Source organism: Pleurodeles waltl, chromosome 2_2 (genome assembly GCF_031143425.1).
Source record: "Pleurodeles waltl isolate 20211129_DDA chromosome 2_2, aPleWal1.hap1.20221129, whole genome shotgun sequence".
Taxonomy (NCBI): domain Eukaryota; kingdom Metazoa; phylum Chordata; class Amphibia; order Caudata; family Salamandridae; genus Pleurodeles; species Pleurodeles waltl.
The window spans coordinates 546336933-546409021 of NC_090439.1; positions in this window are offsets into that span (position 1 = coordinate 546336933).

The following is a 72089-nucleotide window of genomic DNA, read 5'->3' on the forward strand; positions in this document are numbered from 1 at the left end:
TGTATAGTGCAGGAAATTACCTGACTCCAACTCCCAGCAGGCCCTGTTTCTGTATTACAGACATCAGCACAGTGGTCACTTGCCCATATAGCCTAGTTTGTCAACTCACAAATGAAGTATACACTTCTGTGGGGAAAACACATATATAGTGTGTGTAGTAGAGAGAGTGACCTGATGGCAACTCACAGGAGGCACTGTTACAGTAACTCCAAACACCAGAACAGTGTTTACTTGTCTAAAGACCTCTCTTTGAATTAAAGGAAGTGACGTGACTCGTAAGGTCAGAAAGGTCCTGTGTCTGTAAAACCAACCACTAGCCCAGTGTTCTGTTGTCCAAATACCATTGTTTGGTAACTCTCAATTGAAGTGTACTCACCTGGGAGGATAACATTTGTATAGTGTGTGTAGTACAGGGAGTTAAATGACAGTAACTCCCAGGAGGTTCTGTTACTATCACTCCAACCACCAGTCCAGTGTCCTCTTTCAAAAGACTCCTTCTTGATAACTCACACATTAAGTGTACTCACCTGGGGGGATAATATTTGTAGTGTGTGTACTAGAGAGAGTGACCTGACTGCAAATCCCAGCAGGCCCTGTATCTGTAACTCCAAATACCAACACAGTGTGCCCTTGTCCAAAGACCCCTGTGTCTTAACTCTGAATTAAAGTGTAGTCACCTGGGAGGATAATATTTGTACAGTGTGTGTAGTACAGAGAGTCACATGACTGCAACCCCCAGGAGGCACTGTTTCACTAACTCAAAACACCAGTCCAGTATTCAGTTCTCTAAATGCCCTTCTATGGAAACTCACAAATGAAGTGTGCTTACCTGTGGTGCTGACATTTATCAAGTGTATGAAGTAGAGGGAGTGACATGACTGTTAATGCCAGCAGGCTCTGTCTCTCTGTCTCTCTAACTCCAAACACAAGCCCAGTGTTCTCATGCCCAAATACCCATGCGTCTAAACTCTCAAATGTTGTTGACTCATCTGGGAGGATAACATTTGCATGGATGTGTAAGGTAGAGGGCGTGACCGGAATGTGTCTCTAGCTCCAACCACAAAAACAATGTCCACTTGCCCAAATCCAATCCATATATTTATGAACTATACATTGACATTTACTCACCTGGGAGGGTAACATTTGTCATGTGTGTGTAGTATGGAGTGTGACATGTCTGTAACACCCAGGGGACGGTGTTTCATTAACTCCAAACACCAGACCAATGGTCACTTGTCCAAATACCATTGCCTGCTAACTCCTTATTGAAATTTACTAATCTGGGTTTTACCAAGATACAGATCATGCTCAACTGTGATGTGTCTGGCCACCTAGCTCCATCTTGACCTGCTAAACCAAGATAAAACTATTGGGGACAGGAAGGACACCTTACCCAGAGTGGAGGGCAATGATCCTAAAGGCCTCAAGATGCATAACCAGAATGGTATTGGCAGCAGACACATTCACAATGCACTGACCACATGATGACTCCAGTCACATATACAATAATCTCCTGGATCTGCCTGCATCACAATCATCTAGGCCTCAAAATGGCCAAAGACATATCTTGCCTAGCCACTGTTGTGCCTGCACTCGTGGCAAGATGGCATTCTCAGGCCATCCTCCCAAGTGCTAATGATCTGCACATTTCAGAAGCTGCTTGACTTAGATGGAATTGGCATGCTTCACAAATGTCAGGGCAATACAACCAATACCATGAGTACTTGCCACAATAGGATTAACTGCAAACTAACTCTGTACAAGGTCTATGTTTAATGTAACAATAAATACTTGGAGATTGATGTCACAATACAACCACTAACATTGTATCTTTCAAATCTACAAGTTGAGCTGCCAGTGGGCACAAAGGCAACAGAAGAGACTGCCACTACCCCATGGATGAAGCCCTAAGTGAAGAAGACACTCCTGGACGTCTGGACGTGGAGGACAGTTCTGGCCCATGTGGGCAACCCGGTCAGACACCAACAGTGAGTCTCACTGTGGCCACATCAGCCCCTCCCAGCTGTGTTTCCTTAACATTACAGACAACCATTAGCCCCCCCAACTTGTGCACCAAGCACAGTGTCTACCATCTTCTGCCCCCGGTCCTGGATCCTGAGGTGTAGTGCAATGCTTAGGGTAATAAGGGTCCAGGAACCAGTGGGAGAGGGCACTCTGTGGCAAGGGCATAGACTCATTGGGGTAGGATGCATGGGAGGGAGGCTGTGGACCACTGGGGTGAGGCCACTGGGGCTGCTCCGGGCCAGGACACTTTCAGCTACATCTTGGGGGTCTCTCAGTAGCCCTAAGGCGTGATGGGCCAGGTAGTAACCAAACTCTAGGAAATCAAGCAGCTACAGAGGTACATGCATAGGGACATGCAAGAACAGATGAAGGCCCACAATACCAACATGGCTTCACTAACAGGGGTGGTAATGGACATTCACACAGTCCTAAGCAGGGCGTATCTAAACCAATCTTCCCCTTCCTTTAGCTCATCAACACCAGGCACATCTGCATCGATGCCAGCCACTGGAAGGAAGGCCATGTCACCAGCAGTGGCTGGCTTATATTTTCAATGGGGGGGCAGGAGGGGGTATAATAAGAATATTTTTTTTTTTAGAAGGCACTTACCTGATGACAATCTGCTCTCCTCTCGCCATTTCTCCCAGCTCTGACCTAAGACGGTCATAGGACACAGGAAACTGCACATGCCAATCCTGACGCTGGTTTCATGCTGGTAACCAGCATGAAATGAGCATCAGGATTGGATGGGAGCGGCCTCTCTCAGTGCTCACCAGAGAGTTGGAGGCTGTGCTTTCTCTAACCCAGCTGTCTTATGACAGTTGGGTTAGAGAAGTTTAAAGTGTGCATGTCAGGATGGCTGTTGCAAGACGGCTGGCCAAAGGGACATGCACACTTTAGGCAAGTGCACAGCTCCCTACTGCCACTCAGCAGCAATTGCCCCACCCTGTCATGACATTCGGTTCAGGACAGGATGCTGAAAAATAAAATGGCAATAAAAGTTTATTACAATTTTATTTTTCCATCCTAGGGCATTTTTGTGACGGGTGATGCTCCTCTGCCCACATGGAGAGACCGCTCCCTGACTGCCAGTGGAAAAACACGCCCCAGAGACCACTGCCTCTGTAGCAGCAAATCCCCCACCAGGAAAGTAGGGGCGTCCAGCGAAGAATCCAGGCGGTGCGGATGGCAAGACACCCACCACTGCCAGCAAGTGACCTATTCCTAAAGGAACTCTTTTGTGTGCCACACATTCATTCTGTTGACGAATCCTGTTCCACTGGGAATAGTAGTCTTGGACTTTGAATTCCCAATGCTGCGGCATCTACTCTAATGATTTAATTCACCATGACTGACACCTTCACTTTATTTTTTTCTTCTTTTCTATCCAAATTGTATTAACTGAATATCACAAACTCATTGTCTGCTAGCTTAATTTCAACATTTTGCTATGTGGAGATTGAAAGCCATCTGAACCATATGATGAAGGCATAATCCAATGACCATGCATCTACACAAACATATCTCAGTTTTGACACAGGCACTGTCGCATGCAATGATGAAACACATCTACAGCTACATATAGATCATACAAGAATAGTGTTTAAACAATGTGAATGGTGAATGACTTGGTCACAATCTATGATTACATATTTCATGGCCACATAATGACACTCATCATGCAATCGGCTCAACACAGCACACAAAACAAGTCCAGTGTGTACTTCTGACCTTTGACCAGAACACTGTGCAGGCTGCCTTGGCACAGGTCTAATACACCCCAAATGTGTGACCTACAATACCTGGTACAATCCACTTCCACTTTGTCTGTCAGAACAGCATCAGATACCTGTCAATGTCACAATTGTGAAATGCCCATATAAGGATGTCATGGGGAAGGTACCTGTACCAAGACAAAACTAGGATATAGGCTTGAAAACATACCTTTTACACAAATTACATAGCAAGCAACCAGGAATGCAATTACATTGCAAGGAAATGGACACAAACAAAGCAACATCATCAAGGTGGGGATATGCCAAAGGATAACTCTTCAAGCAGCTTTTGGCTGAACATTGCAGAGTATCAGCTCCCAAGTTGTTGCTAAAACGCTCGACTCCACACATTCTCACAACTACAGTTCATTGTATGGTCACAGTCACGAATGAAAAGTAGCTGTTGATTAGATCTTCCAGCAAGTAATTTCCTTCCTCTTCACCACTGTCATCCTCACCTGGCATTTCAGGATTCTCACCTGTTGCAGGCTCCCCCTCGTCTGGGATGTAGGGGATATTTCTCCGAAGAGTGATGTTGTGAAGCATGTAGGATATCACACTTTCCAGGTGAGTAGAGAATGGCTCAACCAGTCCTTTCCAGATACCTAAATCTGGCCTTCAGGAGCCAAAAGCCCACTCCACTACCCACTGTGTTCTTCTATAGCACACAGTGAAGTGGACTTCCCCTGGCGTAGTTGGATTCCTTAATGGCGTCAACAACCAAGGACAGTTTCGATTTGCAGAGTCTTCTGTTAAGGAATGAGACATATGTGCAACAATGAGTCACTCACTTCATGATTGTAGCACCTGACAATTTACACATACAAACAGGATACATGTAACTTACCAACTAGCTAGGCCAACTCTGGGTAGTTGTGACATCAGTTGCGGTATGGTGCTGTTCTGCATTATGAAGGAATCATGAGCTGACCCCAGATAACGGACACACACATGTGAAATGTAGAGATCAGCCGAATAGACAACTTGCATGTTGGTGGAATGGAAGTTCTTTCTGTTGCGACAGACTTGTTCATTGACCTGCGGTAGGAACAAGTCCCACCACAATGGCCCCCACCACAAATGGGATGCGTGCAAAACCATAAAATTGAGCCTTCACATGGGCTAAATCCTCACGTCTGGGAAACCGGATATAGCTGTCAAGGTGTTTCAACATTGCTGAGAGGTAATCCTTCACCACCAGACTGAACATATATTGGGACATACCAGTTGATAGGGCCACTGTATGTTGGAAGGACCCGGTGACTAGGAAATGCAATACTGACATGACGTAAAATGGGTGGTATGCTGGTTGAATGGGTAACTAATTGCCTGCATCAGATCTGGCTCTAACTGAAGACAAAAATCCACTATAGTTTGTCCATCCAGGTGGTAATACCTTATTATGGTGGTCATTACAACCCTGGCGGACGGTGTTAAAGTGGCGGTTAGACCGCCAACACGCCGGCAGTAAAAATTTAGCAATTACGACCATGGCGGAAACCACCAACAAAGACAGCCACTTTAACACTCCGACCGCCACGGCGGTACAAACAAACAGCGCAGCGGTCACCGCCAACAGACAGGCGGAGGACAAAGTACCGCCCACAGTATCACAACAGGCCAATCCGCCACCTTTTCCGGGGCAGATTCACCGCAGATAAAAACACGGCGGAAAAAGGATTTCGAAGGGAAAATGCTCACCTCTACACACCCCACGAGGAATGAGGACACCATGGACCCGGAACTCCAAAATTCTCCCTGCGATTGTCTTCCTGCTCCTCTACCAGGAGCACAAACACCGGCAGCGAAGACCACAGTGAGTACTGCACCTACGACACAGGGGAGGGCGGAGGGAAAAAACAGGGACACACACACGCAACACCCCCACCCCCACCCACTACAACACACACACTAATACAGCATGATACATCACAGTTACTACCCCCAATCCCCCTCCGGAAGAATGCAAAGACATTAGAAAATGAGTGTAACCATTGTAATCTATTAAAATCAAGTAGGCAAAAATATATATATACACCATTAACAAAATATACACCAAGCATAGTAGTCCAGGTAGTGCTCCAATTAAGTCAGTGGACCACTGGGCCCACACGGTATGGGTGAGGCCCACACAAGATCCCCGACCATGACGGAGAGAACACTGCAGGGGCATCAGAGAGCAACAAAACAGGCACCTCAGGGAGGGACAGGGGGGCCACCTCAGCCGGTTGAGTGTACAACGGCAAATCCACAAGAGGGCCACATGCCCACTGTTTCATCCTGGGGAGTGCAAAGCTACAGTCTCTCAAGTCTGTACAGTGGGTGGTTTGCCCACTGTTCAATCCTGGGGAGTGCAAAGCCACAGTCTCTCAAGTCTCTACAGTGGGTGGTTTGCCCACTGTTCAATCCTGGGGAGTGCAAAGCCACAGTCTCTCAAGTCTCTACAGTGGGTGGGTTGCCCACTGTGCAATCCTGGGGAGTGCAAAGCCACAGTCTCTCAAGTGGATAACAGTCTCCACTGGTTCTGGAGGGGGCATGGTGCCCAGAGTGCTTCATCCTGCTAAGGACAGAGGTAGTGGATGGATCTCTCCACTGGTTCTGGAGGGGGCTTGGTGCCCAGAGTGCTTCATCCTGCTAAGGACAGAGGTAGTGGATGGATCTCTCCACTGGTTCTGGAGGGGGCTTGGTGCCCAGAGTGCTTCATCCTGCTAAGGACAGAGGTAGTGGATGGATCTCTCCACTGGTTCTGGAGGGGGCATGGTGCCCAGAGTGCTTCATTCTGCCCGTGACTGACTCAGTAGCGTCAGTGCCCTTGGCGCTCATGGGCCAGCGTTGCTTGAGACGGCGGTGCCCTGTTCAGCGGTGCTTGAGATGACGGTGCCCTGTTCAGCGCTGCTTGAGACAGCAGTGCCCTGTTCAGTGGTGCTTGAGACGGCGGTGCCCTGTTCAGCAGTGCATGAGACGGCGGTGCCATGTTCAGCGGTGCTTGAGACGGCGGTGCCCTATTCAGTGGTGCATGAGACGGCGGTGCCCTTTTCAGCGGTGCTTGAGACGGCAGTGCCCTGTTCAGCGGTGCATGAGACGGCGGTGCCCTGTTCAGCGGTGCTTGAGACGGCAGTGCCCTGTTCAGCGGTGCATGAGACGGCGGTGCCCTGCTCAGCGGTGCTTGAGACGGCGGTGCCCTGTTCAGCGGTGCTTGAGACGGCGGTGCCCTGTTCAGTGGTGCTTGAGGCGGAGGTGCCCTGTTCAGCGGTGCTTGGAGCGGGCGTCTCCTTCGCAGTGACTCAGCTGCTGGCGGTCCTTCATGGCCCAGCGGGGCTTTTGCTGGCGGTCTTTCATGGCCCAGCGGGGCTTGTGCTGGCGGTCCTCTCTGTCCCGGTAGGGCTTGTGCTCGCGCCCCTTCATGGGCCAGCGGGGCTTTTGCTGGCGGTCCTTCATGGCCCAGCGGAGCTTGTGCTGGCGGTGGCCTCCTGGGCAGCTGGGCTGGTGCTGGCGATGGCCTCCTGGGCAGCTGGGCTGGTGCTGGCGGTGGCCTCCTGGGCAGCTGGGCTGGTGCTGGCCTCCTGGGCAGCTGGGCTGGTGGCGGTGGCCTCCTGGGCAGCGGGGATGATGGCGGTCTTCTTCGCCGTGCTGCTCTTCCCAGACTTGCTGACTTTCGTGTGCCCCTTCCCCCCCTTTTTGAAGGTGTCTCCACACTCCCACCTGTACCCCTGGGAGCGGCTTTGGTGGCTGTTGTCTTCCCCCTCTCCCGCCGGGCACTGGCCAACTTCTGATCCTTCACAGGTGGGGGATTGTCTGTGCTGTGGCTCCGTGCCACACTGGCTGCCCTGGTGGCCGGTGCACTCCAGATTCCGGTGACTACAGGCACCACTGGTCCCGGAGATGTTGTGGCTGAGGTGCTAGTTCGGGACCTAGGAGACGGACGGGGTGGGGGAGGTGTTGGAAGGAGGTCAAGGTTGGACAGGAAAAGTTTTTGGGAGACACTGGGACGGGTAGCTGGAGGGGGTTTGGGAGTGGAGGAAGAGGTTGTGGTTGTAGGAGGTGTTCGTTTGCTGACTTTGGGTGAAGGTGCATGCGCTGGAGGCTTGCGGTTCAGCGGACTGGCGGAGGACCCCCACCTCCTCCCACACAACTAACAACATGGGAGGAGCAGGTCTTGGCGATTCTGCATCCTGAGGGCCTCGCAGGAGTAGGTGGAGGAATGGACTCTGGTAAGTCAAATCTTAACTATTACATCCCCCACCCTACCTGCATGCCAGGACATACCCCACCCTCACCCTCGCCCCCATCACTCTAACTCCTCACAAATGTCCCAATATCACAAACCACACATCCTAACCTCATGCAACAACAAAGCATGGACACCCATCACTAAAGCATGCCCACTGCACATACCCATACACCCCCCTAAACCATCATCACACAAGGTCCCACACAGGAATGCAAGCACTGGGGTACACGGTCACCCACCCATTACACACCATGGCACAAACAGATGTAATAAACATCCTTTTATACCCCTGCAGGACCCCTACCCCCCAACGTCACCAGACAGGAGGGTTCACACATGTCCACACCACCAACAGAAGAGGCCCACAGTGATGACAGCACCTCTGTCCAACTGGATCTAGATGACCAGCCCGGCCCATCGGGGACCTCGGGACAGTCGGTTCCCCTCACCCAGTCACAGGCCACCACAGAGCTTCCCCCCTCTGGAAACACCAGCACAGCACCCACCCAGCGGGCCCATACCTCCATCCCCAGGACACATCAATCAGCTATGTGTCCACCACTACAGGGAACCCAGACTAACCCACCACCCCAACAACAACAGGGACCTGGGGGCAGTGGTAGTGGGCACGCGGTCCAGGGGACGGAGGCCCAGGAACACAGGGGAACTGGGAGGGCTGCTGTGCGACAGGGGGCTGACAGGCCCAGGGAACCCACTCTCCACGAGGCCCTCTCCAACATCATGGGAGCATACCACCACTCCCAGGAGATGATGGCAACGGTACTGGCCAAGTTTCAGGAGACCCAGCGTCTGCAGGAGGAACAGTATTTGGGCTTCAGGGAGGAACTCAGATCCATCAATTCCACCCTGGGCACCATCGTAGGGGTGCTGAAGGAAGTACTCAACACCAGGAGGGACACTGTGGCACTACAAGGGGCCCCTGACACTAGCCTGGACGATGAACTGCCCACTACCTCTGCCGGCGCTAGTGGACAGGAGGCACTGCCACAGGACCACCACACCAGCACTCCACCCCCTGCAGAGGGAGAACCACCCCGCAAGTGGTCCCTGAGATCCAGGACAAAGACAGAGAACGATGGCAAGACCCCCGCCAAGAAATGAGACCACCCTGATTGTCATCCTACTGTCCTACTTTGTCACCCTGTCCATCCTTAAACTGCCCCAGCTCCACTTCCAATGCCCATTTGGGCAATGCACCTGTGAGACTAATAGACTGGACTCTGCCATGGACATTCCTCCACCATCACCCCTCACCATTTTGCTACCCCCTCCAATTTTGAGCACTAAAATAAACACCCTTAAAGCACAAAACAATCTGGAGTCAGTCTGTGATTTCGGAATACTGTATTAGCAATTACTGTGGCAAAAAGCTCTTTCATTTGTAATGTCAACATACCTATGTCACACAGCTCTAGTCCATGAGGAATCAAAGCAGATTTCACACAGTGGGACCCACATCTGTGAAATCGTAAGGGAAAGTGACAACTCAGTGACCATACACTGGGTGAAAATGACAGACAGTAGAGAGGTAGTAGTGTTTAAGTACATGTAGTAGGCCGGTTAGTATTCTTACCTGTGTTTCACTGGAAATATTGCTGGATCACTGAGTCCCTGTTGTCCATGTCTTCTTATTCTGCTTCCTCGTCTTCACTGTCCACAGGCTCCACAACTGCAACAACACCGCCATCTGGACCATCCTCCTGCAGAAAAGGCACCTGTCGTCGCAAAGCCAAGTTGTGCACCAAACAGCAGGCCACGATGATCTGGCACACCTTCTTTGGTGAGTAGAATAGGGATCCACCTGTGATATGGAGGCACCTGAACCTGGCCTTCAGGAGGCCGAAGGTCCGCTCGATCACCCTCCTAGTTCGCCCATGGGCCTCATTGTAGCGTTCCTCTGCCCTTGTCCTGGGATTCCTCACTGGGGTCAGTAGCCATGACAGGTTGGGGTAACCAGAGTCACCTGCAAATGGCGGTGCCATCAATGGCACCTATGATGTTGGGGATATGTCCCAGGGCATAGAAATCACCATTCACTGTAGGCAAATCCTCCACCTGAGGGAAAACGATGTAGCTCCGCATGTGTTTCAGCAGGGCAGACAACACTCTGGACAACATGTTGGAAAACATAGGCTGGGACATCCCTGATGCTATGGCCACTGTTGTTTGAAATGACCCACTTGCAAAGAAATGGAGCACTGACAGCACCTGCACTTGAGGGGGGATTCCTGTGGGATGGCGGATAGCTGACATCAGGTCTGGCTCCAACTGGGTACACAGTTCCTGGATTGTGGCACGGTCAAGCCTGTATGTGATGATCACGTCTTTCCTCCATTGTCGACAGGTCCACCAACGGTCGGTACACCGGAGGATGCCGCCATCTCCTCACATGTCCCAGCGGACGGTGCCTATGAAGGACAACAGCGAGCACAGAATCAAACTACTCAGACCTACGTACCATCAGTTTACACAGAAAACCAATCATAATCTAAAAAGTGGCCTGTATGTGTGTTGAGTCTAGGCCTAGGTATGTGTGACGCAGTTGAAAATGAAGCCATGTGGGCCCCTGAAATGGCGGTTGCCTGACCTGTAAAGTGGGACAGTGGGATGTGAGGTAACTGCACTGGCATTGTACACCGTCGCGGTAGGCGGTCGAAGACTGCGGTGCAATGCTGCATTGGTTAACATTGGACCCTATGGGTCCCAGGAGCCAATGACGATATACGCCAGCAGTGACGGTACGCACCACCGCGTACGTGACTGCCATTTTCTATCTGTTCAATCACTCGATACCTGTTCTTCGACAGGAGAGGACCTACACTGCAAGTGCTGCTGTGACCTCGGTCTGGAAGAGACAATGGCTCGAGTGTCTGGGGAAAGGGCCCCTCCCTTCACATCAGAGGAGTTGGAGAAACTCGTGGATGGGGTCCTCCCCCAGTACACACTTCTCTACGGTCCTCCAAACAAACAGGTAAGTACACTGGGAACATGCTGTATGGGCTATGCCTGTGTGGAGAGGGGTGGATGTAAGAAGGAAGGGGGGAGAGTGCGGCGTGCATGAAACGACGTGAGTGCATGTGCCACATGCCAAGGGTAGGGATGGGGGCCAATGACTGTGATGGTGCAGTTGGTAATAAGTTTCTCTTCCCCCGGTACAAATCATGTAGGTCAGCGCCCACCAGAAAAAACATATTTGGCGTGCCATCGCCAAGGACGTCTGGACCCTGGGGGTCTACCACAGTCGGGGCACCCACTGCCGGAAAAGATGGGAGGACATTCGATGCTGGAGCAAGAAGACGGCGGAGGCTCAGCTGGGGATGGCTTCCCAACGTGGGAGGGGTGCCCGTCGCACCATGACCCCCCTGATGTTCAGGATTCTGGCGGTGGCGTACCCGGAGTTGGATAGGCGCTTGAGGGCATCACAGCAGCCACAAGGGGGTGAGTACACTCTCATTCTGCTGATTTTGCGCGCAGTGGAGGGGTCTGGGTGGGGGAGGTGGGCTATGGGTTTCCCTAGGCCAGGGCGAATTCCGTAGGCAAGGTCCCTCCGTAAGGTAGGTCATGTGGCACCCCACCGCACCTCTGTAGAGTGCCAAGTACACCTAGTCATGCCTCTGTGTCATCCATGTGTGCAGATGTCATCCATAGCCTAGTAGGCCATTTTCCAGGAATTGAACAGTGGAGCCCAAGAGCGCGGCATAGTGCAGGGGGCTTGTGTGTCTGTCGTGTCTGCCAACGGTAGCGGTAATGCATGCACTCAACATGTGTTTCTTCTGTCGCCCCCCCCTTTTTGTGGTCTCCCTGTTCTTGTGTGCATTAGCATCATCAGGCGGAGGAGCAGTGGCACCGGAGCACGAGGGGGCTGCATCCCACATGGCCATGGAGGGCCACACTACGGAATCGGAGTTCACCAGTGGGACAGAGGGCGAGGGGAGCTCCACGGCAGGGACAGGAGCTGAGACCAGTGTCACGGACTCGTCCTCTGATGGGAGCTCCCTTGTGGTGACGGCAACATCTGTGCCCCCCCATCTACAGGTACAGCCGCCACCCCCCCTTCCAGCACCGCCCTCCCAGCAGCCCCTCAGCCTTTGCCCCGTGCCCGCTCACCCTGGAGGGTGGGCATCACCTTCACCCCAGGCACCTCAGGCCCTGCCCCAGTCACCCCTTCTGCCCTCAGTGAGGAGGCCATTGACCCCCTCAGGTCCCTCACTGTTGGGCAGTCTACCATTTTGAATGCCATCCAGGGTGTAGAAAGGCAGTTGCAACAAAGCAATGCATTCCTGGAGGGCATTCATTCTGGTCAGGCGGCCCTTCAGCGAGCTTTTCAGACTCTGGCCTCGGCACTGATGGCAGCCATTGTCCCAGCCTCTAGCCTCCCCCCTCCAACTTCCTCCACCCAGACCCAATCCCCTGTACCCCAGCCTATCCCAAGCACACCTCTAGACCAGCATGCACACACGTCAACACACAAGGGAAGCTCAGGCAAACATAAGCACCACACATCTCACAGGCACTCACGCAAGCATCACACACATGCAGACACGCCAACATCCACTGCCTCCACTGTGTCCCCCTCCTCCTCGTCTCCCTCCTCCCTCCCAGTGAAGTCTACACTCACACCTGCATGCACTACATCTACAGACACTACGTCTCTCTCCAGCCCACCCACCACCACACCCCGCTCACGTGCATTCACCACCCCCATTACCATTCACACGTCCCCTGTGTCCTCTCCCAGTGTGTCTGTGACGCCCCCTCCCAAGATACACAAACACAGGCACACACCCACCCAACAGCCATCCACCTCACGACAGCCTCCAGCGCATGCACCTTCACCCAAAGTCAGCAAACGAACACCTCCTACAACCACAACCTCTTCCTCCACTCCCAAACACCCTCCAGCTACCCGTCCCAGTGTCTCCAATAAACGTTTCCTGTCCAACCTTGACCTCTTTCCCTCACCTCCCCCACCCCGTCCGTCTCCTAGGTTCCGAACTAGCACCTCAGCCACAACATCTCCTGGACCAGTGGTGTCTGTAGTCACTGGAATCTGGAATGCACTGGCCACCAGGGCAGCCAGTGTGGCACGGAGCCACAGTACAGACAGTCTCCCACCTGTGAAGCATCAGAAGTTGGCCAGTGTCCGGCGGGAGAGGGGGAAGACTCCAGCCACCAAAGCCGCTCCCAGGAGTACAGGTGGGAGTGTGGAGTCAGCTGCAACACCTTTCAAGGTGGGGAAGGGGCACAAGAAACTCAGCAAGTCTGGGAAGAGCAGCACGGCGGAGAAGACCGCCATCATCCCCGCTGCCCAGGAGGCCACTGCCAGCACCAGCCCAGCTGCCCGGGAGGCCACCGCCAGCACCAGCCCAGCTGCCCAGGAGGCCAGCACCAGCCCAGCTGCCCAGAAGGCCACCGCCAGCACCAGCCCTGCTGCCCAGGAGGCCACCGCCAGCACCAGCCTAGCTGCCCAGGAGGCCACCACCAGCACCAGCCCTGCTGCCCAGGAGGCCACAGCCGTCATCCCCGCTGGGACAGAGAGGACCGCCAGCACAAGCCCCGCTGGGCTAGAGAGGACCGCCAGCACAAGCCCCACTGGGCTAGAGAGGACTGCCAGCACAAGCCCCGCTGGCCCATGAAGGACCGCCAGCAGCTGAGTCACTGCAAGGGAGACCGCCGTCTCAAGCAACGCTGAACAGGGCACCACCGTCTGAAGCACCGCTGAACAGGGCACCGCCATCTCAAGCACCGCTGAACAGGGCACCGCCATCTCAAGCACCGCTGAACAGGGCACCGGAGTCTCAAGCACCACTGAACAGGGCACCGCCATCTCAAGCACCGCTGAACAGGGCACCGCCATCTCAAGCACCGCTGAACAGGGCACCGCCGTCTCAAGCACCGCTGAACAGGGCACTGGCGTCTCAAGCACCGCTGAACAGGGCACCACCGTCTCAAGCACCGCTGAACAGGCCACCACCGTATGAAGCAACGCTGGGCCATGAGCGCCAAGGGCACTGATGCTACTGAGTCCATCACGGGCAGAATGATGCACTCTGGGCACCATGCCCCCTCCAGAACTAGTGGAGACTGTCATCCACTACCTCTAAGCTTAGCAGGATGAAACACTCTGGGCACCATGCCCCCTCCAGAACCAGTGGAGACTGTTATCCACTACCTCTGTCCTTAGCAGGATGAAGCATTCTGGGCACCATGTCCCCTCCAGAACCAGTGGAGACTGTCATCCACTTGAGAGACTGTGGCGTTGCACTCCCCAGGATATAGCAGTGGGCAACCCACCCACTGTAGAGACTTGAGAGACTGTGGCTTTGCACTCCCCAGGATTGAACAGTGGGCAACCCACCCACTGTATAGACTTGAGAGACTGTGGCTTTGCACTCCCCAGGATGGAACAGTGGACAACCCACCCACTGTAGAGACTTGAGGGACTGTGGCTTTGCACTCCCCAGGATTGAACAGTGGGCATCCCACCCACTGTATAGACTTGAGAGACTGTGGCTTTGCACTGCCCAGGATGGAATAGTTGGCAACCCACCCACTGTAGAGACTTGAGAGACTGTGGCTTTGCACTCCCCAGGATTGAACAGTGGGCAACCCACCCACTGTATAGACTTGAGAGACTGTGGCTTTGCACTCCCCAGGATGGAACAGTGGGCAACCCACCCACTGTAGAGACTTGAGGGACTGTGGCTTTGCACTCCCCAGGATTGAACAGTGGGCAACCCACCCACTGTATAGACTTGAGAGACTGTGGCTTTGCACTCCCCAGGATGGAATAGTGGGCAACCCACCCACTGTAGAGACTTGAGAGACTGTGGCTTTGCACTCCCCAGGATTGAACATTGGGCATGTGACCCACTCGTGGATTTGGCGTCATGCACTCAACCGGCTGAGGTGCCCCCCCTTTCCCTCCCCCTGAGGTGCCTGTTTTCTTGCTATCTGATGCCCCTGCTGTGTTCTCTCCGTCATGGTCGGGGATCTTGTGTGGGCCTCGCCCATACCGTGTGGGCCCAGTGTTCCACTGACTTAATTGGAGCACTACCTGGACTACTATGCTTGGTGTATATTTTGTTAATGGTGTATATATATATTTTTGCCTACTTGATTTTAATAGATTGCAATGGTTACACTCATTTTCTTTTCTCTTTGCATTCTTCCGGGGGGGTTGGGGGTAGTAACTGTGATGTATCAATATGGATTAGTGTGTGTGTTGTGGTGGGTGAGGGTGGGGGTGGGGGTATTGCGTTGCGTGTGTGTGTGTCTGTTTTTTCCCTTCCCCCTCCGCTGTGTCGTAGGTACAGTACTCACCGTGGTCTTCGCCACCGGCGTTCGTGCTCCTGGTAGAGGAGCAGGAAAACTATTGCAGGGAGAATTTGGAGTTCCGGATCCATGGTGTCCTAGTTCCTCGTGGGGTGTGTAGAGGTGAGCGTTTTCCCTTCGGAATCCTGTTTCCACCGTGTTTTTCTCCGCTGTGAATCTGCCCCGGAAAAGGTGACGGATTGGCCGGTTGTGATACTGTGGGCGGTACTTTGTCCTCCGCCCGTCTGTTGGCGGTGACAGCCGCGCTGTTTGTTTGTACCGCCGCGCTTTCCGCCACGGTCGTAATCGCAAAATTTTTACCGCCGGCCTGTTGGCGGTCTTACCGCCGCTTTAACACCGAGCGCAAGGGTTGTAATGACCACCATTGTGTTGTGTGAGGTTTTAGGGGTCTTAGATCATGATTGTGTTAGATGCACATAACTAGATAAGGAGACATTACAGCCATCCACTGACATTTCTTTCCTCATGATTGTTGTAAATGTCAGACAACATGTATGTGCACGACAGCATGAGCTGTGTATATATGTTGTATTAGTGATTTAAGAGTCATGTGAGCAATGTGTATAGTGGCACAGATCTTTTAAACCACATCTGACATTACTAAACTGTTGTGTGGAATGCATATCATGAGTCAATCGGCCCTTCAGGTTGCCACATAAACCACATGTCAAATGGCTGTTGGCTACATTGTGTACTGTCATGCATAGAAGTGATAGCAATGGAGCATCAATTAGGTTCTGTGTGCTCAGTCTGCAGGGACCAGGGTCTGTCAAATGTATCTCCCAGTATGGGACCTAGTCTAGGCTGCAGGAGAGTGACTGTGGCTATGCATCTGTGGCACTGTGTCCAATCCCTGTACACCAGCAGATCCTGTCATGGGGCCAATAGGATGTTCTGGTGGCAAAACCTGCCATGAATGCCTCATTCCTTTGACTAGATTAGGTATGGTTAAAGAGGTAAAACATTAATCTAGTTCATATGAGCATTTAGCATTGTTGTCAATGTGTGTCTTAGACTCATGACATAGCCCTTACTCCCACAGCTCTGTTGGGACATTCACTAAGGTCATATTTAATCTTTATAGGCGTATTGCATAACTGACAGTACCACAGTGAAGACAGTTTGTTGATTCCTGGGAGGCCATAATATGTTACTCAGCAGCTTGATCACACAGCGGAAACTGTACAATGCATGTCTTTGTTGGATACCATCTCTGTAGGATAGACATCCATGTCCAAAGGAGTGTACATACCACAGAAACCCACCCCCTGAAGTGGCACGAGTCTGCATTCTTTATTCCACATATCACAAATGGACAAGGAAGACACTTTCTGTACCCATAATGGCAGCCCCTTGATTGTTACACATGTATAATGTTGACATATGTTCCTGGCAGTTGCCTGAAGGGACTGTATGCAGTGAGTCACTCTCACAGAGTGTGAATGTGTTGGTCCATTCATGCCTAAGGAGGTTACCCTTCAGAAGCCACAAAGGTTTGGAGTGTTTCATTGTGGGTCACATCACAGTACAGGTTGCTAGGGCATGTCCCAGTACTTATTAGCTTGGGTTTCACACTTGGGGAGTATTAATAAATAGAAAAGTCCCGGCTTGGTTTTGTGATTGAAATTGTGCTTAAAAACATTCTGCCCCCCTGTATTTTTCCCTTTAAAAAAGCCTGATTTTAGAGTGTGCGCCCAGCACTATTGCAGTGTTTGTCTCTTAAACAATCTCCCCCTTACCTGGAAAGTAGACTCTGCTAGCTTGGAAGTGTGGATTCAGCCTGTCTGTATCCAAGGAAATTCTGAATAGAGCAGCAGTTGCCTTTCCCCCCTGCCCACAGGGACTGGAGTTCAGTTAACTTGCTCCTTATATAAGTTCCTTTTGGTTGTTGCATATGTTGTTGTGATAGGTTGTTGGGAGATGGTGTTTCATTGGTTGCTAGCTCCAGGGATGCAGTTATGATTGGTGTATAGGGCTGAGATTCTGATTGACTGTTGTTACTAGGGCTGTGATTGGTGGATAGGGCTGAGATTCTGATTGGCTGTTGTTTCTAGGGCTGTGATTGGTGGATAGGGCTGAGATTCTGATTGTCTGTTGGTTCTAGGGCTGTGATTGGTGGATAGGGCTGTGATTCTGATTGGTTGCTGGTTCTAGGGCTGTGATTAGTGGATAGGGCTGGGATTCTGATTGGTTGCTGGTTTTAGGGCTGGGGCTGTGATTGGTGGTCAGGAATAGGGCTATGACTGGTGATTAGGGCTGGGTCTCCCATTAGTTGGCTTAATCAGGGTTTGAAATTGGATTGGCTAGGGTTAGGACTGGCTTCTTATTGGCCAGTAGGGCTATAAAAGGCTAGGATTCAGGGCGTCTCAGCCGGGGCGTCGAGGCAAAGGGCGGAGAGGACAAGGGCAGTTGTCTGTTTGGGCCTGTTCGGGACAGGTAGGGACTAGGGCCAGAAATGCTGCCCAATTCACATCTGACCATGAATGGTGTCAGCCCCTACACATCCCTCAACATGCAAACACATATTCTGCAAAGGCATCCAAACCATGCATCACAAACTGACCACAGACAGATTGCATTGCTCCATCACCCAACACAATACCCTATATACTACACATATACACATACACAACTACGACAGTCAAACACTTTCATTCTCACAGCAAACACTACTCTGTCCACTCCCACTAAGACAACCTGCCACCACCCACACAATACAAAACTACAACATACATTTCTCTCAGTTTCAGTTTCCCAGATACACACTCTCTGCTGATACTAACCAACAACACTATCCGCTGTTCGCTCCACACAGACCACCTGTCATCATAGCAATGCCAAAACCCTGCCTTCGAATACTCTTCCCCTCTCTTCACCAATTACACACAACCATACAATCCCCACATTTCACTCTACCACACATATTACCTCTTCCGGTCATCACAACTAATACTTACTTCCCTGACACACACCCATCACCTCTTACACACCTCATACATTCATCTCCAAAACACATCAACACCCCATCTAACACTCAAATTCCACTTACCAGCACTAACTCACATACAAATCCCTCACCAAAAACAACTACACCAATATCCCCTCTCATTATTCCACAAAAACAATACCGACCACAAACATCAGAACATCAAAGTAACACAAATTTACATTACACTCATCGTCATACCCACTCCCACCCCCAGGACTACACAAAGAATACAAATTCCATCCTATCTCCACCCCTTCCCCCCCACTCTTCACAAACACCTACCACAAGCACCCCAACCCAGCAACTTTCATTCACTCGCCTCTCCTCCATTGCACAATTTAGAGCCTTACATCATGATCCACATGCTCCTCCACCACCCCTAACCCATACTCCATTCACACTAAACAAACGCAAACAAAATAATAAACATGCCACTCATAGCAGCCTCGCATCCCCTTGTCTGTTACATAATAAAACTACCCTACAAAAAACACTACACTCCTCATGGCTCTCTCAGCCACCAAGTCCACCACCCACACACACAGACCCAACAAAATGCCTCCTTAACCTGCTGGAAGAGAAACACTATATTGAAAAGCAAGACTATTGTGAGCCTCAAACAGTTATCACAACTAGCAACACTCCTGCTTCAAGATCACATTACACTACTTACCCTTCTACTAAACAAAACAACACTAACACTAACACACCTTTTATAAACTGCCAGCTCATAAATGCTCGATCACTCTCAAAAAACAAGCATCACATCTACGACCTGCTCACAGACACACAACCTGACTTACTATTCATTACTGAACCCTGATTGGGAGATGACATGCCACCAGTGTTGCACGAAGCCGTTCCTCTGGGCTATCAAACCATCACTCAAAACCGTATAGGCAAGAGAGGAGGTGGACTAGCTATTATATTCAAACAGGCAATGAACCTCAGTAAAACAGACAACATCTCCATACAAGGTTGGGAAGCCCTCCTTACCAGATGCCACCCTACTCCAACTTCCTCCTGTAACTTTCTCCTCCTTTACAGACCTCCACCTAACAACTCCACTTTCCCAGATGCTTTTATTGACACAGTCTCAAACCTTATTACACTATACTCCAATCTATGCATTCCTGGGGATCTAAACATTTGGTTTGACAAACCCAATATGCCACATCCAAAAGCTATCACCACTGGCCTACTCGCATTGAACCTACATCAGATTGTACACAATCCCACACACATCGCTGGTCACATCCTAGATGTCATTTTTGCTAAGCCTAAAATCGTTACTATTCATAGCATCACACCAACCACCTGGTCAGACAACCATATGATAACTTTCCGACATACAACTCCACAAATCAACACACCCCACAACTACTTACATACATACACCTATCGACCATGGAGCAAACTCAATTTGGATCACTTAGAAACACAACTAACAGCAAACACAGATCTAGATACAATTAATTCTGTACCAAAACTTTATGAGTGGCTACAGGAAGCTTTTGATGTCCTAATACCACTCAGAAAAACTAAACACAACAAAAGAAAACCAACACCTTGGAGAAACGCAGAACTTAAAAAGATAAAGCAACAAATCAGAAAGTTGCAGCGGACCTGGCTCAAAACAAACAACAGTCAAGACAAACTGCAGATACACAAACTTAACAGGATATACAAATCATCAATCAAAAAAGCTAAAAAAAGATACTACTCAGACAGAATTCAAAATGCTCAATCTACAACCAAGGAATTTTATAAAATTCTCAATGAATTTCGAAAACGTACATGCATGGAAGGAAGTCATCCCACCACTCAAGATTTCACAAACAAATTGGCAACTCACTACACAACCAAGGCAGACACACTGGACTCCTATTTAAAACAGAAGAAAACCATCAGCACAAACCTCTTTCCTAAAATACCCTTTAAGAATAAACCATCCCAACCTCTACAGTCCTTCAAACAAATATCCCAGGATGAATTTATGGATTTGGTCAAAGCAAGCAGACCTTCTGGTTGCCCCTCTGACCCTTGCCCACCACAAATCTTCAAGAACATCCTGCTATCTACTTCTTCTGCCACACCTGTAAGAAGAATCATCAACAACTCTTTAACTTCAGTAACTTTTCCTGCAGACCTGAAAAAGGCATATATACGACCTTTATTAAAGAAAACAAACCTAGACCCGCAAGACCCCAACAACTACAGACCAATCACAAAGGGACCTTTCCTGGGCAAATTGATAGAAAGAGCAGCATTCGCCCAGATGTCACAATTCATTGAAGACAATTCTATACTTTCAGACTTCCAAACTGTATTCCGCCCAGGAAGAAGCACTGAATCGGCACTCATGGCAATCTGGGACGATCTCAAAAACACAGTCGATCGAAATGGAGTTGCTGCACTACTTCTCTTGGACCTCTCGGCTGCCTTTGATACGGTTGACCATGACACCCTAACTCGAAGGCTCCACGAAGCCGGCATACAAGGGATTGCTCTCGACTGGATGACTTCCTATCTTCAAAAAAGAGCGAATATCATCCACTTGCCCCCCTTCTCGTCCGAACCCTACCTCACAAAAGCAGGGGTCCCCCAAGGGTCAATCATCTCACCTTTGCTTTTCAACATCTACATGATATCTTTACCAGAACTGATCAATGAATTCCATCTCACATGCGACAACTATGCAGATGACACACAAATACTACTTAAATGAGAAGGCCCCAAAAACATTGAAAACTCACAAATCTTCAGTTGCCTCAGAGCCGTTGATCAGTGGATGACCTGGAGCCATCTCAAACTAAATACCTCCAAAACAGAAATACTCATGTGTGGTGACTGGAAAAATTATGACCCTCTGTGCGTCTGGCCTGACGATCTCGGACCACCTCCTCAATTATCCAAGGAAGTTATAAACCTAGGAATCACCATGGATTCCAAGTTAACTATGAATGCCCAAGTAGACAAATTAGCACGCACAAGCTTCATCACCTTAAACACTTTACGACGCATCTTCCCCCACCTCAGTTTTCCACACAAGGTGCAAGCTACTATCTCGCTTGTACTATCCAAACTGGATTATGCCAATAGCCTCTACCGGGGATCATCTCTATCTGTTATGAAAAAACTACAACGTATCCAGAATTCCGCAGCCAGGCTACTACTACATATAAAGCCGCAAGCCCATATCTCCCCTGCCTTGAGAGCACTACACTGGTTACCCGTTGCCAGAAGATGCACTTTCAAGCTGCTTTGTATCACCCACAAAGCTATACATGGAACAGGACCGCTTTTTATCAGAAATAAAATTACCAAATACATCCATCAAAGAACCTCCGCTCAAGATTGGCACCCCGCCTTAGAACACCACCATACAAGAAAAAGACTATAGGTGGGACATCCTTCTCCGTCCAAGCAGCCAAACTATGGAATTCATAACCCCCAACTATAAGAGCCACAGATAACTTTCTTGTCTTCAGAAAACTACTCAAGAGTTGGCTCTTTTCTTCATAACCACCTTTTTCAAACAACTATGAACTGCATATGCCTATGTGGATAAATATTTTTTCAGATTATATGTATATTTCTATTTATTTATAGTTTCTTTGGAAAATATGTATTGCTACTATGTCATAACAATAAAATACACACACACTCTTTAAACCTGTCTGACTAAGTATTTTTTACCCATGATTCTAATTATGTATTGTATGTGCATATGTGTGTGTATTCATGTGTGTGTGTATATATATATATATGTATGTATGTGTATATGTTGTTTTTGTGCTTGGCATGTTCGTAGATCATTGCATGGCTCCTGGGTGGGTTGTTATACTAGATATCTATGAATTCCTGCTCTCATCTTATCACACTTATCCACTCATCACTCTTATGTCATGTCTCTATCAAACTATCCTCCATTCTCACTCTGACTCATCCCAAATCCCTTCTACCACTTTCATCTCCTAAATATCTCTGCCTAAGCTCTTCCCTCCACTTCCACATCTAACTCACCAAACCTCACTCTACCTCGGTGACCTCCCACACAACCCTACTAAATTCTCCTGCATTCATCTCACCCTGCACTATGCTCTCCCTAACCCTTCCACATACTCTTCCCCCTCCGCCCCCCTTTACTCATCCCAAGCCTTTGGGTTGAGTAAATGAAGGATATACTCCCAATTAACACTTCTGGATTTCTTTCCTCCTCCACCCCTCCATTACTCCAGTCAATCTAACTAACAAACTCTCATATCCGCGGCTCAAATTAACTCATAATAATACTAAAACTGTACTCATTATTTAACAATACTAATCCATCACTAATTCTTGTCGGGTTCCGGAGTATCGTGCTACTCATCGAAAAGCGCTTTGACGCCTCGTCAGGGGTAGTAAGCGCTATATAAATACGATTACAATTACAATTACAATTACATGTATGTTACTCAACCTTTTGTGACAAAACTTGTGATTGCAATCTTTTGATTTGTTTTTTGCATCCATACAGGTCGATGACCATCAGAAAAAAGAACTATGGAGAGCCATCACCAAGAAGCATCAGACCCTGGGGGTCCACAGCTGACGGAGCGCCCACTGTCGCAAGAGGTGGGAGGACCTAAGATGCTGGGACTTCAGTATTCATTTCCATTCCAAATGTGTGGCCAATCTGAGCAACATTAGTACTACTTCTATGACTCCATTGGGACAAATATCACTTGGTGAAATGTGCATTGTGGAACTGCTTCCAGTGTGACATGAGCATTTCCATGTCACCTTCTCCAGGCTATTGTACTTCTATCAGAAGCACAACACGATTTTGGAGCATCATTTCTTATTGTTGGATCATTATGTATTTGACAAATAGATGTGTGGATGACCTTGTGTTGGATCTGTGGGAATGCAGTTGGCAATGGCCTACTATTGTATGGCAACAGGTAAGTGAGGTATGTTCCATGAAGCAAAGCATTAAGGGTGATGAGGTCTCCTACTAGTTCAAAGGTTATTGTGATTGCACAACTTCACCCATGCAATTGTAGTTGTCTGAGATCATGATTTTCCTTTGAGCAACTGTTGACAGTTCAGACGGCATGCATGCTTATGGTATGGCACATGTATAGGCCACTTAGGAAGAGTTTGTTGCTGGGGCCTTCTTGACATCATGGTAATGTTTGCTAATCAGAACTGTTGTTCAAGTGTGATCATGGATATGTAAAGACCCTATTTCTCTTTGTATTTGCAGCATCAGCCCAGGGAAGAAAAGGAGACAAGGCACAGCCGAGTGGAGACGCATCTGGCCACGGGACCTCGGGTGAAGACATAACTGACATAGAGGGACCCAGTGGTCCGGAGGGTGAGGGGACTGCCACGGGGGAGACAGGGACATCATCTTCATCATTAGATTCTTCCTCCAGTGGACTCACCCTAGTGGTGGCGGACCCATCAGGGTGTACTCATGTACCATCTTTGTCCACAAGCCCATTCTATCACCACCCTTCCTGTTGGTCTCCACTGAGTTGGCCATGGCTGCTTACCCAAGAGGTTGGGCATCTCCTTTGCTTCAGGCACCTCTGCCCCAGCCCCTTTTACCCCTGCTGCCCTCAGTGAGGAGACTGCTGACCTTCTGATGAGTATCCCTGTGGGTCAAACAGCCATTGTAAATGCCATCCAGGGATTGGTAACCCAACTGCAGCAGACCAATGCATTCCTGGAAGGCATTCCTGGGGCAATGTCTAGCCCACAGAGATCTTTTCAGGCTCTGGCCTTCACATGGACAGCAGCTAGTCAGCCCCCACCTTCCATCCCACCTCCACCTCACTCTTCCCAATCCAAATCCCCCATTCTCCTACCTAACCCAAGCACACAGACTGATGCGTATGCACCCAACTCAACACACAAGAGCAGCACACATAGACACAAGCACTACAAAACACACAGCATGCAAGCAGACAGCAGACACTCACACACACACCCCTACTACCTCCACCGCAACACAAACAACATCAAGTATCCCCACAGGCCCCACCACAACAGTCAGTGACACTCCCACCGTATCAAGTATACCCCCAGACATCACCCCAACAGATGCACAGACATCTACTACTATACAAGTATACCCCCAGACATCACCCCAACAGATGCACAGACATCTACTACTACCAGCATACCTGCAGACACAACTGCAACACACACAGATGCATCCACCACTCCCACATTCCCAGCACCTCCACCTCCCCAAGGCATGCAAACGCCCACACTCACTCATGCAACCAGATACCACCCACACACAAGCATACCTCCCACAAGCAACATCTAAGACATCCACAACTACACAGCAGACATCCATTACCTCGACCTCCAAAGCCCCACCCCCTTCTGTTGACGACCCCATGTTCCGAAGAAACTTTTTTTGTTTGACCTTGACCTTCCCCTGTTTCCTCCACCCCCTGTCTCAAATTCAAGAGGTTCCACCCCACCTCCCAACCCATCGCTTCCACCTGCAAATCCTCCCCTGTCAGACCTTCCCCACAAGTGCTCATACTCCCCCCCCCAGGAAGAAGCCCATCCCTCCTAGGAAGCAGTCCACACCTCCCAAACCCAAATCCATCCATCCCAAATCCAACCCACCCGAAAATGATCCCTGAGGTGCCTGCTTGCCCACTTGATGCCCCTTCCTGTGGCGATTCCCTGGCAATTAGCAGTCAAGTGACAGCACAGTGATGTGCCTGTTCATTTCTAAATTCGCTGGCCAATGACCCTGGACCTTTCAGGTTTGGAGATTAATAAATCCAAACAGTTGCTTTTTGGGTACACATTTGTCCTGCAATTCCTTTTCTATCTGTATGTTGTTCCTTGGTAATTTGTGTTATCTTCCTACAATTCTGTGTGTTTCAGCCTGCTTGCTGATCAATTTTCTGTTGTTGCGGTATTTGACTTTGTGGGCAGTGTTGGTGTCCCCCAAGACAAGTGTATATGTTGACTGTACGGATATGTGAGTGTAAATGCAATTGTGGTGTCTTTGCATTGTGTACTGTTTGGTACGGTAAGTATTTCATCTTGTGTTGTCCAATGTGACCATGTATGGTGTTAGACTTGCCCCCCTGAAATGGATTTTGGATTCATCTAATGTGTGGCAGCTTGAGTTTTGTTCGTGCAGATATGGAGTGTGTTCAATTGTGATACCTTTGTTTGCATTCAACTGTGCATGTGTACATTTAGATGATTGTACCTTGCAGCTAGTTCATATAGATGTATGTCCCATGCAGTTGGGGTTATATGTGCTTTGTTGACATGCACTTCCACATTGTGCAGATAGGCATGTCAATTGGGTCTAGTATTGTTTGTCCCTGGGATACATGTAGGGCTGGTTCCTATGCAAATATTGTTTAAGGGGCATGTAAAAAGTGATATGTGTCCCAGTGCAGCCTCCTTCCCTGAGTGCTCCTGATGCCCCCATCACTATTGTGCAGGTATTGTTTGCATAGTGATCTTTGTGTATTTGTCTCTTTGTCTATTGTGCATTCCATTGTCCTTCCATTGTGTTGCAATGTGGGTGATGTGTGTGTCCAGTTCAGGGCTGTTTAATGGCATTGGTAGTTGTGTTCCATGTTACATCCATGCATTTTTGTGTTTAATGTGAGAGCAGTCCACGGCATGTGAGCAATGTTAGGGTGTGAGTTGTTTTTGTAGCTGTGATGTTGTGTTGCTGGTGTTCTGTGAGACAATATTGTGTACACTTCATTGCCCCTGTGCCTGAGATGAGTAGACATGTGTTTTTGTGTAATGTTGTGGTGCAGTGTGAGTGACCTGCTCAAAGGATGTGTATTGTGACTGAGAAATTGTCCTCATTTGTGTCTGATTCTGACCTGAGACACAATGACACGGGTACTTGGTGCCCATAGCGCGACCCCCATATGATGTGGCTGACGGTGTGATGATCAATTGTTGAGCATAATCACTCAAGTTGTTGTGTGTACTTACAGTTGGTTGAATTCACAGCAGCACTGATTTTGTGCACCTTCAATGATAATCAGCGGAACAGGACATGTGTGATGGGCTTAATGGCTGCACCGGACATGTGAGGCTGTCTACAGGTGAATGTCTCAAGTTATAGTGCCCATTTCTGCCAGCTGAAACATGTGGTTGGGCCACCATGGTCACATTGGAGCTGTGCATCCTCGTAATGTATCTGGAGTAAACACAGAAGCAACCGGCCTGTTTTGTGCAACCTCATGACTGCGGCGATCTGTGCTGCCTGACGGTGCCGGCAGGAACACCACAGTCTTTGCTCCTTAGTACAGAATGACTCATAATATGGCGGTCCGATGGCCAATGCTGCCATGGGCCGTCAAATTCATAACGAGGCCCCTAGTTTTCATAACAAGAGCGTTTTTTTGTTTTGCCAATAACTTTGGTGCTCTTGATGAATCTTCACGAAATATTCAAAACTTACACTTTATTGGGTTCAACTGCTGTCTTGAATGTTTCAGGGTAATCCACCAAGTGGGAGCTGATAAAAAAGGAGGGTCCCAAAGCGCGTTTTATCCAAGCGTTCTCCCATAGGGTATTTAAGCACAACTACAGCATGAACCGCCTAACCGAATTACACCAAATGTAGCAGAAAGCTAGCTTTTGGTTCAGAAAGCATGATTTTTGTGATCTGGTGTAAATTTGCTCAGTGCTTTTAGAAGTATTAAAGGGATAAAAATATAAATATCTAGGGACGCGGACACCTCGTAGATCCAACTTTCCCAGTGCTAATATCTGATTGGTTGCCAACACTTCAACAAGGAAGTGTTGGCAGCCATCTTGGGACTCGGCTTCAGACCGGCCTAATGGGATGGGGTCCCCATGGCTAAAATCGGTCCAGAGAGGGGGGTCATGAGGCCCCCCTCTCCCATTGGATAATGGTAGGCCCTGGGGGGTGGGGACTTTGGGTGAAATTGGTCCAGAGCATGGGGGCCGTGCACTGCCCTCTCCCCTATAGCACATGGTTCTCCCTTTAGATTGCTACGAGTATTCTAATGTGCAAATTGCCTGGAAGCTGCGTCCGCTTGGCCTGCACTGTCCAAAAGTCTTCCCCCTTTTGCCAGGATGAAGTACAGATTCCCAAAGCACCTCCAGTGCATTTCCTATTGGTTTTGACGGCGTCTTCTTGATGCCGAGGAATATGAGGATATCTCCACAAAACAAAGAAAAACTTACTTCATATAGATAAGAGGAAGGACCCTGGTTTGGTTGAGATTTACATCTTTGTAGTTCTGATGGCCTCTTTAAAGGAGGATTCATGTTATCACAGATTTCTAATGAAACAGGAACAATCATGTTAAAAAAATACACACAAGGTCACTGGAGACATTTGTCTTGTGCTAAATTACACAGCCATAGTGTAGAATACATACTGGACATTTACCTAAGTAGGCAGAAAGAATTAACTTGGGTATCTATTTAATGCAAAGCTGTGGACTCTTGTTGGATAAAAGGGTAGGCTAGATTCCTTTGTGAAAGAGTCACTCACACAGCTACTGACATACAGACACAGACACTCACACATCCACTCTCAGGCACACTCTGACACTCACTTAGATACTCATGCACCACTATCAGACCCACTCAGAGACTCACACACACACTCAGAGACCCCTCTGAGATTCACGCACCCACTCACAGACCCACTCAAACTCTCACACATGTACTCATAGACCCACATAGACCCTCTCACACCCACTGTCACGCCCAGATAGATGCTCTCACACTTAGAGACACCCTCTCAAACATATTCTTACTCCCAGAGAGACAACTCCCGCTGAGTTGGGTGGTTAGGGGGGTTTTATGCAAAGTCTGGCTGCAGGCCACACCCACGCCTTCATTTATACTTTTTGGTGTAAAACTGCACTAACGCAGTTTCGCACCAAAACGTTTTGCACCGACTTGCACCATTTTTGAGCACCAGCTGGGCACCATATTCATGTAATGGTGCAAGCCGGTGCAAAGGATGGGCTAGCTTAAAAATATAAATGATATTAGCAGGGTGGGGCTGGCAGTATGGAAGAAGGGGGATTTGCACCAAAAAATGACGTTAGGCAGGTTAGAGTGAAAAAACAAATGACTAACCAGCCTAGTGTCATTTTCGCTGAACCATCCATACCACATAACTCCTGTCTTAGAAAAGACAGGAGTCATGCCCACCACCCCAATGGCCAGCACAAGGGACCAGGGTCCCCTAGGCATGGCCATTGCACCCAGTGCCATGCAGGGGGGCCCATTTCAGGGCCCCCGGTGGCACTTAAAAAAAATACATACCTGTACTAACCTATACTTACCCATCCTCCGCTGTCCCTCTGGTGTGGGTAGGGGTATCCCTGGAGCCTGCGGAGGGCACCTGTGGGCTTATTCGACCATGGAAATAGGCCCACAGGTCCCCTAAGGCCTGCCCTGACCCAGGCATTAAAAAATGGTGCAAAGCAAGTTTTGCACCATTTTTTGACCCCTCCTCCCCTGTGCGTGATTTTTGCATGGGAGGATAAATAAGTCGCTAGGGCCTTAGAGTCTTTTTTTGCCCAGGAATTCCTACCTTGCATCTCATTGACTCAAGGTAGTTTTCCGCAGTCAAAAAATTACTTTAACTCCAATATTTTGCCACTAGACATGTCTAGCGCCAAAATATAAATATGGAGTTAAGTTTGCGAAGTATTTGCATTAAAAAAATGACGCAAATCCGGCACAGAGTATAAATATGCCTCCCAGTGTCCAATCTGCACCACAAAAGGGCAAAGGCCACAGTGTGAGGTCAGCCACAGGGCCTGGTTGCAAGCCAAAGGCTGTGAGCAGAGGAGATTGGAGTACTGTATAGTAATGAAAATTACTTTACGTTAAAAAATAGAATTAAAAAAAACTTTAAAAATCGCTTAAAAAAACAAAGGTTACAGAGACATGCCATGCACAGTGGTGCTTGGATTAATGTACAGTGATGAAAATTACTTTACGTTAGGCAATAGAATTTTTTAAAAACATAGAAATTCACTTAAAAAAACAAAGGTTACAGGACATTATAGTTAGGTTCTGAATTTACTCGCACAAAACCAGAAAAATTCTGCAGTTATAATTCACGGCCTAAGGTAACTATAACTCACACCCCAAGACATGCACTGCTAAGTACCCCATATATTACAGCACTCATGACAGCTTTTAAAACATCAATAAAATATCAAAGAAGCATTAGCATTTAGACTATTGAAGAAAAAACAGTGCATGGTTGGGGCGCAAGTTATAGTTACCTTAGGTCATAACTCATATTTACTTGAAATAACTCTAACTCTAACAGGTATATTTCTATTTTTTATGTTTAAGATGTGAGTCTATCTCTAATGTCCCTATAACCACCCAACCTCATGTGGACGCAGCTCCCTCTCTGTGAGAGCAATGTTTCATCTGTTTCCCTGCCTGTATTGCGCTGGCAGGGAAGCAGAGGAAACCTCCACTCGTAGTGAGCAAGAGCTATTTGACAGCTCTCCCTCACTGCAAGTGGAGTGTTTGCTGTTACTTGGCAGTTGCTGTCAGTTCCTGGCAAGTCACAGCAAACAGTTATGTCATGCGGTAGGCACCCAGAGACATAGCAAGAGCTGGCCCTGAGGGACGGTGGCCCCGATGGCAATCAGTGGCTCCTCAAGGGGTGCCCCCTCCAGTATCAATACCCCCTGGAGTTGGTAGTCCCTTAATGTATATCAAAGGAGGGCACCTGCCGCAAGGGTCTGCCTGTCGATCCCGGACCCTCTGACTTGGTCTGAAAGACTTGCCCAAACCCGGCGGCAGCACCCAATATGGCTACGTTGTCCACAGGTCACCTCCAACAATGTCAGCAATCACAACGGCGGGGCTGGTGACATTTATCCCACCACAGTCCGAACACTCTCCATCGAATCACTGCTCCTCTTGCAAGCTGGCTCAGGCTGAAGAGGGGACTGACCCACTAAAACACCAATATCAATTACGAATGCGCACTCACGTGGGCTATTGTCAGTAGTTAACATGTATTTATGCTCGACTCCAGCAATAGAACTTGACAAATGAGATTTGGCTATACGCCTTCCTCAATGTCAAGATATCAATGACTTCCTGCAGTTTTTAAACTCTCCCAAATACAATTCATTGCATTGTGCTGCAGGACAATGAAAAACAGAAATATTGCAAAACTCAATGGATCTCACAGCAGCGGCCTTCTTTAAACATATTAGAAACCTTTAACTTTCAATGACTTGGTGCACAAGGGTCTGAATTGGTCTATGAGTGGGTGCTTGAGTGTCTGAGTGGGTGTGTGAGTGGGAGAAAGAGATTGAAAGAGAGAAATTGATATTTCTGGACAAATTGAAAAGAAAAATGTATTGTCAATTAAAAAAAATGTGATCACCTTTCAGTATGAAATTTAAACTTTTGAAGTATAAGAGAAATTAAAGTAGGAAAATGAGATGCCTGGATTAGAGCCCTCAATTTTCAGTGTGAGGGTCTGTAAGCTTAACCTATAGGCCATAGGTGGCTCCTTACTGTTATGCTTCCAGACATACCTATGAAAGTCAACACACACATGTGATTCGGAAGAAATGTGAATGTTCCATCACTAGGAAGGGTTAACAGTCAAAACACTGCCAAGTGATACTTGGATTTGAACCTTCTGGCTACTGAGTAATAGCACAAGACCTTGACCATTAGGCTCTGCACCCCTATGTAACTATACCATTCGTACCAGACATCTTGCTAGTCTGAATCTTTGAAGTCATTGTATGGAGAGAGCATTTGAAAAACAGTCTCTCTCCCTCTTCCGTCCCTTTATAGGATGGAAAAGAGAGAGAGAGTGACAGGACCTTGTGGGAGCCTGAAGGCCCCCATTGTCCTTGCCAGTTCCCCATGTCCACTAGGAGCCAGCACTGCTCCCGCAAGCAGGGAGCTGCTTTAAATAGCAGGTCAGAGCAAACAGTTATGTCCCTGGGTGTGCACTATAGGACTAGCAGGAGCTGTCCCAGGGGGGTGGTGGTTCCCAGGCCATCACTGGCTCCTTGAGGGAGGCCACACTGCCCTCCTCCAATGTGTATTGTCTCAGAGAGGAGGTGGTCCCCATGACCTGGTGTCCGAAACATATCCACCTCATTGTTTTATTTTAGCCCCAGGGAGGTGGTGGTCCCTGCGGTTGTGAGGGGGGCCACGCAGCCCCCCACATACAACTAAATCTTTGCCCTGGGAAGGTGGTGGTCCCTGGGGCTCTGGGGGGGGCAGGCAGCCCCCGCATGTCATTACTATTGTGCCCTGGGGAGGTGGCCACCCCGAAGGCTGTGGGGGACTGGGGCCAGCTCCCCACTTGTCATTTCTATTGTGCCCCAGGAAGGTGGCAGTCCCCAGGGCTACAGGGGGACAGTCAGCCCCCCTGCATTTAGTTAAACATTAGCCCTGGGTAGCTAGTGGTCTGTGGGGGGCCATGTGGTGGTTCCTGGGGCTATGGGGGGGGGGGACATGCCGCTCCCTGCATATTATTGAAAGTTAGCCCTGTTGAGATGGCAGTCCCCAAGGTGCAAGGGGGTCCTCAGGACCCCCTACATTGACTAAAGCATTTTGCTCAGGGGAAGTGGTGGCCCCTGGGGCGTGTGCCGGTCGCAAGGCCCCCTGGATGCAATTTAATTATTGCCCTAGAGAGGTGGCAGCCACCAGGGCTTCAGTAAGCCCAGAAAAGGACCCATGTGCCCCCTCCTTATTTTTGGCATGCCCCTGGGACCTGGCTCACCCGGGGGGTAATTAAAAGAAAAGGACAGGAAACCACCCATTAAAAAAAAAAAAAAAAAACTGAAAAATCCACTGATGCAGATCTACAGATTTTTCCAAAGTTTTAAAAACAAATGCTTTTTGTCCCTTGTGGGGCCCTCTGGGACCCCAGCATCAAACTAAGGGCTCAGGTTGTCCCTACTCTGGACCCTTTTTTTCAACTTTTTTCTGGGACTTGGCTCAAGATGGCTGCTAACACTTTCTGCTTTAAGTGTTAGGAGGACAATCGGATATCAGCACCACAACAGTTGGATGTGTAGCAGATCCGTGTCACTATATATCTTTATTTCTTTACACTCTAATTTCTCCAAACCTACTGAAGAGATTTATACCAAATCATAAACAGCATACTTTCTGGACCAAGACCTAGCTTTCTGCCAAGTTTGATATCATTTCGTTCAGTGGTTCGGGGTGCAGCCGTGTTCAGAAATTGGATAAATCCCATTGATGTTAAAAATGTGGAAAAAGTGTTTTGGGACCCCCCCTTATTCTTGGTCCTCACTTGACAGACCATCCTGATACTTTTAATGCAGCATCTGATCCAACCAAAGTATATGTTTTTAAACTTTTGTGAAGATTTACCAAGTGGTGCCCAAGTTATTGGCAAAACAAAAAATGTTGTGTCTATGGAAAAAAATGGTCCTCACTATAACTACATACCGGTAATAACATGTATGGTAATATACACAAGTATATATATATATATATATATATATATACATATATATATAAACCCCCACAATGCACTGCTTATGACCTCAAATGCTACATCATTCATGACATCATCACTGACATCACAGATGAAATCTTAAATTACATCACTGATGACATCACTGATGATATAATCCAGTGACTGTATTTCCTAACTACTAACATTGTCATTAAAGTAGGTATACTACTAATAACTAATACTACTTTTAACATACATTATGTGTGTGACTGTGTAAATGTGTGTATATTTGTCTGGAGGTTGTATGGCTGAATGCTTGGGTGCATGAGTGGATGTATGAGTGAGTGACTGTGTCAGTGCCTGTATAGATGAGTGCATGCATGAGTGACTGTATGGGTGAGTGAGAGGATGCAAGAGTGGCTGTATGAATGAGTAAGTGGGTGCATGAGTGTCTATATGAGTAAGTGAAAGGGTGGATATGTGGGTCTATACGTGTGTGCGTGGGTATGTGGCTGTGTGAGTAGCTGTATGGGTGAATGAGAGGATGTGTGAGTAACTATATTGGCAAATGAGGGGGTATATGAGTGAGTGTGGTCAAGTGCTCAGGTGCATGAGTGATTGTATAAGTGATTGAGTAAATGAATGTCTGTATGGGTGAGTGAGTGAGTGCAAGAGTGGGTGTATGGATTACTGAGAGAGTGTTTTAGTGGCTCAATAGGCGAGTGACTGGATGGATGAGTGGCTGTGTGAGTGAGTGAGAATATGTATGAGTGGTTCTATGGGTAAGTGAGGGCATGAGTAGGTATATGAGTGAGTGATTGTGTGAGTGGCTGCATGGGTGAGTAGCTGGATGCACGAGTGCATATATGAGTGAGTTAGAGGGTGCTTGAGTATTTCTATGAGTGAGTAAGTGGGTAGATGAGTCGGTGTATGGATGAGTGAGAGGCTGCATGAGTAATTGTATGACTGAGTGAGTAAATGAGTGTCTGTATGGGTGAATTAGTACGTGCATGAGTGGGTTCATGGGTTACTGAGAGAGTGTGTTAGTGGCTCAATGGGTGAGTGATTGGGGCATGAGTGGGTGTATGGGTGAGTGAGTGCATGAGTGGCTTATATACATGACACCTGCCTCAAAACAGAGAGAACACTGCAGGGGCATCAGGTCGGAAACAAAAAAACAGGCTCCTACCGGGGAAGGGGGGGCACCTGATCCGGATGATGGTATGACGCCACTGCTCCTCGAGGGGGCTCCATGCCCACTGCTTGAACCTGGGACTGCAAAGCCACAGTCTCTCAAGTGGGTTCACTGCCCACTGCTTGGTCCCGGGGAGTGCAAAGCCACAGTCTCTCAAGTCTCTTAAGTGGGTTCACTGCCCACTGCTTAGTCTTGGGGAGTGCAAAGCCACAGTCTCTCAAGTCTCTCAAGTGGGTTCACTGCTCACTGCTTGGTCCTGGGGAGTTCAAAGCCACAGTCTCTCAAGTCTCTCAAGTGGGTTCACTGTCCACTGCTTGCTCCTGGGGAGTGCAAATACACAGTCTCTCAAGTCTCTCAAGTGGGTTCACTGCCCACCGCTTGCTCCTGGGGAGTGCAAAGCCACAGTCTCTCAAGTGGGTGATTTGCCCACATGCTCTGGGAGGGGCTTTGTGCCCAGAGGGCTTCATCCTGCCAAGGACTGGGTGAGTGGATGCATTTCTCCACTGGTTCTGGAGGGGGTTTTGTGGTCAGTGATGCTGCACCGGGGTTGACATCCTCTCACCTGGTTGTCTTAGCCACATGATGTACCTGGAACAGTAGCACCTGGCTGTTGAGTAGGTGTGTGCCTGCATTTGTGTACTTTGGGAGGAGGGCTCACAGACACACTAGGAGTGGACACAGGGGACGTGTGAATGGTAGTGGGGTGGTGACTGCACATGAGCGGTCTTTAGTGATGGGCGTGCTGGTGATGGAGGCAGTGGCTGATGATGTAGTGCATGCAGGTGTGAGTGGAGATGAGACTGGGAGGGAGGTGGAGGACGTGGAGGAGGGGGACACAGTGGAGGAAGTGGATGTTGATATGTGTGCATGGGTGCCTGTGGGATGTGTGGTGCTTATGTTTTCCTGACCCACTTTTGTGTGTTGATGTGTGTGCATGCTGATCTGATGGTGTGCTTGGGATAGGCTGAGGTAGAGGGTGTAGGGTCTGGGTAGTGGAAGTTGGAAGGGGGAGGCTGGACACAGGGACAATGGCTGCCATCAGTGCTGAGGTCAGAGCCTGAAATGCTCTCTGTTGGGCCGCCACGCCAGAATGAATGCCCTCCAGGTATGCATTTGTTTGCTACAAATGCCTCTTGACACCCAGTATGGCATTCAGAATGTTTGACTGCCCAACAGTGATGGATCTCAGGAGGTCAATAGCCTCCTCACTATAAGCAGCAGGGCTGACTGGGGCAGGGCCTGAGGTGCCTGGGGCGAAGGAGATGCCCAACCTCCTGGGTGAGCGGGCATGGGAAACACGCTGAGAGGCTGCTGGGAGGGTGGTGCTGGCAGGGGGGGTGGCAGCTGTACCCGTTGTTGGAGTGGGCACAGAGGTGTCAGGGAGCTTCCATCAGAGGAGGAGTCGCTGTCGCTGGTATCCCCTCCTGTCCTCGTCGTGGAGCTCCCCTCGCCCTCCATCCCACTGATGGCTTCACCCTCTGTGGATTCACCCTCCAGGGCCATGTGGGATGCAGCTCCCTCCATCGCCGGTGCCTCTGCTCCTCCGCCAGATGATGCTAATGCACACAAGGACAGGGTGACAAAACAAAAAGGGGGGGAAGACACAGAACACACATGGTCAATTCCAGCAACACCACTACCGTTGGCGGACATAATACACAGGGAGCAGCCCTATGCACTAGGAAAGGCACTAGCAGTTAGTAGGAAATTCACCAGGCCATGGGGTACAATGCCTACCACCATTTGCTGCACACCTGGAACCCACAGAAGCCTGCCCAGTTGTGGATGCCCACTAAAATATATGGGGTTGGAGTGCCTCAGAGCCTGCCTGAAAAAGGGACCTACCCTGCCATGTTCGCCTGGCCTAGGGGAACCCACAGCCCACATCCCCCACCCAGACACTTCGTAAAGCGCACAGAGGGCCTCATTCTGACCCTGGCGGACGGCGGAGGCCGTCCGCCAGGGTACCGCCGCTGAATGACCGCACCGCGGTCAAAAGACCGCGGCGGCCATTCAGACATCTCCTCTGGGCCGGCGGGCGCTCTCCAAAAGAGCGCCCGCCGGCCCAGAGGAAATGCCCCTGCAACGAGGACGCCGGCTCAGAATTGAGCCGGCGTAGTTGCAGGGGTGCGACGGGTGCAGTTGCTTAGCAGACACTGAAATACTTTTCGGGGCCCTCTTACGGGGGCCCCTGCCGTGCCCATGCCATTGGCATGGGCACGGCAGGGGCCCCCAGGGGCCCCGCGGCACCCCCTACCGCCATTCTGTTCCTGGCGGGCGAACCGCCAGGAACAGGATGGCGGTAGGGGGTGTCAGAATCCCCCATGGTGGCGCAGCAAGCTGCGCCGCCATGGGGGATTCTAAGGGCAGCGGTAAACCGGCGGGAGACCGCCGGTTTGCCTCTTCTGACCGCGGCCGAACCGCCGCGGTCAGAATGCCCTGCGGGGCACCGCCGGCCTGTCGGCGGTGCTCCTGCCGACCCTGGCCCCGGCGGTCTTAGACCGCCGGGGTCAGAATGACCCCCAGAGTCAGCTTTATGACATTGTACTCACCCATTTGTGGCTGCTGTGATGGCCTCAAGCGCCCGTCCAACTCCGGATAGGCCACCTCCAGGATGCAGAACATCAGGGAGGTCGTGGTGCGACGTGCACCCCTTCCACGTTGGGAGGCCAGCCCCAGCTGGGCCTCCGAGGTCTTCTTGCTCCAGCAGCACAGGTCCTCCCATCTCTTGCAGCAGTGGGTGCTCCGTCTATGATAGACCCCCAGGGTCTGCACTTCCTTTGCGATGGAACGCCAAATACCCTTCTTCTTGTGGGCGCTGACCTAGAGGAAAGGTACAGGAGGAAAAGACATTACTCACCCGTCCGGACTGTCAGACTCATTGCCCACCAGTTCCCACCCATGCCCTGACGCACATTCACTCACCATCCTCACATGCAGCCCTCAGCCCCCCCACATGTATCTTCCATCCACACCACTCCAAACAGGCATTGCCCACGCATCATGCTCATAGTGTACTCACCTGTTTGTCTGGAGGACCATAGAGTAGCGTGTACTGGGGAAGGACCCCATCCACCAGTTTGTCCAACTCCTCCGGGGTGAAGGCAGGGGCCCTTTACCCAGACACTCAAGCCATTGTCACTTCCAGACAGAGGTCACAGCAGCACTTGCAGTGTATGTCCTCTCCTGTTGAAGGTCAGGTATCAATTGAGTGAACAGATAGAATATGGTGGTCACGTCCGCGGCAGTGCGTACTGTCACCGCCGACGTGCATCGCCATTGGCTCCTGGAACCCATAGGGCCCAATGATAACGAATGCTGAATTACGCAGCGGTCATCGACTCCCTACCACGATGCAGCATAACGCCAGCGCAGTTACCTCATTTCCCCTTGTCCCTCCTCACAAGGCAGGCAGCCAAATTTCAGGGGGGCACATGGAATGGCACCTAACTGCGTCACAGCACAATTTGGCACATATACGGACTAACTATGCCACACGCAGATTTACTCACATTACTGCAAACACACTTGTGGAACCTATGTGGTGCATGACCCTCTGCTCACCGTTCTCCTCCATAGGCCACATCCGCTGGGGCAGATGATGAGAATGCGGCATCCTTCGGTGTACAGACCCCTGGTGGACCTGTCGACAATGGAAGACAGACACATCATTATCACCTACAGACTTGATTGTGCCACAATCCAAGACCTGTGCGCCCAATTGAAGCCAGACCTGATGTCAGCTATCCACCATCCCACAGGAATCCCCCCTCTATTGCAGGTCTTGTCAGTACTCCATTTCCTGGCAAGTGGCTCCTTTCAAACTACAGTGGCCATGGCATCAGGGATGTCTCAGCCAATGTTCTCTAACGTGTTGACCAGAATGTTGTCTGCCCTGCTGTAACACATGCGCAGCTACATCGTGTTCCCCCAGGTCGAGGATTTGCCCACAGTGAAGGCTGATTTTTATGCCCTGGGACATATCCCCAACATCATTGGTGCCATTGATGGTACACATGTGGCATTTGTCCTCCCCCGCAGAAATGAACAAGTGTACAGAAATAGAAAAAGCTACCATTTGATGAATGTGCAGATGGTGTGTTGGGCGGACCAGTACATCTCCCATGTGAATGCCAAATATCCTGGTTCTGTGCATGACGGCTACATTTTGAGGCATAGCAGTATCCCTTATGTGATGGGCCAACTCCAGAGGCCTCGTTTGTGGCTAATAGGTGAGCCCAAGGTCCCCACACAGTATGAATAGGTGCCTGGGTATGGGGTAGTCCATAAGGGTTGGTGTGTGTCTAACAATTATCCCTTGACATTTACAGGTGACTCTGGTTACCCCAACCTCTCATGGCTACCGACCCCAGTGAGGAATGCCAGAACAAGGGAAGAGGACCGCTACAATGAGGCACATGGGCGAACTAGGCGTATTATTGAAAGGACGTTCGGCCTCCTGAAGGCCAGATTTCGGTGCTTCCATCTAACAGGTGGCTCCCTATACCACTCACCGAAGAAGATGTGCTAGATGATTGTGGCATGCTGCATGTTGCACAACCTGGCATTGCGATGCCAGGTGCTTTTTCTGCAGGAGGATGAGCCTGGTGATGGTCTTGTGGCAGCGGTGGAGCCTATGGACAGTGACGAAGAAGAGGCAGATGAAGAAGATATTGATAACTGCATGCAATACTTCCAGTGACACACAGGTAAGAGACTGTAACTGCTCCTCACATTTCTGAATACTGTAGGACCTTGTATAAGTCTGCCTCTTAACCTCTGTCTATGGACACTGACAGTTCACTTTGGATTTCAATTTTTCAGATCTGGGTACCTCATTCTGCCTTCTGATATATGTACTGCTTCCCAACAACTGTCATACATTGGTATGAGCAAATGAACATTTACATTGCTATTTGTTCCTGATTTTGTAATAATACATTTGTGAAAGATCAGACTGACTCCAGATTGGTTTGTGATTAAAGGGTGTTTATTTAGAGGCTAATGAGGATAGGGGTATGAGGAAGGGGCTGGGGTGATGGTGGAGAAAGGTCCATAGTAGAGTCCAGTCTCTTGGTATCACAGGTGCATTGTCCAGTGGGGCATAGGAAGAGGAGTAATGGCAGTTCAAGGTGGACAGGGTAACTGAGTGGGACAGAAGGGTGACAATCAGGAGGGTCCTATTTCTTGGCGGGGGTCTTGGCAATGTTCTCTGTCTTCTGCCTCGATCGCAGGGACCATTTGCAGGTGCTTCTCCTTCTGCAGGGGGTGGGTTACTGGTGGCCTAGCACCGGCAGAGGTAGAGGGCTGTTCCTCGATTTGGCTTGTGTCAGGGGCCCTTTGATGTGCCACTGCCTCCCTCATGGTCTTGCCTATGTCAGCCAGCACCCCTGCTATGGTGACCGGGATGGTGTATATGTTGGTGAGGTCCTCCCAGATCCCCATGTATTGTCCCTCTTGCAGCCACTGGGTCTCCTGAAACTTTGCCAGTACTGTGCCCATGGTCTTCTGGGAATGGTGGTATGCTCCCATGATGTTTGATAGTGCCTCGTGGAGGGTCGGTTCCCTGGGCCTGTCCTCCCCTTGTCGCACAGCAGTCCTCCCAGCTTCCTTGTTGTCCTGTGCCTCTGTCCACTGAACTGTGTGCCCACTGCCACTGACCCCAGGTCCTTGATCGTCCTGGGTTAGTGGGTTTGCCTGGGGTCCCTGTAGTGGTGGACACACTGCATGTGTCCTGGGGACAGTGGCATGGGCCCGCTGGGTGGGAGCTGTGGGGTGCTTCTTGAGGGGGTAGGTTCTGTAGTGGCTTGGGACTGTGACAGGGGAACCGACTGATCAGAGGTCCTTGATGGGCCAGGCTGATCATCTTGATCCAGCCATGCAGAGCTGCTGTCATCACTGTGGGCCTCTTCTGTGGGGGACTGGATATGGCTGGCACATCCTGTCCGATAACGTTAGGTAGGGGTCCTGTTGGGGTGTAACTGCATTGTTATTTTATCTGTGTGTGCCATCTTGTGCAATGGGTGTGTTTCGCTCTATTACTGTGATTGCACTATCGCCTTGGCCCTTGTGTGAGTGGTGGTTGTGTGCCCTGGGTGAGTCACCCTATTGGACATGCTTTGGTGATGGGTGTCCATGCATGTCTGTGATGGGTGTCCATATATTGGTGTTGTATGTAGGGCTTGGTTGTGGGAGTGGTGGGTCAAGATGGTGGGGTGTGTGGGAGATGGTGGAGTCATGGGAGTGAGGGTGAGGGTGAGGGTGGGAGTATGTGATAGCATGCAGGTAGGGTGGGGGGATATAATAGTATAGAATTGACTTACCAGAGTCCAGTCCTGTTGCTACTCCTCCGAGGCCCTCAGGATGCATTATCGCCAAGACTTGCTCCTCCCATGTTGTTAGTTGTGGGGGAGGAGGTGGGGTCCACCGCCAGTCCTCTGTACGGCTACCTGGTGTCTTGATGCCACAGAACGTACCTTCCCCCGTAGGTCGTTCCACCTCTTCCTGATGTCATCCCATGTTCTTGAATGCTGTCCCACTGCGTTGACCTTGTCGACAATTCTCTGCCATAGCTCCATCTTCCTTGCAATGGAGGTCTGCTGCACCTGTGATCCAAATAGTTGTGGCTCTACCCGGATGATTTCCTCCACCATGACCCTAAATTCCTCCTCAGAAAACCTGTCTTTGAGGTGCCATGATGTGGTGTGAGTGATGTGTGAGGTGATGGTTGATGTGATGTGTGGGGTGATGTGTTGGGGTGTGTGGTGTGAGGAGTGTGGATGGTGTATGAGTGATGGTGTTGTGTGCCTCTGGAAGCTGGTGTGGTCTTTGCTTTTCTCTCTCTCTGCTTCTTCAAAAAGTTTCGGCGTATGGGGTTGTGGGTAATGTGGGTGTGTGTTTTATAGTGTTGTGAGTGTGGCATGTGTATGTATGTCAGGTGTGTGTATTTTGAATTGTCCAATGTGGTGTAGTTTTGTAAGTGTGTGTGTATTTTAAGCGCTGCAGTGTGTACCGCCAGTGGATTACCACAATTGAATGACAGCCACATTGATTCATGGGCGTATTCCTGTTGGCGTAACGGTGTGTGTTTTGCTATTGCCACTTTATCACTGACCTTTGGTGTGGCAGACTTGTGTGGGTGTCTGTATAGTGGCAGAATTCTCAGTGTGGGTCATAATACCCATTGAGGATTTCTGCTACGGATACGGTATGTTGGCGGCCGTCAGCACGGCGGTAATCGGGATTTACCACCAGGGTTGTAAGGAGGGCCTAAGTGAATGTATAAGTGATGTATGTACAGTTGTATGGGTACTTACATGACAGACTGACTGAGTGTGCATGTCACATAATATATAGGTTAATAACCAGAAAACACACTGGAGACAGCCGATAAAGAATACTGTCAAAAGAATGAAGACCGTTCCATAAGTGTCTGAAAAAAATATATTTCTGCCACTACTAATATCTTCTAAGTTCTGATGAATAAATGTCTCCATAAACTGTTGAAAAGATAGAATATACATCTGTTAGTACCATGATTTGAAGAGATGTGAAAGAAACTAGTATACATTAATTATGCTATGGCAGTATATGACAATTTAATAAAATGTTTCATTTTCCCTCTTTCCTGTTCTCAGTCTTTATATTAGTACCTATAAACAGAGGACTGTATAATCATCATTGAACTGTGGGGATAAACAAGCAATTAGATTGTAGAATGAAACCCCTTCCTCCACAGTAGTTCAATACAAGTAAGTGATATTGTGAATTGCACTCACTACACATTTTACACTATTTAATTAAGCCTCATTTACTACACTAATCAAAAGACCATACCTTAAAAACAGTTTGGTTACTGTTACAGCTGGTACAAAATTCAGAATAAATGTAATCCACACTCAAATTTTCCACATTGTTTTTTAGGCTGAAAGATGTCTTAAACAATGATAATCCACATAGTCAGAAGACAATACATTCATTTTCTTCCAGAAATTCTATGAAAATATTTAATCAACAGTTCATTTTTGGATATGCTTTTTTTGACATCACCCCTTATAGGCTTAATGATGTCTAATACAGTGATGATCCATGTACAGAGAATATCATCTAGTCGTTTTCTTACATAAATTGTGTGAAGATATTTTTATCCACACTTCATTTTTCTATATGTTTTTATTAACATCACCCCTGATAGGTGGAATGATGTCCTAAAGAGTGATGATCGATGTTGAGAGAAAACTGTATCTGTTTTTTAAAACCTTTGAACACTTTTCATCCACAGTGCATTTTTTATATTTGTTTTTGAAGATGTACCCCTGATAGGCTGACTGGTATATTAAGCAGTAATGCTAACCATACACAAAAGACGTAGGCCCTCATTATGACATTGGCAGCAAATCCCATGTACTGCCATGCCGACTGCCACCAACATAACGCCGCTGCGGCGGATAACAGCCAAGCATATTATGACACACACATACCAATCTGTCACTATACAGCCACACACACAAGTCTGCCAGCACAAAGGTCAGTGATAAACTGGCGGTACCCAAACCGTTACGCCAACAGCATTACGACCCACGAATCACCACAGCGAACATTCAATGGTGGTAAACCATTGGCAGTACATACCGCAGCGCTCAAAATACACATACTCAAACAAAACATCACCACATTGGACAATTCAAACTACACATACCTGACACACATAAACACACCACATCCCCACACCACTATAAAACACACTCCCACATTACCCACAACCCTTTACCATTTCAAACAATTGCCAACACAGAGAGAGAGAGAGAGAGAGAGAGAGAGAGAGAGAGCAAGAGCACCCACTCAGAGCCACATAACATCATCACCTATACACCATCCACGCACCTTACATCACACACCCCAAAACATCACCCAATACACCCTCACCCACACCACTCACACTACACCCATGGCACCACAACAATACCCTAGATTCTCAGAGGAGGAGCTAAGGGTCATGGTGGAGGAAATCATCTGGGTAGAGCCACAGCTATTTGGAGCACAGGTGCAGCAGACATCCATTGCTAGGAAGATGGACCTATGGCGGAGAATCGTGGACAGGGTCAACGCCGTGGGACAGCACCCCAGAACAAGGCATGACATCAGGAAGAGGTGGAACGACCTAATGGAGAAGGTGCGTTTCACAGCAGCAAGAAACCAACTAGCTTTACTGAGGACTGGCGGTGGACCTCCACCTCCTCCCCCACAACTAACAACATGGGAGGAGCGAGTCTTGGCAATCATGCATCCTGATTGCCTGGCAGGAGTAGGAGGAGGACTGGACTCTGGTAAGTCAAATCCCTATTACTTTCACCCTCCCTACCTGCATGCCATCACAAACCCCCCACCCTTACCCTCACTACCATCACTCCACTCCATCCAACATACCCCACCATTACAAACAACTCATCCCAATACCAAGCCCTGCATGCAACACCAATGCATGGACATCCCTCACAGACCTGCATGGGCACCTATCACCACTGCATGCACACTGGAGAGAATCACTTAGTCCACCAAATTGTAACTCACACAACAACCATAGAAGCCAACACAACCATGTACATGATGTCACACACAGAAACAATAACACTGCATTTACATCCCCACTGGTCCCCCAGCCAATGCCACCGGAGAAGAGGTGCCAGCAACATCCAGTCTCCTATCCAGAAGAGGCCCACAGTGATGACAGCAGCTCTGCTCACATGGATCTGGATGACCAGCCTGGCCCATTAGGGATCTCCGGACAGTCAGTTACCCAGGCACAGTCACACACCACCACAGATCCTCCCCCCTCAGGAAACACCACCACAGCACCCACCCAGTGGCCCCATACCTCTGTCCACAGGACATGTTAATCAGCAGTGTGTCCACCTCTACAGGGACCCCAGGGCACCCCACAACACAGGATGATCAGGGACCTGGGGTCAGTGGCAGTGGGCACACAGTTCATGGGACAGAGGCACAGGACAACAGGGAAGCTGGGATGACTGCTGTGTGACAGGGGGAGGACAGGCCCAGGGAACCAAATCTCCAGGAGGCACTCACCGCGATCCTGGGAGCATACAAACATTCCCAGGATACGCTGCGCCAGATACTGGACAAGTTGCAGGAGAATTTGTGGCTGCAAGAGGGACAGTACCTGGGGATCAGGGAAGACTTGAAGGACATCAACACCACCCTGGTCTCATTGCAGGGGAGCTGGCAGACATGGCCAACACTATAGGGGATGCAGTGGCACCCCACCCGGCCTCTGCCACTAGCCAAACCGATAGATAGCCCTCCACCTCCACTGCCGCAAGTGGACAGGAGGCCCCGCCATAGCAACAACAGGCCACCAGCACCCCTCCCCCTGCAGAAGGAGAACCAACCCACAAACGTTCCCTGCGATCAAGGCAGAAGCCAGAGACTATTGCAAACACCCGCGCCAGGAAAGGAGACTCTCCTGGTTGTCAACCTTGTGTCCCACTCTGTCACCCTGTCCTCTTTGAACTGCCATTGCTCCCCTTCCTATGCCCCCTTGGACAATGAACCTGTGATACAAATAGACTGGACTCTAACCTGGATTTTCCTCCATCATCCCCCCAGCCCATTGCACATCCTCCTCTACTTCTTAGCACTTAAAGAAACACCCTTTGAAAAAATACAGGTATGGAGTATGTCAAATGATTTAAGTATGTATTTGTTTAAAAAGGTTTAAACACTGAAAGTCAACTGCACAGTAATGTATACATAGGAATGACCTGTAGTTGGCTGCAGTCAACACACCAGGAGTGATAGTGGGGCACACATATCTGCAAAAAGAGGTGCCAAAGGGTACAGTGAGTGGCCATAGAAGTGGGAAAATCAGCCTGCCACAAAACTGTCATTTAAATGTGAAGTTACTCTTTCTTACCTGTGTGTCCTTGGAAGTATTGTCGAATTATTGCACTTCTGTTGTCCTCATCTGTTCACTGTCCACAGGGTCCACTGCTGCCACACGGCCATCTCCAGCCTCATCCTCCTGCAGAAAAGGCACCTGGCGATGTAAGGCAAGGTTGTGCACTATACAGCATGCCACGATGATCTGGCAGACCTTCTTGGGTGAATAATACAGGGATCCACCTGTTAGATGGAGGCAACGAAACCTGGCCTTCAGGAGGCCAAAGGTTCTTTCTATAATTCTTCTTGTTCACCCATGTGCCTCATTGTAATGTTCCTCTGCCCTTGTCCTTGGATTCCTCACAGGGGTCAGTAGCCATGAGAGGTTGGGATAACCAGAGTCACCTGCAAATATCAAGGGACAAATGTTAGCCACACACCAACCCTTAGGGCTCACACCATACCCATACACCAACATCCACTAAGTGGGAACCAGGGCTCACCTATTAGCCACACCCTGTGCCTCTGGAGTTGAGCCATCACATATGGGATGCTGCTATTTCTCAGGATAAAGGCATCATGCACAGACCCAGGATATTTCGCATTGACGTGGGAGATGTTCTGGTCCACCAGGCACACCATCTTCACATTCATGGAGTGAAAGCTCTTTTGATTTCTGAACCCCTGTTCATTCCGCCGGGGGGGAACAAAAGCAATATGTGTACCATCAATTGCCCCAATAATGTTGGGGATATGTCCCATTGCATAGAAATTAGCTTTCACTGTGGCCAAATCCTCCACCTGGGGGAAAATGATGTAGCTGCACATGTGTTTAATCAGGGCAGACAACCCTCTGGTCAGCACTATTGAGAACATTGGCTGTGACATTCCAGCTGCCAAGCACACTGTCACTTGGAAGGAGCCAGTTGCCAGGAAATGGAGCACAGATAGCACTTGCAATCAATCAATCATTTGTAGAGTACGCTACTCACCCGCTAGGGTCTCAAGACGCTGAAAGGGTGGGGGGGCGCAGGAAGTGCTACTGCTCGAACAGCCAGGTCTTGAGGCATTTCTTGAAGGTCAGCAGGTCCTGGGTCTGTTGTAGGTAGACGGGGAGTGAGTTCCAGGCCTTGGCGACGAGGTGGGAGAAAAATCTGCCTCCAGCTGAAGTTCGGTGGATGCGAGGGACGGTGGCGAGGGCGAGGTTGTCGGTTGGGAGTGTGGAAGGTGAGTCACTCTTTGAGGTAGGCAGGGCCAGCATTGTGGAGTGTTTTGTGAGCGTGGATGAGGAGTTTAAAGGTGATCCTCTTGTTGACAGGAGCCAGTGTAGGTCTCTTAGGTGGGCTGAGATGTGGTTGCGGTGTGGGATGTCAAGGATGAGGCATGCGTTGTAGTTTTTTCTGGAGCTTGGCCATGGTTCCGGCATAGATAGCGTTGGCGTAGTCCAGTCTGCTGCTGACAAGGGTGTGATTGACCGTCCTTCTGGTTTCAATGGGTATATCCATCTGAAGATCTTGCGGAGCATGCAGAGGGTGTTGAAGCAGGAAGATGAGATTGCGTTGACTTGCTGGGTCATGGTGAGCACTGAGTCTAGGACGAAACCTATGTTGCGTTTGTGGTTAGTGGGCGTTGGTGCAGTTCCCAGGGTGGCTGGCCACCAGGAGTCATCCCATGCGGAGCGGTTGGAGCCGAGGATGAGGATCTCCGTCTTGTCTGAGTTCAGTTTTAGGCGGCTCCTCTCCATCCAATTGGTGATGGCCTTTATTCCGTTGTGGAGGTTGGTTTTGGCGGTGGCGGGGTCCTTGGTGAGTGAAAGGATCAGCTGGGTGTCGTCGGCGTAGGAGATGATGTTGAGTTTGTGGGATCGGATGATGTTGGCCAGCGGTGCCATGAAGATGTTAAAAAGGGTTGGGCTGTGTGAGGATCCTTGGGGAACGCTGCAGACGTTATTGGTGGCTTTAGAAAGTAAAGGAGAGAGGCGGACTCTCTGGGTTCTGCCGGAGAGGAAGGATGTGAGCCAGTCCAGGGCTTTGTGGTGGATCCCTGTGTCGTGGAGGCGTGTGCGAAGGGTGTGGTGACAGACAGTGTTGAAGGCAGCTGAGAGGTCTAGGAGGATGAGGGCTGCAGTTTCACCTTTGTCGAGCATGGTCCTGATGTTGTCGGTTGCGGCCATGAGGGCGGTCTCGGTGCTGTGGTTCCTATGGAATCAGGATTGAAAGGTGTCCAGCGTGTTGTTGTCTTCCAGGAAGCGGGTCAGTTGGCCGTTGACGATCTTGTCGATGACCTTCGCCGGGAAGGGGAGGAGGGAGATGGGCAGGTAGTTCTTGAGATCACCTGGGTCCGCTTTAGGTTTCTTTAGCAGGGCATTGATTTCGGCGTGCTTCCAGCTCTCCGGGAAGGTGGCGGTCTCAAAGGAGCTGTTGATGATCATACAGAGTTGGGGAGCGATGAGGGGGCTTGCTTTGTTGAAGACATGGTGGGGGCAAGGGTCCGAGGGTGATCCAGAGTGGATGGTGCTCATGGTTTTGATGGTGTCCTCGTCATTAATGTGGGTCCAGGAGCGAAGGAGGTTGGTGTGGCTGGGTGCTTTGGGGTTTGTGGTGTCTGTGGTGGTTGTGGGGGTTGAGGTGTTGAAGCTGTCATGGATGTCCGTGATCTTGCGATGGAAGAAGGTGGAGAGGGAGTCGCAGAGGTCTTGCAAAGGAGGGGGGTCAAAGCAGCAGGACCTGGAGTTGGCGAGTTCCGTGACGATGTTGAAGAGCTCTTTGCTGTTGTGCACGTTGTTGTCGATGCGGTCCTTGTAGAAGGATCTCTTGTTGGTCCGGATGAGCTGGTGGTACTTGCGGATGGCTATCTTGAGGGCGGTGTGGTTGCTCTCTGTTTGATCGTGGCACCACTTCTTCTCGATTCTTCAGCACTCCCCCTTGGATGCCTGAAGGTCGGCAGTGAACCAGATGGCCTTAGTGCTGGTGCGGTTGTTGGAGGGTTTCCTGATTGGGGCGAGGGTGTTGGCGCAGTCCTCTTTCCATTGTCTGAGGTTGAGGGCGGCTGTGTTGGGGTCAGTGGTGATGGGTGGCGGGGCACGGCTGACGGTGGAGAACAGCTGGTCCTCAGTGATCTTGTTCCAGCTGATGGATCTGTGAATATGGAAATGTAGGTGTTCGGCGGCGTCAAGGGTGTCATCGGTGTGGTTTGAGATTTTGACAGTGTTCTTGTGGACTATGGCGATCCCTCCTCCCAGTCTGTTGGTGCGGTCTCTGTGGGTTATCTAATAGCCTTCAGGGATGGCTAGGGCGATGTTGGGTACCGAGGAGGGGTTCATCCAAGTTTCGGTGAGGAAGGCGGCGTCCGGGGATGATGAGGTGAGTAGGTCCCAGAGTTCAACAGCGTGCTTGTGGATGGAGCGGGTGTTGAGGAGGATGCAGCTGAGTTGGTTGCATTTGGTGATATTTGGCGGCTTGGGGGCAGGTGAAGCTGCAGTTCTGGCAGGAGAAGGGTCCGTCGGTGAGCTTCGGGGTGGCTTGGACGCAGGTGGCAGACCGGCCGGTGTTGAGGGCGTGGAGGTCTTTGGCATTGTAGCAGCATCGGGCGGTGTGGGGAGTACGGGGGCCAGGGAGTCTGGCGCTGGGCGCGGTCCAGGTGCAGACGGGCGCAGGCGGGCTTGCCTCTGGCACGCCTTCAGCGCTCCAGCAGCGCGCCCACATGGCCACCTTTAAAAAGGGGAGGTGGGAAGGAGGAGCAGCTGGGAGGCGGGAGCGATGGGCAAATGGGGGTGTGAGGGGGCAGGGTCCCAGGGGACGCATCGGCGGGAAAGGGCATGCAGGGAGCATGGCTTCAAAGAAGCCGAAAAACGGGCAGAAAGAGGAGAAAAGACAAAAAGGCTAACAGAAAAGGAAAAAGAGGCTGAAAAAACTGAGATAAAGCAGTAAAAAAAGGCACAAAAGAAAAGAGAGTTACAAGACAGACTCACAATACTTACGGCAACCACTAGACACAAGGGATGAGGCGCAGACGGGTGCCTGTGGGTGGTGAAGGGCCTCAAACTCACAGCAGCAGCAAGGGTGGGGTAGAGCACATGGACGCAGTCAGGAGGAGCTGCGCGGTGTGGGGAGTGAAACCTGACCTTAAATCAGGCCAGGGGTCACTCTTTGCACTGCGCAGCAGCAGCCATTAAGAAGGGGAGGTTGGAGGGAGGAGCAGCTGGGGGGCGGGAGCAGTGGACGAATGGGGGAGCGAGGGGGGCAGGGCTGCAGGGGACGCAGCGGCGGGAAAGGGCGAGCAGGGAGAATGGCTTCAGAGAAGCCAAAAAATTGACAGAAAGAGGAGAAAAGGCAAAAAGGCTAACAGAAAAGGAAAAAGAGGCTGAAAAAACGGAGATAAAGCAGTGAAAAAAGGTACAAAAGAAAAGACAGTTACAAGACAGACACACAATACTTACGGCAACCACTAGATACCAGGGATGAGGCACAGGCGGGTGCCTGCGGGTTGTGGAGGGCATCGAACTCGCAGCAGCAGCGAGGGCGGGATAGAGGGCATGGACGCAGTCAGGAGGAGCTGTGTGGCATGGTGGAATGAAACCTGACCTTAAATCAGGTCAGGGGTCACTCTTTGCACCGCGCAGCGGGTGCCATTAAGAAGGGGAGGTGGGAGAGAGGAGCAGTAGGGAGGTGGGAGCAGTGGGTGAATGGGGATACAAGGGGGCGGGGCCACAGGGGACCCAGCGGCGGGAAAGGGCGAGCAGGGAGAGGAGAAAAGGAAAAAAGGCTAACAGAAATGGAAAAGATGCTGAAAAAGCAGAGATAAAGCAGTAAAAAAGAGTTACAAGACAGACACACAATACTTATGGCAACCACTAGACACCAGGGATGAGGAGCAGGCGGTTGCCTGCAGATGGTGGAGGGCCTCGAACTCAAGCAGCAGCGAGGGCGGGGTAGAGGGCACAGATGCAGTAAGGAGGAGCTGCACGGCGTGGGGAGTGAAACCTGACCTTATATCAGGTCAGGGGTGCACAAGAGGGGGGATCCCGGAGGGGTGACATATAGAAGAGATTAGGTCAGGCTCTAATTGGGCACACAGCTCTGTGATGTGGCCTTGTCCAGTCTATAGGTGAGGATAATGTGCCTGTCCTCGATTGTTGCTAAGTCCACCATGGGTCTGTACACGGGGGATGTTTTCATCTCCTATTCATCCGCAGCAGTTGAAATCTATGGGTCAAAATGGTGGGCAGCTGGTCAGTATCTCTATTTTCCAAACACTACATTTCACTGCATGTTGTGATTGTAACAGTAGTTTTATTAGAGATGCCTAATGGTGCATATGTGTACTGTGATGCAGTTAGGAGCCATGGCCTGCATCCCTCCCATGAAATGGCGTCCGCCTGTCTTGTTTGGAGGGACAGGTGGAAATGAGGTAATTCCGCTGACGTGCGCCGTTGTGGGAGGCGGTCATAAACTGCTGTGCAACTCCTCATTAGTTAACATTGGGCCCTAAGGGGTACAATGGCCAATGGTGATGTACGCCGGCGGTGACAGTATGCACCACCGTGCACGTCACCGCCATTTTCTATCTGTTCACTCACTTGCTACCTGACCTTCAACAGGAGAGGTCCTGCACTGCATGTGCTGCTGTGACCTGTGTCTGGAACAGACCATGGCTCGTGTCACTGGGGAAAGGGCCCCTCCCTTCACCTCGGCAGAGTTGGAGAGAATGGTGGATGGGATCCTTCCCCTGTACCGAATGCTGTATGGGCCTCCAGACCAACAGGTGAGTATACCGTGAGTATGATGCACGGGGCATGAATGCATGTGCTGTGTGTGAAGGCCTCGTGTGGGGGGAGGGGTGGGTGGACCCTGGGCAGCATGCAGCATGTATGATTGGTAATGTCTGTGCTAATGGGAATGGGAAGGGGCATGGTGGGCCATGAGTGTAACAGGCAGAACGGTCGGACTAATCCCTTTTCCTGTGTCCATTTCCCTGCAGGTCAGCACCCATAAAAAAAAAGGTATATGGGGTGCCATCACCAAGGACGTGCGGACCCTGAGTGTCTATAGCAGGCAGAGCACCTACTGTCGCAAACTGTGGGAGGACCTGAGACGCTGGGCATGGAAGACAATGGAGGCCCAGCTGGGGATGGCCTCCCAATAAGAAAGGGGTGACCTTCGAACCCTGACGGCCCGCATACTGGCGGTGGCCTATCCAGAACTGGATGGGTGGTTGGGGGCACAACAGCAGTCACAAGGGGTGAGTACAGTGCCCCAATATACAACTTGCGCCTGGTGGGTTGTTATCTGGGTGGGGGATGTGGACCTGTGGGTGCACCTAGTCCAGGCCTGACACTGTAGAGTAGGTCTCATGTTGGGCAGGGTTCTGATGTAAAATACCTCCAACCAAGCTAGTAGGCATCCACTTCTGGGCAGGGGACTGTGGGTCTCAGATATGCTGGAATTGGCGTTCAGGGTCCCTATCCATGGCCTGGTGACTGGTAGTGCATTGCCTAGTGTGCAGGGCTGTTCCATGTGTGTGTGTGTGTTGTGTACACCAACGGTGGTGTTGTTGGCACCATTGACCAAGTGTATCCTTTGTCTCTTCCCCCCCTTTTTGTTTTGTCTCCCTGTCCTTATGTGCATTAGCAACATCTGGTGGAGGAGCAGAGGCACCGGCGATAGAGGGAGCTGCATCCCACAGGACCCAGGACGCTAAATCCACTGATAGTGAGGGCACCAGTGGGACGGGGGTGAGGGGAGCACCATTGCGGAGACAGGAGTGGACCGTTCGGACACGGAATCCTCCTCTGTTGGAGGGTCCCTGGTGGTGGCGGACACCTCTGTGCCCACCCTAGCTACAGGTACAGCTGCCACCCCCGTACCAGCACTGCCCTCCCAGCAGCCCCTCAGCGAGTTTCCCGTGCCTGCTCACCCAGGAGAGTGGGTATCTCCTTCACCCCAGGCACCTCAGGCCCTGCCCCAGTTAGCCCTGCTGCCCTGAGTGAGGAGGCTATTGACTTCCTGCGATCCATCTCTGTTGGGCAGTCAACCATTCTGAATGCCATCCAGGGGCTGGCAGCCCAAATGCAACAGACAAATGCATTCACACTGGCATGATGGCCCAACATAGATCAATCCAGGCTCTGGCTTCCTCTCTGATGGCAGCCATTGTCCCTGTTTCCAGCCTCCCCCCTCCACCTTCCTCTACCCAATCCCATTCCCCTCAACGCCAACCTATCCCAAGCACACAGTCAGACGAGCATGCACCGAGGACTATACACAAGAGTGGACATGGCAAACACAAGCACCACACTTCATCACACAGGCCCTCACACAAACACCTTCCCGATGCAGACATACCAACATCCACTGTCTCCACTGTGGCCCCCTCCTCCTCATCTTCCACCTCCCTCCCAGTTGCGTCTATACTCACACCTGCATGCACTACATCCTCATCCACTACCCCATCACCAGCACACCTAACAGCACATGCCCCTTACTGGCAGTTACCACCCTCACTTCCATGCACACGTCCCCTGTGTCCTCTCCCACTGTGTCTGTGCCCCCTCCTCCCAATGTACACAAACTCAAGCACTCAGACACCCAACAGCCACCCACCTCACAACAGCATCCATCCCATGCACCTGTACCCAAACACAGGAGACTGACACCTCCTAGAACCACTCCCTCTACCTCCACTCCCAAACCATCTCCCTCTTCCCGCCCCAATGTCCTTAAGAAGCTTTTCCTCACCAACATTGACCCTTTCCGTAGCCTTCCCTCCGTTCCTCATGTCAGGCCAGGGTGGTCAAAACCCAAGCAAGCACCTCAGCCACCCAGTCCAGGGGCACAATAGTGTCAACAGCTACACCAGGTGGGAGAGGATCCCAGGCACCAGGCAGCCACACTGATAGGATGCCTGCATCAAGTGCTGCAAGGAAAGCTAAGGATGCACCCCCAGCTGCAAAAAGGAAGGGAAAGGAGGCACCCCCAGCTGCTGCAGGGAAGGGCAAGGAGAAACCCCAGCTGGTAAAAGGAAGGGCAGGGAGCAATCCCCGACTGCTGAGAGGAAGGGCAAGGAGCAGTCCCCAGCTGCTGCCAAAAGGAGGAAGTAGCACTCCCCAGCTGCTGGCAGGAAGGGCAAGGGGCCTGCACCAGCAGACAAAAAGGACAAGAGGCCTGGTGCTGGGACTCAATTGGAACCCCCACCATCAACCATGGTGGTTCAGCCGTCCGAGGTTGCAGGGGATGGGCTGGAGCCTCTCCCCACCACTATCAGCACTGCCACCAGCACCACTGCCAGCACCACCACTAGCACCACTGCCAGCAGCAGCAGCCCCAGTGGGCAGCCGTCCGAGGCTGCAAGGGAAGGGCTGGAGCCTACTCCCACCACTGCCAGCACCACCTCCAGCACCACTGCCAGCAGAAGCAGCCCCAGTGGGCAGCCGTCCGAGGCTGCAGGGGAAGGGCTTGAACCTACCCCCACCACTGCCAGCACCGCCACCAACACCATTGCCAGCAGCAGCATCCCCAGTGGGCAGCTGTCCGAGGCTGCAGGGGAAGGACTGGCGCATACCCCCACCACTGCCAGCACCGCCACCAGCACCACTGCCAGCAGCAGCAGCCCCAGTGGGAAGCCGTCCGAGGCCGCAGGGGAGGGGCTGAGCCTAAACCCACCACTGTCAGCACCGCCACCAGCACCTCCACCAGAACTGCCACCAGCACCGCCACCAGCACCACTGCCAGCAGCAGCAACTCCAGTGGGAAGCCATCTGAGGTTGCAGGGGAAGGGCTATAGCCTACCCCCACCACTGACAGCACTGCCACCAGCACCGCCACTGGCACCACTGAGCAGCCATCACCACCGGCGGACAGTGTGTAGTCCTGCTTCCATGGGCTGTAGTGCAGCCTGGCCCCAGCAGATCCTTTGGGTCTGACACCCAGGTGAGAGGCTGTGACCTTGCACTCCCCAAGATCTGCATCACAGGGCATGTTGCCCCCTCCAGAAAAAGTGGAAGAAGCCATTCACTCACCACATCCTTCCCAGGATGAAGCTCACTGGGCACAATGCTCCCTCCAAAGCCAGTGGAGAAGCCATCCACTCACCCCATCCTCCCCAGGATGAAGCTCACTGGGCCCCTCCAGAACCAGTGGGCAAATCACCCACTTGAGAGACTGGCCTTGCACTCCCCAAGACCAAGCAGTGGGCAAGTCACCCATTTTAGAAAGTGTGGCCCTTCACTCCCCAGGACAAAGCACAGAGCATGTTGCCCCTCCAGGACCAGTGGCATTGTACCATCTTCCTGTTGAGGTGCCCCCCCATTCCCTGTCCCCCTGAGGGGCCTGTCTATTTTCGACCTGATGCACTTGCAGTGTTCTCTCTGTGTTGTTGCAGGAGTGAGGTTGGACCTTGGACTTTGTGATGTGGTCCTGTGGCCCACGGACATTGAGCACTGGGCAGTGTTCCTTGCATTGTAAATATGTATATACTTTTTGATTTGGATGCACGTATTTCACCTATATTTATCTTATTACAGCCTTTTTACACTATAGTAGTTGTCCTTGCATTATTCCTGAGGGATACGGGGTACTGGTTGTGTGTGTGGTGTTGGGGGTGGCAGTGTTGCGTGTGTGTGTCAATCTCTTTTTTCTCCCCCCTCCCCTGTGTGCTAGGCGGCAGTACTCACCGTGGTCATCTTCGCCGGCATTGGTGTTTGTAATGGAGCAGAAGGTAGAAGAGCATTGGAAAGACATGCAGATTGGGCTCCATGGCGGCGTGGTTCTTCCCTAAGTGTCTAGAGGTGAGTCGTTTCCCTTCTTTGCAGTGTTTCTGCCAGGCTTTTGATATCGTTGAAACTGCCCCCGAAAAGGTGGCGGATAGGTCTGTCATATTACTTTGGGTGGTACATTCTCTTCCGCCTGGCTGTTGGCGGTTACCGCCATGGTGCCTGTTGATTTTGCCCTGGAGGTCGGTGTGTTAAAATGGCTGTCTGTCTGAGCGGTTTCCGTCTTGGTCATAATTTCAGATTTCTTACTGCCGGCCTGTTGGCGGTATTACCGCCGCTTTATCACCAACCGCCAGGGTTGTAATGAGGGCCTTAATCTTATCCTTTTTTCCTCAAATCCTTCTTAGAACTTTGGCTGAAGAAATAATAGGTAAGAATTGGGAATTTTGGAAGGTAGTTTTTGTTTAAATTACATACTGCTGTCTATGGACTCCGTCCATCCAGTTTGAGTCTTTAAATATTCATTAAGTCCAGATGTCACATCAAGGCCTCTATAAAAGATAATAGCCAAATTAAAGTATGTTCTCCCAGAAATAGATATTTGTCCTGCTTTAAAGTTTCTAATCTTAGTGTCCAATTTAGATCCATCTGCTCTGCATCATTGAAACATTGCTATAATGTATTTACACTTCTCTGTATGAGCAATGTAGATGATACATTTGATTTACAAGTTGGACAGGTCATGTTTTGATCACTCTTTTTTATTACTTTATTAAAAGACACAATTTTGCACTCTGGATCGGAAGAGGCCTACCAATTTGTGCAGTCACTCCCACCAGTCTGACATCACGCTTTTCCGGTGTTTCTAGGACATGACATGACGCTGTGAGGCTGCAGGAGAAGGGGAATGAGAAAGGAGCAAGGAGCAAGGCGCAATACCGTGGCGCCTCACCAGTATCCTGTAACCTGGCACCCTGCCTCATTGAGTTCGCTTTAGCTATCAAACGGCCACAGCCATGACCCAAAATCCAAATCCAAACCCAATCCGATCCGACCGGGGAGGAGGTGAGAGAGGTTGTGGGACGCCATTCAATGCCATTTGAAGGAGGGAAAGCTGAGAGTGGGTAAGCTGCCCTGTTTCTCCGCTGCCCTGCCTGCCCTCCCCCTACTTTCATAGTGCTGTGCCTCTGTAGCTTGGTTTGGGGCCTGCTGAGGGGCTCCTGAGGGGCTGGCATCTGGCTTAGGGGTTAATAGAACTGGAGGCCCAGAGTAGAATGCCTGGAGGTGTCTGAGAATGCAAGGCTGCCCAGGGGCCAACCATTTATCCAACTGAACATTGAGAGTCGGCTAGCGAGGTTCTGGAGAGCATAATTTGGAGCTGGTCGAAACCAAGAGCTGATTGCTGGCTCAGAGCCTCAGGCGGCAGTGCACGGCAGAAGTGGCCGGTGTTAGGTTGGTGCTGCTTGCTGTGTGTGTCCCATTGGTCTGTCCGCTGCTAACCTGCTATAGAGACAATCTCAGGCGTTACTGAGTAAAAGTAATACCCCGACCTCCCAGGATGTATGGGACAAGGGGGAGATAAAGAATCGCAGGCACAAAAACACGACATAGGACAGCTGCGAACAGTCCAGGCTTCTGGGATCCCAAGGAGGAGGAGGGGTCAGAGGTGAATGGTGGAAATGTGACAACAATTCCAGCGCTTGCAGAATGAACAGAGCCCAATACGTGGGGCCCCACACCCGGAAGCAGTGCAAACCAGACAATGGTGAGACCGGGAAGACTAGGCTGACCTCTTGTTTCCCAAGCGTTCCCATCACTGGCATTCCAGGAGATGTCAACACGTTTACTGAAGAAGAGCAGGGCAAAGCGGATAGCACTGAGATCATAAAAGCATCAGAGAGAGAAACAGAGGGAAGAGTCACAAGCCAGGGCGACTCCATAAGTACAACAAGGAGACATGTACGGGAAACAAAGGTATGACCGGAACAGGAAAAAATCAAGGACCCCAGGAACCATGACAAGGCATCGTACATTCAGGGCCCAAAGGTCTCTTCTTCCCTAAATGATAAGCAGATACTCTAGGCCAATACTATAACAAGTTACTACAACTATCTTAACTTGAACGCTGAACAGAAACATATGTTGCATTCCATGTTACATGTCGTCTCGGAGCAAGCACAGGAAGACAGTGGAGCTGTCAAATCGGAGAAGGTCGAAATAGTAGCTCAGCAGCTATCACCAAAACCACAGTGCAGTTACCCAAGCAAGGGCCTCCTCCTTGTGAGAGAGTATCCTCTCCGCTACCACAGGGTGAACAATCTTCTGAGGGGAGAACTTCAGGGGAAGGAATGAAGAGCCAGGGGCATACCCGTGAGTCTCTTCATGATTGTATGGGGCCACAATACCCACAAGGAACCCAAGAACTCGAGATTTTACCCCAGACAGTTCAAATGACCCAAACAAAACCAGAAAGTATCCATCTAGAGATGACTAAGGGCCAGATGTATCAAGGAGGCCTTTTGCGAGTCGGAATAGCGATTTTTAAGAAATTTCTGATTCGCAAAATGCAATGTATCACATTTGCGAATCGGTAATAGCGATTTCTTAAAAATCGCAAATGCTATTACCGAATCGCAAATTGAGATACCGGCCCCATTCGCACCTATGGGCCTGTAGGCCTATATCTGAGAATGTTTTGCCATTTCCAAAATTGCGATTTCTTAACCAGAAATCGCAATTTTGGAAATGCAAAACCCCAAGGTGCTGGGGGCCTAAGGCCCCCTCTGCTACACCCCAAAATATTTTTTGCAACATGTAAGGTGCATACATGCCAAAAGGGCATGTGTGCTTTACATGTAAATTTTAAAAATGCATTTTAAATGCATTTTTTAAGTTTGCACACGGTTACCACCTGGTTCAACCTGGTGGTAAATAGCGATTCCTAAATGCCCAAATCACATTGCACCTTATTTGCGATTTCTTATTTAGAGAGTCGCAATTTGCGACTCTCTAAACAGGGTCGCAATTTTAAGGAATAGCTATTTTAGCGATTCCTTAAAATTGCGTTCAGAATGTCTTTCATACATTCTGAAATGGCTTTTTGCATTCGCAAATGGGCATTCGCACCGTTTGCGAATGCAAAAATCTTTCATACATCTGGCCCTAAATCCCATAAAGTAGACGAGAAGGGATCTAAGTCAGCCCACCTACTAAATATACAATTTGTAAGACCAACTCAGACTCATTCTTCACCCACATCCAGAAGTGGAATGGATAATTTAGAAATGGACAGACAAGACAGACTGGACAGACTGAATCCAAGATCAACCAGCCTGGTCTTCTGCTCACTTGATAACCTCTCCTTTGGTAAATCGATCTGTAATATCGACCTCCAACTGGACAGTGTAACATCTGATGACCTGAACTTCCTGGACATAAATACACTAAGGAGCAACAAGGCTAAGGTGGGAGAAAAACTGAAGGCCATCTTAACCACGGACAAGATAAGCAATTCCAAAAGGCACAAAGCTCAAAGGAGTACAAAAAAGATCTCCCACTTGACCAACTAATACTCAGTATAATGAAGACTATGGCCCTCACTACAACCCAGTCAGTCGGTGATAAAGTGGTGGTAATACCGCCAACAGGCTGGCAGTAATTACAGCCATATTATGACCATGGAGGTGAGGACTCAGATAGACAGCCACTTTACCACACCAATCGCCAGGGCGGGAACAACAGTAACCACTGCGGAGGCCGCCAACAGCCAAGTGAAAGCCAATGTTCCTCCCACCCTATTAAGACAACCCAATCTGTCACCTTTTCTGGGGCGGTACCAACGACGTCAAAAGCCTGGCGGAAACACTGCACGGAAGGGAAAAGACTCACCATTGGAGACACAGGGAACAACTACGCCGCCATGGAGCCTGAGCTGCAGATCTTTCCAATGATCTTCTACGTCCTGCTCCAACACGAACACCAACGACTGCGAAGACAACCACGGTGAGCACAGCCACCTAGCACACAGGTGAGGGGGGAGGAAAAAGAGAGTGACACACACACGCAGCACACACACCCCCACCCCCAACACCATACACACAATCAGATGCAATTATGAAACATAATTACCCCGTACCACTCAGGAACAATGCAAGGAGAACAGGAATAGATTAAAGTGAGTGTAATAATATAAATATAGTAAAAATAAGAAAATACAGTCTAATGGTATATACATATGTTCAGTTCAAGGGACACAGCCCAATCCTCAATGCGCGTGGGCCACAGGGCACACATGACAAAGTCCAAGGCTCCACTTCTCTCCTGCAGCAACACGGAGAGAACACTGCAGGGGCATCAGTTGGGAAATAGAAAGGCACCTCAGGGGGACGGGGAATGGAGGGGCACCTCAGCCAGCAGATGGAACAACAACACCGGTCCTGGAGGGGGCAATATGCCCTGTGCTTTGTCCTGGGGAGTGCAAGGCCACAGTCTCTCAAGTGGGTGACTTGCCCACATGCTCTGTAGGGGGTAACATGCCCTGTGCTTGGTCCTGGGGTGTGCAAGGCAACAGTCTCTCAAGTGGGTGCCATACCCACTCATTCTGGAGGGGGCATGATGCCCTGTGCTTGGTCCTGAGGAGTGTAAGGCCACAGCCTCTCAAGTGGGTGCCTTGCCCACATGCTCTGGAGGGGGTGGAGGGGGCAACATGCCCTGTGCTTGGTCCTGGGGAGTGCAAGGCCACAGTCTCTCAAGTGGGTGCCATACCCACTGGTTCTGGAGAGGGCAACATGCCAATTGCTCTTTGTCCTGGGGAGTTCAAGGCCACAGTCTCTCCAGTGGGTGCCATACCGACTAGTTCTGGAGGGAGCATCATTCCCTATGCATTGGATCCTGCTGAGGATGGGGTGAGTGGGTGCCATATCCACTGGTTCTGGAGGAGGCATTGTGCTGTGTACTTTGGATCCTGCTGAGGATGGGGTGAGTGGATGCCATACCCACTGGTTCTGGAGGGGGCCTCGTGCCTTGTGCTTTGGATCCTGCTGAGGATGGGATGAGTAGGTTCCATACCCACTGGTTCTGGAGGTGGCATCGTGCCCTGTCCTTTGGATCCTGCTGAGGATGGGGTGAGTGGGTGTCATACCTACTGGTTCTGGAGGGGCAGCGTGTCCTGTGCTCCTAATTCTGGGGAGTGTAAGTTCACAGTCTCTCAGCTGGGTGTCATTCCCACAGGATTTTCAGGGGGCAGGCCGCGCAATAGCCCATGGAGGCAGGGCTACAGACCGTCCTCCGGAGGTGACGGCTGATCTGTGGTGGTGCTGCTGATGCTGCAGCCACTGGTGGGGGAGGCTCCAGCCTATCCCCTGCAAACTCAGATGGCTGCCCACTGCTGGTGGTGGTGGTGCTGCTAGTAGTGGTGGGGAGAGGCTCCAGCCCATCCCCTGCAGCCTCAGACAGCTGCCCACTGCTGGTGGTGTTGGTGGTACTGCTGCTGATGGTAGTGGTGGAGGGAGTCTCCAGCCCATCCCCTGCAGCCTCGGACAGCTGCACAACCATGGTTCATGGTGTGGCCTCCGACTGATTCCCTGCACCAGGCCCCTTGTCATTCCTGCCTTCTGGTGCAGGCCGCTTGCCCTTCCTGGCAGCAATTGGGGCAGGCTCCTTGTCCTTCTGGGCAGCCCTTAGGTCAGGTTCCTTGCTCTTCTGCCAGCACTTGTGGCAGGCTCCTTGTCCTTCCTGTCAGCACTTGGGGCAGGCTCCTTGCCCTTCCTGTCAGCACTTGGGGCAGGCTCCTTGCCCTTCCTAGCAGCATTTGTGGCAGGCTCCTTGCCCTTCCTGGCAGCACTTGTGGCATGTTGGGAAGAGGAAGTTGGAGGGGAGAGCGGGAAACAGGGACAATGGCTGCCATCAGAGAGGAGGTCAGAACCCGGATCGATCTCTGTTGGGCCGCCAAGCCAGTGTGAATTCCCTCCAGAAATGCATCTGTCTGTTGCATTTGGGCTTCCAAGCCCCTGGATGGCATTCACAATGGTTGACTGCCCTACAGAGATGGATCGCAGGAGGTCATTAACCTCCTCACTCAGGGCAGCAGGGCTCACTGGGTGGAGGGCCTGAGGTGCCTGGGGTGAAGGAGATGCCCACCCTCCCGGGTGAGCGGGCACGAGCAACTCGCTGAGGGGCTGCTGGGAGGGTGGTTCTGGTACGGGGGTGGTAGCTGCACCTTTAGCTGGGGTGGTCACAGAAGTGTCCGCCACCACCAGGGAGCTCCCATCGGAGGAGGTATCTGTGTCCAAACTGTCCCCTCCAGTCTCTGCCGAGGTGCTCCCCTTGCACTCCATCCTACTGGTGCCCTCAGCATTGGTGGAATCTGCCTCCTGGGTCCTGTGGGATGCAGCTCCCTCCATTGCCGGTGCCTCTTCTCCTCTGCGAGATGATGCTCATGCACGTAAGGACAGGGTGACAGAACAAAAAAGGGGAAAGAGACAAAGGATAAACGTGGTCAATGGCTGCACCAACACCACCTTTGGGGTATACAGCACACTCCCACACAGGGTACAGGCCTACGCACTATGCAATGCACTACCAGTAATAATGCTAGCCACCAGGTCATGGGCATGGACACATACCACCAACTGCAGCACACCTGGGACCCACACAGCCCTGACCAGTAGTGGATGTCTACAAGCTAAATAGCAGGATTATCACTCCTGAACCCTGCCTGTCATGGGACCTACTCTGCAATGTCAGGCCTGGCCTAAGGGCACCCACTGACACACCCCCACCCATGTACCCCCCTACCATGCGTACGTTGTAATGATGGGAACCGTACTCACTCCCTTGTGGCTGCTGTGATGCCCTCAAGCGCCCATCTAGCTCCGGATAGGCCAACACCAGTATGGGGGCTATCAGGGGGATCAGGGTTCGCCAGACACCCCTTCCTCATTGGGAGGCCATCCCCAGCTGAGTCCTCCGCCTTCTTCCATGCCCAGCATCTCAGGTCCTCCCACTGTTTCCGACAGTGGGTGCTCCGCCTGCCATAGGCCCCCAGGGTCAGCACGTCCTTGGCAATGGCACACCATATAGCCTTCTTTAGATGGGAGCTGACCTGCAGATAAATACACACAGGGAAAGGTATTAGTCAGACCATCCTGCCTGTTACACCCATGGCCCACCACACCCCTTCCCATCACCATTTGCACACACAGGGCCCAGCACACAACCTGTCCGCTGTCCAGGTGCCATCCACCCCCCCACACGAGGCCTTCACACACACCACTCCATGCATTCATGCCCCATGCATCATTTTTACAGTATACTCACCTGTTGGTCTGGAGGCCCATACAGCAGTCGGTACTGGGGATAGTACCCCATCCAGCAGTCTCTCCAACTCCGCTGAGGTAAAGGCAGGGGCCCTTTCCCCAGTCACACGAGCCATGGTAGGTTCCAGACACAGGTCACAGTAGCACATGCAGTATAGGTCCTCTCCTGTTGAAGGTCAGGTAGCGAGTGAGGAATCAGATAGAAAATGGTGGTCACGTCCACGGCGGTGCATACCATCACCGCGGGCGTACATTACCATTGGCCACTGTACCCCTTTGGCACCGATATTATCCAATGAGGAGTTGCACCGCGGTTCACGAACGCATCCCGCAACAGCACATAACGTCAGTGGAATTACCTCACTTCCACCTGTCCTTCCCCACAGGACAGGTGGATGCTACTTCATGGGGGGGCAGGCCCTGGATTATAACTGCGTCACAGTACACAATTGGACATACAGGACAAATGCCACATATATATAAAAAATGGACATCATGCATTGTACTGTTGAGGCTACGATGTACAGTTTGTGACCGACTCCTCACTCTTTTGCCCCATAGATTGCTACCGCTGCAGATGAATAGGAGATGGAGACATACCCCCATGTACAGACCCCTGGTGGACTTGGCAACAATGAAGGACAGGCACATCATCCTCTCCTATAGACTTGACAGGGCCACAATCACAGAGCTGTGTGCCCAATTGGAGCCTGACCTGATATCTGCTATCTGTCACCCCACTGGGATCCCCCCTCTTGTGCAAGTTCTATCAGTGCTCCATTTCCTGGCAACTGGTTCTTTCCAAGTGACAGTGGGCTTGGCAACAAGAATGTCACAGCCAATGTTCTCAATAGTTCTGATCAGAGTGTTGTCTGCCCTGATTAAACACATGTGCAGCTACATTGTTTTCCCCCAGGTGGAGGATTTGGCCATGGCATAGGCTGACTTCTATGCAATGGGACATATCCCCAACATCATTGGGGCAATTGATGGAACACATATTGCATTTGTCCCCCCCCCGGCAAAATGAACAGGTATTCAGAAATCAAAAGAGTTTTCACTCCATGAATGTCCAGATGGTGTGCCTGGCGGACCAGTACATCTCCCATGTCAATGCTAAGTATCCTAGGTTGGTGCATGATACCTTGATCCTGAGGTAGAGCAGCAATCCAAATGTGATGGGCTAACTGCAGAGGAACCAGGTGTGGCTAATAGGTGAGCCCTACTTCCCACCCAGTGGATGTTGGTGTATGGGTATGGTGCGGGCCATATGGGATAGTGTGTGGCTAAATGTTGTCCCTCGATATTTGCAAGTGACTCTGGTTACCCCAACCTATCATGGCTACTGACCCCTGTGAAGAATCCCAGGACAAGGGCATAGGAATGTTACAATGAGGCACATGGGTGAACAAGAAGGATTATTGAACATACCTTTGGCCTCCTGAAGGCCAGGTTTCGGTGCCTCCATCTAACAGGTGGATCCCTGTGGTACTCACCTAAGAAGGTCTGCCAGAGAATTGTGACATGCTGCATGTTGCACAACCTTGCCTTGATACGCCATGTGCCTTTTCAGCAAGATGAGGAGGATGGAGATGGCCGTGTGGCAGCAGTGGACCCTGTGGACAGGGAGGGTCAGGAGGCAAAGGATGAGGACAACAGAACTGCAGTGATTCGACAATACTTCCAATGACACACAGGTAAGACAGTGATACTTTACATTTCATTGACTTTTTTTGTTTCACTTTGTCACTGGCAGGCTGTTATTTCACAATTCTATGCCTACTCACTGTACCCTTTGGCAACTCTTTTTGCAGATGTTGGTGCCCCACTATCGCTCGTGGTGTGATCACTGCAGCAAACTACAGGTCTATCCTATGTGAACATTACTCTATAGTTGAATTGCAATTTTTGAACCTGGTTAATCCAATACATACTTAAATCATTTGATATACTCCATACTTGTATTTGTTCAAAGGGTATTTATTGAAGTGATAAGGAGGAGTGGGGCAATTGCATTGGGATGGGGTGATGATGGAGGACAGTCCAGGGTAGAGTTCCAGTCTATTTGTAGCACAGGTGCATTGTCCATGGGGACATAGGAAGGGCAGTTCAATGTGGACATGGTGACAGAGTGGGACACAAGGGTGACAATTAGGAGAGTCTCATTTCCTGGCAGTGGTCTTGGCAATAGTCTCTGACTTCTGCCTGGATCGCAGGGAATGTTTGCGGGTGGTTCTCCTTCTGCAGGGGAAGGGGTGCTGGTGGCCTGTTGGTCCTGTGGTGGGGCCTCCTGTCCACTAGCGGCAGCAGAGGTGAAAGGCAGTTCTGATGTCTGGCTAGTGGCAGGGTCCCGCTGTTGTAAGACCGCCTATATAATGTTGGCCATGTCTGCCTGCACCCCTGCAATGGAGACCAGTGTGGTGTTAATGGCCTGCAAGTCCTCCCTGATCCCTTGGTACTGTCCCTCCTGCAGACACCTGTTCTCCTGCACGTTGGCCTGGATCTGGCCCAGCGCATCCTGGGAATGTTGGTATGCTCCCAGGATCTCAGTGAGTGCCTCCTGGAGAGTCGGTTCCCTGAGCCTGTCCTCCCCCTGGTGCACAGCACTCCTCGCAGTTTCCCTGTTGTCCTGTGCCTCTGTCCCCTGAACCGTGTGCCTACTACCACTGACTCTACGTCCCTGATTGTCTTGGGTGCGAGATGTGCCCTGGGGTCCCTATAGTGGTGGACACACTGCTGATTGACGTGTCCTGGGGACAGGTGTATGGGTATGCTGGGTGGGTGCTGTGGTGGTGTTTCCAGATCGGGGAGGCTCTGTGGTGGTGTTGGCTGTGCCTGGGTAACCGACTGTCTGGAGGTCCCTGATGGGCCAGGTTGGTCATCCAGAGCCAGGAGACCAGAGTCACTGTCATCACTGTGGGCCTCTTCTGTGGGGGACTGGATAGTGCTGGCACCTCTTTGCCACTGACATTGGCTGGGATACCTGTGTGGGGTGATGGGAGTGAGGGTGGGGTGGGTGTATGTGCTGGCATGCAGGTAGGGGGGTGAGAATAGTAGAGTTTACTCACCAGAGTCCAGTCCTCATGCTACTCCTGTCAGGCCCTCAGGATGCATGATTGCCAAGACTTGCTCCTTCCATGATGTTAGTTGTGGGGGAGGAGATGGGGGTCCACCTCCGGTCCTCGGTACAGCAAGCTGGTGTCTTGCTGCAATAGAACATACCTTCCCCCGTAGGTTGTTCCACCTCTTCCTGATGTTGTCCATTGTTCTGGGGTGCTCTCCCATGGCGTTCACCCTGTCCACGATTCTCCACCATAGCTCCATCTTCCTAGCAATGGACATCTGCTGCACCTGTGCTCCAAATAGCTGTGGCTCTACCCGGATGATTTCCTTAGCTGCTCCTCTGAGAATCTGGGGTGTCTTTGTGGTGCCATGGGTGTTGTGTGAGTAGTGTGGGTGAGGGTGTGTAGGGTGATGTGTTGGGGTGTGTGATGTAAGGTGTGTGGGTGATGGTGGTGTTTGGCTCTGGTCTTGTCTGTGGTTGTGGTGGCTGTCTCGCGCCAATGGTTTGTATTCATAAAGAGTTGTGGGTACTGTGGGTGTGTGTTTTATAGTGGTGTGGGTGTGTGGGTGTGATGTGTATATGATTGTCAGGTGTGTGTTGTTTGTATTGTTCAATGTCGTGCTGTTTTTTTTTAGTGTGCGTATTTTGAGAGCGGCGGTGCGTACCACCAATGGTTTACCACCGTTGAATGTCGTGGATCATAATGTGATGGTTGTAGTTCTGTTGGCGTAACGGTGTGGGTTTTGATACCACCAGTTTATCACTGACCTTTGGTGTGGCGGAGTTGTGTTTGTGGCTGAATAGTGACGGATTGGTGTGTTTGTGTCATAATATGGTGAACGGATATCCGCTGCGGCGGCAGTATGTTGGCGGCAGTCACCGTGGCGGTAAGTGGGATTTTCCGCCAATGTAATAATGAGGGCCTGTGTGTGTAACATTAGACTCAATCGCAGCAGCGCTCAAGACCGAGTCCAAAAAACGCAACGTGCAACTCGAACTGACTATGCAATTTACAGCCTCTACAAGGGCCATAGATCACAGAATAGACTTGGTAGAAGGTGCAGTTAGGGAAAAGTTAAGACAACAGACCACGGCTGAATCTGAAGAAAAACAAACATGCAGTCCACTGATAGAGAAACTAATGGAAGTCCCAAAGGTCATCAACAACATCATTAAGGACTGCAGAAATAGTCTTAAAAATGTTCCCATCCCAGGCCCGAGCCCAAAAATCATTAAGTAGTCCAACGGACAGTCGAGCCCTACACCTCGTGGACCGTGCAGAAAATCTGGAAACTGGAGGATATTCAGATGGTATCACAGTAGAACCGAGTGGAATACTTACTGTGGTAACTGATACTCAAATTGTTGCAGGGAGGAAGTCCCAGGGAATAATGCGGCAATCAAAGGGGAAGGCTAGAACCAAGGGGACAGACTCTCAGGGGAACAAAACAAGGCTGATTGTAAAAAATCAAAAACCCTTAACTGGGAAGACAAAAATGTGCAACCACAAGACTATGAAAACTCGATAGAATAATGTCGCCTGCCAAATGAACGAGGGGTATAGTATACTGTCAGAATCCCCAGGAACAACGCCTGACAAAAAGGTGAATTCTTGAATAAAAACCCAGGTCTAGTGTATGCCAAAGGCTGTACCCTTCACTCCCACATTAACCATGTTCCTACCGGACACAGGACAGGCCTGGTATCCAAGGTATCTTGAGAATTTAACAAGGAAGAGGACAGAATTCTGCCTGTCTACAAAATCAGTGGTCAACATGATAAGTGAGGAACTGTCCAATGGAATAGGGAACACAAAACAGGAATTAGAGATGCCAAATCTGACACTATGTTACCCAAGAGCTATATTCCTCGAAGATGAGACCGACAAATAAATAGACCACCTAGTCCAAGTACATGTTGCCTGTGAAAGATAGAAGGGCAGCGAATTGCAACAGCAAGAAGTGCTTACTAGCCTCGAGCGTACATCACTTTGTAACACCAAACCAAATCTGGGGGATCTAAAACACATAGGCCCATATTTATACTTTTTTAGCGCAGCATTTGCGTCATTTTTTGATGCAAAACTGGCGCAAAGTTGCAAAATACAATTGTATTTTGTAAGTTTGCACCATTCTTCATCAAAATGTGGCGCAAATGCAGCGCTAAAAAAGTATAAATATGGGCCATAGAATCTACAGACAGAGAGAAAAGTGTAAATATAACTTCTCATGGGGGCAACAATAATGATGATCCAACATCCATGGCCCCTGTCCTAAAAAACCATCACTACAAGGACTTGTTCACAAGTACCAGTCAGGCAAGACCCCCCAGCAGGTGCATGAGAGGGCATGGCCAGTATCATTAAGGCCTGCACTTGACACCAAACACAAATCTCAAAATGAACCTCGGCTCCAAAAAAGCCAGACCCAAGAAAGGCAGAAGAGCTTAGAGGCAAATACCCGTAGAATCAATGAACAGGAAGCAATGATCATGTTCAGCCCGGAGTACTCTTCAAGAGGGAGTCACAACATACTAAACAGGAGTAACATCATATACCTCGTAAACTTATTGTCAGGTCTGCATGATGTATTAACTAACAATCTGCTCTCTGTAAGATTTATACAAAGGAAAGGGCTGATCTATGGAGAATCTACTGAAACAGTGTAGAGCTCTGCAATGATAGCAAATGAGATTCTAAGTCATTCTATCATGAAGACAGAGTAAATAACATTATGCACCCCGCAAAATGAAACGTATACTTTCATATTCCTGAAAAGAACACATACAAAATTTGTGCAGCAATAACAGGATCAAGGAACCACTGTGCTAAATACTGCAGGGGGCAATCAGCTCTCTCCATCTACTTTCCCAAAGGCAAAACTTGAGTAAGATGAGGTTTTGACTGTTAGCAACTATGCCAAGAAAGAATTCTCGCCAAGCAGCTGAGTCGCAAGACCAAATTTAATTGGCAGAACAACAACAGCGTAGTAGGTAGCAAATAACGGACCCCGCAATAGCAAAAGAAAACATAAGACAGCCATTAAAAATTTTAAGTTGGAATATCACGGGTCTAAAATCTAAGACTGAGAACGAGGACTGGCTGGAATTAATTGAACATCAAGACGTTAGTTGCTTTCAGGAAACATGGTCTGTAAATGTCATTGACTTGGATGGTTATTGCTCGTTGCATATACCAGCTTTAAAACAAGTTAAAGGCAGGCCAGCAGGGGGCCTGACAATCTGAGCCAGAACATCCCTACTTGAAAATTTTGCAGTAACTTATACCGTTTTAAGCAACAACATGCACACATTAACAATGGAAAACAAGACATGGTCACTTGAATTAGTGAATGTTTACTTTCCTCCCTCCAGTTGGGCTTAACTTAAGCCAGAAGTGCAACTGTTAAAAGAGTACATCTTAAGGAGAAGAGCAGAAGCCCAGGTAAAATGACCCCTTGGAGCCAGAGGCAGGCGCTTATCTCAGGCTTGCAGTAACGTTCTGTTAATATGCGGTGACCTCAACACCAACCCACATCCAATAATAGGTGACAAGCTGGCTGTCGAAGAAGATAGCACTTGGAACATCCCACATCCTACAACAGAGCGATGCCCAAGCTCTAAAAAGGGAGAGCTAATTTTCGAGGCCTTAATTGAATGTGGAATGCGTACCCTAAATGGAAGAACTGACTGAGTCAAAGCTCTGAATCCTACGTTCCAAGCTGGCGGGAGGCAAAGCACCATTGACTACATAGCAATTAATATCGAAGCCTGGCATTACAATAAGGACATGAAAGTTGAGGCCTGGATCCAAAGTGAGAACGATCCATTATTATTGGAGATGGCGAACCCAGGTGCAGGCCACCTGAAACCTGTATCAGTGCATAACAGAAATTGCCCAACAATCACTTTGAGGTCAAACAGGAAAAACATTCAATCAGTAGTTGAGGGTGACCTTTTCAACTTTCCACCAAGTGAAACCTGGTATGTATCGAGCACTAAAATCTTAGACATGCCAGGTGATGATGCGCCTCTCTGGCTGCTATAATTGAATGATCTTGTGGAACACATGTTAAAGGAAAGAGTTAAGATTGTTAGAAAAATACCTCTCGCAAACCAAGGGTGGTTTGACGGTTAATGCCTAAAAGTAAAACAGTCCCTCTCACAGGCTCTGCAGAATAGGCATACAAGCAAGACAAACAAGCAACAATTCTTAGACTGTAGGTCCCAATATAAGAAACGACTAAAATATAAAAAATAGATCTTTCCTCACAAGCTATGGGGAGAGCTTTTAGACCCAATCTCAGCAGGAAACCCAAGAACATTTTGGGAAATAATTAGGGGGGGATGTGATGGGCTGCTACAAAACCTGGCAATGGGTTGACCACTTTATAGCCCTGTATCAAGGTGACTACAAAGTAGTCATGGAATCCTTCGCAGATCCAAAAGACCCTTCCACAGCCCAACATCCAGGAGATGATAACTTAACATCAGAACTCTTTATGGACCCAAAAGGGCATAAAGAAAAATCAGCATTCATGAGGCAATGAAGCTGCCAAAGAACTATGAGACAATGGCTAAAAGGCCCAAGTCAAATATTTGATAAGTCAGTTTGTACTAATAATTCTCAGACCAAGCTTGGTCATCTGACCTATGCTATGTCTTTCATCAACAGACTACAGTACGAATTCAATGAAAAAGAAGTCGAGCAAGCCATCCTCTCACAAACACCATGAAAGGCAGCATGTCCAGATGGAATATCTTCAGACATTTATCGTGGCCATCTAGTCCAGTCTTAACTCGTCTATATACCATTGGCTGGTGTTTTGAGGAAATTCCATCGTCGTGGACAAAATCAATAATAGTTCCAATAAACAAAAAGGGCCCACGAGATAACCTGTGTAATTTTAGGCCGATCTCTCTTCTCGCCAGCGCAAGAAAAATCTTTGGCAAGCTGCTGCAATCATGTATAGCACTTTGGCTAGAAGAAGGAGACTTAGTATCACCATATCAAGCGGGGTTCAGGAGAGGCCAAAGCATTGTGAACCAACTCTTTAGAATGACCTTGATTTGCTCCAATTACGTCTCGCTAAAGAATACACTGTTGTACTTGGTATTCGGCGATCTACAGACTACATTTGACAGTGTGGACCGCCCGAAACTATGGCGCCTTCTGGCAGAGATGGGGATCTCAGGAAAAATCCTAAGGTTGCTCATTTTTTTACACACAGGAAACTCCACAAGGGTTAGATACAGCATGCGTAATGAGCTTACAGCAGCAATACCAATCCAATGTGGGGTCAAACAAGGGTGTGTTCTCATCCCACTTTTATTCAACAGCTACATAAACAAGGTGGCCCAAAAACTGAAGAACTTAAACTTTGATGTCCCTAAACTTTCAAACAAAGGTATACCAATACTGCTCTTTGCAGATGATGCTTTGCTCTAGCACGAACTGAGATAGCAATACCTAATTTAATACAGGGCCTAGAGGACTTCTGTGTGTCAAAGAATCTGACAATAAATATATGCAAAACAAAATACATGATCATCAATCAAAAATGGAAACTGCGGGCAACTTTCAAGGTTAGGAACAGGCCTCTGGATCGTGTCACGACCTATGATTATCTGGGTTGTCGGATAGACGATAAAATGATCTGGAACCCTCGTGCATATAAAAGCAATGTCACTTTAACACAACAAGCTGGAGCTGTATCAAGATTTGCCAAAGCCGTGTGGAACCATTCTGTAAAACATGCAATACTAGCATACAACTTAAAAGCAAGTGCCGCAGCATTGGATGGCATGGAAATCTGGGGTTTTAAAAAGATCCCAGACATGCAAAAAACTGAAAATAATTTCATTCGCCACCTACTTTGCCAAGGGCGTGGCACTCCAATGGATGCCATAAGAATAGAATTACAAATGGTGAAAATCAAAGACCTTGCGTCACTGGCATCAATAAGATGCTGGTTCCGTGTTTGGTCAAAGACGGATCTAACACCACACAAAGATGCACTGATAGACATCATGAAACTTCAAAACTATCAAAAGTTACCTTGGTTTAATTACGTCGCAATGACACTGGCAGCCTTGGACCTGGAAGAGTTCTGGTTTCATCCAGACAAAATTAGAACAGACAGTCTTCTTGAAGTAACAAGGACCTATTGGGCTCATAAAACACAGAGGATCCTTAACTTGGCCTCTTGTTAAGATGTTACCTATCCTTTAACCCAGAATGCAAAACAGATATTTTCATTGACAGAATGTACCCGGTGGATAAAAGATCTCTCTACTTCAAATTTCATATGGGCACATTACCAGTGACCTCAATGACTAACAAATGGCACATCGCTGAGACAGGGAGGTCGGCCCATTGCCCCTGCCAATTGGGGGCCAAGAAACACTTGCCCATTTTCTACTATTATGTCACTTTACAATTTCACCGCACCATATGTTTTTACGTCCACTTTTAAGAAAGTATGGGGTCAGGAACTGTAAGGAAGCTGAAGTCCTGTGCATGCGCAGTGATGACAAAGATATTGTGCAGGCTGTCTCAGAATACATTCATGAGGCTTGAAATATAAGAGCCTTAAATTACGTATAGTTTTACCACCTTTTCAGACCACAGATAGTTAGTTTAGCTGGGCAAGCAGATTTTAGCAGAGAGATGGTTGGGGTCACTTCTGTCCCCTACCAATGAATTTTCTACTGTAGACTGGGCCAAAGCAGTTCAGATAGAAGAAGTATTTGAAGGATGTTAGCATCAGGACAACTAGATCCATTAGCTTTACGGTCATATGAGTGATAAGGGATGGTTACGAGTATTAGTAGCCATATTCTGCAGAAGGTTCAGCTTTACATGGTGCAGTGAGGACTGTCTGAACATAAGTGAACTATAACTAACCATAGACGCTATTAGATATATTGTATATTCTATCACAGATTTTAAATAATTGTGTTTAAATGCTTTTAATTTGTAAGTTTGAAAGTGTTATGGCCGGACAGGTTGACTACAAAAAAGATTATGGTTATGCAGTCTGGTGGG